The 62,382-nt window shown below is 41.0% G+C and overlaps 1 protein-coding gene across 1 annotated transcript; it reads right to left on the reverse strand.

Moving 5' to 3' along the window:
• Positions 1-4,256: 4,256 nt before the first annotated feature.
• Positions 4,257-31,760, reverse strand: LOC126336341 (uncharacterized). The gene is made up of 2 exons (XM_049999904.1): positions 31,579-31,760; positions 4,257-4,565 (listed from the first exon to the last, which is right to left on the reverse strand). The coding sequence occupies exons 1-2, from the start codon at positions 31,725-31,727 to the stop codon at positions 4,325-4,327; spliced, it is 390 nt and encodes a 129-aa protein (XP_049855861.1). The 5' UTR covers positions 31,728-31,760; the 3' UTR covers positions 4,257-4,324.
• Positions 31,761-62,382: the final 30,622 nt, after the last annotated feature.

Below are 62,382 nucleotides of genomic sequence, written 5' to 3' on the forward strand. Positions count from 1 at the left end.
TATTATCATTATTATTTTTATATTTAGCGTTCAAAACGATGGCCGCTACGCATGAGTAAGTGTATGTAAAAACTTAAATTCCCACTTCTAATCTATTTTTTTTTCCTATTACATATAACGATACGAGGTACTCTACCACGACGTGGAAAAAGGTCAACCAATCAAGTTCAAGGCAAATTGTACAACTGTGAGGTAAAAAATGATTCAAATGAATTTTTCTGCTCTGTCAAGACAGTAGTTTTCGTTTATAGCATTTTTTCTCTTTGATTCTCTACAAAAGTAAAATCGTAGTTAGTTGTACCATAGTTTAGCTCAGTGATTTTGGAAGCGTGTGTTAAGAAAAATCCCATTTTGTAAAAATCGACGTAAGATTGTTTTTTCGCTTGAAGATAGAGAACACAAAATGGCCTTTTTGGCCGCTCAATGCTAAAAGAGCATCGCAGGCAGGAATATTATTTATTGTATTAACATTATTTACTGTTATATGTATATGTTACTGTTAAATATTAATATCCGTGTCGAATTTTTCACAATTTTTCGAAATTGCATATTTTGTTCAAAGTCGGTAAAAAAGAGAATTTACCAACTGAAACCATGGCTTCACCATCAGATTTCCAAAATGAAGCGGTAAATCTAAATGAATGACTAATACATTTCTCTGCAAATGAATTAGAAGATCAAACCCCGGACTTGAACATGTCCACCGCGAATTCGGAGATAACGAAAATGGTCGTCCGACCACTGCAGTTAAAGAAACTGCAGCGGGTACGGATCAATTTAATGGGATGACGGAAGACAGTGTTGCGCTTGACCCGCTTACTCATTTCCTGAAAATGTTGGAAATTCAGCGATCACGAACGCGATCAGAGAGACAAAGAGTTAAAATATGAAATAAAAACCGAATTAGCCAACATCAGGTCCGAGCTAATGAATATGAAGCAAGCTTATGCACTAATTTTGGACCAAGTCGGTAAACTGGGCATGGATGTTGAAACATTAAAAATTTCGCATTCCACAACAAAATCGGATGTGGAATATGATGTTACAAATATAAAAATAATTAGTCAAAAGCTCTTAAATGAACAGCTAGAATCTCACAAAAGGCAAGTAAATATTGGAATATGCAATTGGATAACCACTAAAGAGACGGAACTTGATACAAAGATCGATGTTGCCGTCAGCAAGGCTGTTCAGTGCGTACGGGAAGAAATATGTTCTGCCGTCGAAGCGAATTCAAGCGCGGCGAACAATCTGCGAGACGGACAAAAGAACCAAACGAAGAAATGCCTATGTGGACACGGAAAATAAACGCTCGCGCCCGTAATTTGAAGAAAGCCGTTTCCACAGACAGCAGAATGTAAATGAATTTTCCTATGCAACAGCCGAACGACGACAATGCACGACGAAAGACATTCGGGAATGAAAAAATATTCCAAACACCCGACTTGTCGCCAGCAAAATGTAATCACGAAGACGAACGTATAGTGAGCTCAGCGAAGATTGGGCAAAGTTTCCTCGAGCATCGCCATTTTCAAACATTTTCCGAGGACAAGACGTCCATCCCTCCAATTGTATTTATACGCGCTTTCAAAAATATCTTACCCAAATACTGGTCAGAATATCAAAAAATTCAGTTCGCGATGTCACACATCACCGGTGACGCAGCCCTATGGGGCTGAATCATGCAGTTCGCTTGCTGAATTCGAGAGAGTTTTCCTTGCATAATTTTGGTCTGCAGGAATCCAACAAGAACGTTTGCGCAAAGAAGTTTATACCCCGGAACTGCATAATCCGAAAGAGGGGAGCTTGTGCAAGTATTTTGAACGATACATTGTGAAAACGAGATATTGGTCTGAAACTATCTCACACAAAGATGTACTACGAATATTAAAGACAAAATTACCGATCCACCTTAGGAAAAAGTTAATAAATGTACCATATTTGGAGCATTTCCTTTCGGTGATCGACTCATTAGATCTAATGCAAGAAGACACAATGTCTTACCAAGCATTCACGAATAACTGCAACGGCTGTCACAGTAATGATAATCCGAACAGTAAGGAACAGAGTAATCGTACCAAGACAGAAAAAGGTCAATACGACAAACTGAATGTGGCTGGTTGCAACAATAATCCGAATGACGCGAATACCGGCTACGCAGCCAATAGATGGAATTAAGGCAACGATAACTCTGGAAACGGCACGAGCCATAAGCGCAAATTCGCAGATGAAAATAATTACCATGACGCTTACCACGGTAAAAGGACTCCGTGGAAAAAGCCGAATGACAATCAATGGAGTGACAACAAAAGTCCTCCGTATCAGCCAAACACAATAAGCAATATACGAAACTTCCTGGCAGATTAAAACTGTGTGCCCGACCGAGACTCGAACTCGGGACCTTTGCCTTTCGCGGGCAAGTGCTCTACCATCTGAGCTACCGAAGCACGACTCACGCACGGTACTCACAGCTTTACTTCTGCCAGTATCCGTCTCCTACCTCCCAAACTGTACAGAAGCTCTCCTGCGAACCTTGCAGAACTAGCACTCCCGAAAGAAAGGATATTGCGGAGACATGGCTTAGCCACAGCCTGGGGGATGTTTCCAGAATGAGATTTTCACTCTGCACTCTATACGAATAATAATAATATTAAGGGCAAACAATGGTCAAACCAGCAACCAATTTTATGGTTTGGTAACCAGACTCCGAATGTAATGCAAGCGGTAACCGTCATTTCAAACGCGAACGATGAGAGTCAGATCGATGGTAGTCATCCTACTACAGTGTGAGTATGTGAAGTAGTAGATCAATCCGGCCAGCAGCAACAGTCAAACTAAAGCCGACCGATCTGAACGGCCTCCCAGGCACGATCTCATCTATAAGTGCAGGCAACCCCACAATCAACCTGAAAGCACTTCGTTACAACGACTGTGGCGACTTCACGGATGAATTATTAGAAGAAGCTAATGTCTGTAAACATGACGATGAATACACGGTGCAAACTGCAATTATGGTCGCTATTAACGGTGTTAGTGTGGAAGCTATCATTGATACTGGTGCCACTACAAGTGTCATAAATCAGACCTTGTTCGACCAAATTAACCGCATAAAGAGATTACCTATATTTCCCGTGCAAAATTACCGAGTTTCTGGCGCATTAGGCGCTGCCACACAGACAGTTAAGCAACAGGTGCAGCCCGATCTCTGTGTAGAAGACGAGCAACTAAACCTGCCACTTCTTACTAATTAAAAATTTATCGCTTCCTTGCATCCTGGGATGGGATTTTCTACATGGTAGACATGCAAAGACTGATCTACCTGCGGCAAGATGTGCGGATGCAAAGAAAGGCAACGAAATTAAATGAAACTATTCTGAATTTTCTCGCGAGCCGAGAAGACAGTAATTTCCCCGAGATTATAGAAACTCAAATTAAATGTTTTTTCAGCACGCCACGAGTCTACCGCCCTTTACTTCAAACAATAAAAAAGGTAAAAGAGGAACAGTATTAACTAAGGAGTGAAATGATTTTTTTTACGTAGTTGATAATATCGAGTGCATTTTCGAAAAAAAAAATAATTTTCATTACAGACACCAAGAAAGTGATGTGTGTGTGTGTGCGTGTGAAATATTTAGGTACATTTTGCTTTTCATTTAGTAGACTTCCTTTTGATTGTTTATTTATTTGGCTGGGAGTGGTGGCGTGCTCCTGTAATCTAGCGACCTGGAGGCCGGGTGTAGTGGATATGCTGAGGATGGGAGTACTGTTTCACAGCATCCTGTGTTGATCTGGCGTCCGCACTGAGATGTAGATGTATTTAATTATTATCAATTATTAATATTAATATACGATGATGACAGATGCCTCGCCCGACATCTCGCCATGCTTTTGTTCACTTCCAGGTCTCCGTAGACATTCTGCAAGCTCATATGAATATGTGCGATGCTCTGGTTTTCCAGCAGATGAAACTCAGTGACAGCTCTCACGTTGGAGCGCACCTCCTTTGCGTATGCCATTTTGAATGCCACGTATGACACCGCCACCTAGCGTAACTTCACGAAACTTTAGGGACTGAAGTGGCAATATTTCACGATGTCTCGCAACAAATTCAGCATTTTTGAACCGAAACTGTCCTAGACAAAAATGTGTTGCATTACTTATTGAACGCCTCTCGTAGATGCTGCGGGAAATTGCCATTGCATGAGACTCACTTTTATTATTTGCTTCTGATACTGAGTTTTATTTACTCTAGTGACATTCTCCTTTTATACGTGGATGACAGTTGAGGAATAAAAATTTCGGTGTGGGCCGGAAGCGCGGTTCGCTAGCAGAAGAAGCCCTTGCGCTGCTTCATGATGTCCTCGAGGCGCAGGCGCTCCTTGGAGCTGAGCGGGCTGACCACCTTCTTGGGCTCGGGGTACGAGAAGCAGTTGCAGAAGACCATGTGCAACCGCACGCCGTCCAGCGCCGTCGACTGCAACATCTCCATCCTGCGCACCTCCTTGCAGAACTGCTTTCGGTGCTGCTGCTTCATGAAATGGTAACGCTGCCGGCATACTGCGTCGCTGAAAACAATATCACCAGGTCCAGAATGTCCTCCGTTACACCCGTAAACTGTGGCTTCAGAAAAAAACAGTACACGGTGTAACGCGTCCTCTTATATTATTATGTTTTGCTATTGTTGTTGTTAGAAAAATCTTTATTCAGTCGGTCGTCGAAATTTTGAAATAAAAGTTATTGTGGATGTCGCGTAATAAATATTTCGCGTGCAGCGCTGTTTCGACACAGGCAAAGATCAATTGTGAAAACTAAGCCACTGAATATTACAAATAATGTTATTAAAGAATGTGGCCGACTGACTACATCAAATAAGAGAGCACGTACATGCGCGAATAAGTGGTCAAAAAAAAAAAGCGTTAATCCTATGTAGGAAGTATAGTTACGCTTGTACACACTCAAATTTAAGCGAACATACGAACAGGGTAGAGGCACGTACATATTGAGTGTAGTCATCTCCCCGTAGCCTGGATAACAAGAATTACAGTTAAATGCATTTATTGATCTTAGGACGTAAATGTGTGGACTTCGAAATTAAATGAAAAAAAAAGACTGCAGGTTCTGAATGTCGCGGCAAATATATTGAAATTGAAGGTAGCGGCCACGAAAGGAAAATGATGAGTACATTCACGTACCTCTATTTTTGAGCAGCGTCGCCGTGAAGATCGTCGCCTCCATCTAAATTTTCTGCATAAAATTAAAATAACAGTAATAATTTTCCAGAATTGCAGGAGCTGGGACCCATGCTATCCCAAAAGACGAAATCACTCTACTTCAAAATCACTTTCATTATTTCACCCAATTTTATCAGTAAGAAAAGGCACAACACGTCTTAACACTAGGACAGGATAACAACGAAAGGTAACTTATTCTAAAACTAATGAACGAAGAGCTCAAAAAAATGTTCAAATGTGTGAAATGTTATGGGACTTAACTGCTAAGGTCGCCAGTCCCTAAGCTTACACACTACTTAACCTAAATTATCCTAAGGACAAACACACACATACCCATGCCCGAGGGAAGACTCGAACCTCCGCCGGGCTCAGCCGCTCAGTCCATGACTGCAACGGCTGAGACCGCTCAGCTAATCCCGCGCGGCAAAACGAAGAGCGTAAAGCTTTAAAGCATTAATCTCTGGTAGTTGAACTAGTGTCTATATATTCATAAAGAAAGTTATATAATTTAATATATTTCCTATACAACGGGCCCGCGAATCCATTAACACTTATTGATATGTTGATTGTTGCTGACTATAAGGAAGCCGCAATAACATTCAACATTACTACAATCGTAGCCATGGAGGGAGGCGAGCTACTTCCGGAGGGAAGTTGCAAGCCAAACTGTCCACAGACGAAAGCCATTAGCGAGATAGTGATAGTCCAAATACACTGTAATACAAAAAAACCACGCACCACGCAGGAATTTTTTGAATAGGACGGATATCGTAGGTGTGACGTACACGTTCTGATGTTTTTTTTAATATTTAAATTTTGATTAAATTATTATTCTCTTGTGATACAAAAATCTGTTGTGAGTTTTGCACCACTCCTTGGCGGGAAGAGCAAAGACTTTTAAAAAACTTATGTACTGTATGTGATAGTTTATATGTCACCAGAAATCGTTTGCAGAAGGCGTTGCGTTCTCAAGAGTAAGAACAGAGTTTACATTGTCACTTAATTTATTTGTGTCGTGATCATGTTCGATCACGACTGGATATGAGACATAGCAACTACGAACAGAGAAACGTAAGGGACCAGACAGAGCAGGAAATTTTCTTTGCTATACTACACCGCACGTTAAAAGAAATAGGATTTAAATTACAAACAAGGTAAATGGCAATGCGGCTTCTGCCTTAAAAACGACGTTTGCCGACCATGCAGTCGGTCCCTGGTAGCTGTATGAAAATTATAAAAACACCGTTATTTCTGTTGCCATTAATAGGAGATGCATAGCACAGAAATACTTTAAGTAATAAGCAGGCACTACAGCATCTGAAAGCACAATAACCAATTTAATTACCACAGTCAGTATTGCTAACAATAGGCTCCGTACATTTCAATTTTATATCTTGCTGGCTGTTTCTTTAAATAAAGTCCTTTAGCATTTTCGACATTTCATCTTAGCTGCACACATAAATTCTTACATAGCATTGCACAATAGTAATATTTTATAACAACTAATTACTGACTGCAGACCATGCCATATACGGGTCCACCGTCTTTAAAAAATTTATCAGGACTGTGGTAACAGAAAAGAATTACAATTCTTCAGCTGTCAAAAAACAAGAAACACAAAATATCTCAATCCATACAATTTATGAACAATTCGTATTCTGCGCCGAGGCGCGTGTGTAATATATTCTTTGAAATATCAGGTGGTCGCTGCTCAGCGACGCTCTAACTAATTTTTACACAAATTGAATGGCTTTTATGAGTCTGTATGGTTAGATTATCGAATGTAAGTTTATTTAAGCTAACGAAACAGATACTAATATTACGCTAGACAGCGATAGTCTAAATACACTGTAATACAAAAAACCTATGCACCACGAAGGAATTTTCTGAATGGGACGGATATCGCAGATGTGGCGTACACGTACAGGCAAACAAATGACTTCAGTTTCACAAAAAATGGCTGAGTTATTCAAGAGAAAGCGCTTCGCAAACTGTTCAAGTCAGTAACGCGTTGGTTCCCTTCTGGATCTTCTGCAAGCAGTTCTTCTTCTTGGCATTTACTGACAGATGCTTGATGTTTTCCCGAGGCACATCATGCCAGATTCTGTCCAATTGTCGTGTTAGATAGTCGAAATCCAGAGCTGGTTGGAGAGCCGTGCCCATAATGCTTCGAACGTTCTCGATTGAGGAGAGATCGGTGACCTCGCTGGGCAGAGATAGCGTTTGGAAAACACGAAGCCATGCAGTAGAAACTCTACCCTTGTGCGACCTGGCATTACCTTCCTGAAATGTAAGCCGAGTATGGCTTGTAATGAATGGCAACAAAAGGAAGCGTAGCATATCGTCGAACTAACGCTGCGCTGTAAGGGTGCCGTGGACGACAGGCAAAACGGTCTTGCTACGAAATAAAATAGCAGCCGAGACCATCAGATACTGGTCGTGGGACAGTACGGCAGGCGATAGTCGGGGCGGTATCCCACTACTGTCCAGGGCATCTCCTCATTCTCTTCGGCCTGGAATCTTGACTGAAGTTAAATTGTCTTCAGTGATGAGTGCCGCTTTGAACTAAGCCCCAGTCACCAGCGAAGACGTGTCTGGAAATATCCTGGACAGCAGTGAGATATCAACCTGTCATCTGCCATACGGCCCGGTAACCAGGGGTGATGATCTGGGGAGACACTTCTTTTCATACCACGAGCATTATGGGCACCTCCCTCCAACCAGCTCGGGATTTTGACTATCTAACGCGGCAATTGGACAGAATTTGACACCTTATCTCTAAGGATGACATCAAGGTTCTCTGTGAGTCAATGTCGAGACGAATAACTGCTTGCATAACGCATTGTTGACTTGCTCATTTTCCGAAGCTCTCTCTCTCTCTTGAATAAGTAACCAATTTTTGTGAAATTGTAATCATTTGTTTGTCTGTGCATTTGCATCACGTCTACCCATTTCCGTCCCATTCAGATAATATCTTCGTGGTGCGTCTTCTTGTTTTCTCTCACTCTCTCTCTCTCTCTCTCTCTCTCTCTCTCGCTCGCGCGCGGGTTTTTGCGAGGTGCGACAACAAAGTAATGAGACTGATATTCTTTGCAAGATGTGGCAACACTGCAGGCTTGTGTAGGCACAATATCTTTGACCTTGGTCTATAAGCTGCTTCTAGTCCAAGTGGCACTACGATGTAACTGCTCAGTCGTGAGTTGTGCAGTAATAAGTTAACACGTGTTTGTGTCTGTCGTCACGCAAATGGAACCGCATAATATTGCGCAATGGTATGCCATTTCTTTTTGCGTTAAATTGGGTTGAAAACGCGTCGACAACTTACGGTAAGCTTCAGAAGGGTTTTGGAGAGGAGGTTGTGTCAAGAGATTTTTCGTTGGTATAAAATGTTTAATGAAGCCAGAACGAATGTTGAAGATGAAGAAAGATGAAGACCTCAGTGGACGACCATTAACCTCATGGATGGATGTCAACTTGGCCAGGGTGCGTGAACTCGTACGACCTGATCGAAGATTATCCGTGAAAATAATTGCAGAAGAACCGAACTTCAATCGACAAACGTTTCATCTAATAATAACTGAAGATCTTGGTATGAGAAAGATTTGTGCAAAAATGGTCCCCAAAAATCTCATGGCACAACAGCGAGAAACACGGAAAAATGTGGCAGCCGATCTGTTAGAGCAAACAGAAATCAATCCAGAATTGTTGAGACGTGTTATCACTGGTGATGAAAGTTGGTTTTTTCAGTGCGATCCAGAGACAAAACGCCAGAGTTCGCAATGGTGCTCAAAGGGATCACCCAGACCAAAAAGAGCTCGTATGTCAAAGTCAAAAATCAAATGTATGCTTGTGTGCTTCTTTGATCCCAAGGGAACTGTTCATAAAGAGTGTGTGCCTCGTGGACAAAAAGTTAACCAATATTACTACAAATAAATTTTAGAGAAACTTCGTAAAAGAGTTCTTCGTGTCCGTGCCAACATTGCTGATAATTGGATCCTGCATCACGATAATGCACCATCCCATACTGCTCTGTCAGCACAGCAGTTTTTAACCTCAAAACAAATTTCAGTATTACCACAGCCACCTTATTCACCAGATATCGCTCCGTGCCCGTGCGCCTTTTCCTGTTTCCAACAGTGAAAACGGCGGTCGAGGGACACCATTTTCAAACAAAAAGCTTTGACGAGGGTCTTGGAGGATATCACAGAAGATGAGTTCCAGAAATGTTACCATCAATGGCAGAAGCGCTGGAAAACGTGTGTGCAATCAGAAGGAAACTACTTTGAAGGAGACGACACTAAACTTGACTAAAACGGTAAGCAACTTTTCTTTACACATCAGTCACATTACTTTATTGTCGCACCTCGTAAGTGTATATTGCTCAATACAATACTACTATTAAAGGATAACTTTTCGAGACGCAGTAATTGTCTTCCATTGCGACGCAGAAGTTCCAGATTTTGTTGAAAGGTGCCTACAATCTTCCCCTGTAGCGGTGCAGAAGTGTGGCGCCCTGCGACGTCACCCTCGGGCTCAGTGACGATTCAGGCAGCATGGTGTCGATATATGTAAAACAAATGCCAGAAGTCAGATATTTGTCTCAGGTGTAAGGTGGGTTAATGATACCACACTGCCTCCAAATTTCACCAAATTTTGGCGCGCGTGATTAGCCGTGCGGTCTAGGACGCTGCAGTCATAGACTGTGCGGCTGGTCCCGGAGGAGGTTCGAGTCCTATCTCGGGCATGGGTGTGTGTGGTTGTCCTTAGGACAATTTAGGTTAAGTAGTGTGTAACCTTAGGGACTGACGACCTTAGCAGTTAAGTCCCATAAGATTTCACACACATTTGAACACGTTTTCACCAAATTTTGACAAGTGCCACCACGGACGTGTCGCACGATAGGAAGGTCATCGCACCCCTTCTTACCCACATTTCACCCCTTCTTTTGACACCTCTGCGATGAATATCAAAACCGCAACGTCCAGCATTTAAATCAGTCGGGTGGCTGAGGCAATCCGATGACAGCCCTCCGAATCCGCAAACGTACTAGCAGGCCCGAGAGCAGCAGTGTAGCCTACCTGCAGGAGCCTGGGGCTCTCGCCACAGGGTCTTTCTCTGCAGATAAATTTTTACAAGTGCTCAACAAAGGTGAGCAGGTGGCAGTGAAAGTGGTGCCGAACTGGTGGGTATTAAGGGAACCCTTTGCCACTTTATTCACGCTTGTGTCGATGTCCCACCCGTCTGTGATCATGCTCGGGAGGGTGTGAAAGAGGATAGCTGAAGAAGTATAAGCTGTTTAGAATCCCATTCACATTTTGTTGAACGGCTTTGATTGATCCCTCGTGGTTCCTCCCTGCACACCAGAGCAAAAAATGTGGTCGCACTGCACTCCAAAGGGGTGCGATCAGGTCAGTAAGGTTGCTGGTTTACAAAGTCCGAGCCAGATGATGACGTCACAGGCTGACATACTTCTGGATCATTACAGAGGAATGTTGTAGGTACTTCGAGCCCAATTTCAGGCTTCTACGTGGCAATGGGAGATAATTACGGAGTTTCGAAAAAGTGTTGCTTTTAATGTGTTGTGCACGGTACTCTTTAGGGGGGGTAGGACGTGAAACGGGCCGACTTGGAGCAGGAAAAGCACCACAGGACATTTTAATTACAAATAAATTTATAAAATATTGTCAGCATGACCAGGAAGGATTCAGGATTCACACTCATAGCACAGGAAGTTCAAAAACATAACAAAACTTTTCACGTGGTATTGGCTGCATTTGTTGCTGTAGGTACACTTTTCTTCATAAATTATAGAGAGTCTTCGATGAATTTTGCACAGCATACAAACCATACTTACACGTGCATGAAACTCTAGAATTTCTCAAATCTGTTAAAACTGTGGTAAAAATGGAGATAATTAACTATAAAATTAAAGTTTTCTCTAAACACGAAGTTTGAATCGTAACAGCCCATTCAGTTTCCATAGATTAGATAAATTCTGGAGTTTCATACACCTGTAAGTATTGTTTGTAAGCTGTGCAAAATTCATCGAAGAATCTCTCTTACTTATGAAGAAAAGTGTACCTATAGGAACAAATGCAGCCAACAGTAAGTGAAAAAAAAATCATGAAATTTCACATTTAAAAAATATTATTTGTTCGTGTTTTTGGTCTTCCACTGCTGTGAGTGTGAATCCTGAATCCTTCCTGGTCATGAAGACAAAGTTTTATGAATTTATTTGTAAAAGCCCGTTTGACGTTCTACCCCCCTTAACATCAAGTTCCACAGCAAGCCAGAGTCCCAACAACGTCTTACCGTAGCATGACCCACGTCAATAGCCGAGGTCACTATCTCACTCCTGCACAGAGGAGTTCGACTCGGGGATAGCGGGCGCTACTCATCGCGGTCGCAGAGGTTTTCACCATAACATCAGGTCGGCGAAGGGAGTAGAGGTAGGTGGATGCTATATCGTTCTTGATCCCCAAACATTTTGGCAAGCTCCTGGATTAAATTGCAAACCCTTCTACAGTGTCTCATTAAGTTAAGGTAAGAGATACTGTTGACGGCGCACCTCTCGTCGGAAAACAACGTTAAACTTAATGGCCTCCTAAGTGCTAGTCTAGAGGAGTTGTTGCCACAAGGTTACTCCTTTGTCTTTCTCTCGTCGTCATATGGCACAAACATGACACCATATTACACACAGAAGACCATTACTGTTACATACACTCATTAGATACATTTAAGATACAATTCTCACACCCCGCAAGAAAAGATGCTATTGAGGAGACAGAAAATATGTTCCGAATACGCTGCTCGGGCTACTCCTCATTGTCTCCCAGCCAACGATTTCACAGCTTCTCTCTTTTTTTTCTTTTTTATGGTGTGTCGCTGTAGTCTTCATAAGCGCACGCTGGTTTTGGTCCACAACATTAGTCGCTTTCTTTATTGGGACCCATCCACCATTGAGTTCGTCAGCATTCTCACTGCCAGCATTAAGTTGGCAATGGCAGCTAAGGCCGTGGTGCAAATTATCTAGACTTCGCGCCGATGTCCAGGATTAAACTTAATATCTCTTCGCAGTGTCTTACAGAATGAGGGCTTGTGGCACTGCTGGTGATCCATTCATTGCAAGGGAACGTTTAGCTCGGCTGGCCCCCCACTGATGTAGTTCAGAACGAATAGGATATATGGCGACATCAGGTTTCATCCGACCTTTCCCTTATCAAGAGACTACACCGTACTATACACATACCCATCACAATTTGTCTTGTTTTGTTTTAGGGCGCAAAAGCAACTAGAGTCATTCGCGCCCATGTCAGAACACGAAGACAAAGAGAGGAGCTAAAGATTACATGAGAATCCCAATGGAGGGAAGAGAAGACAGCTAAAAATACGGGCATCAAGAAAGGTCTATAAAATACGCCTAGAGAAACGGAGGTCCTGAACTAAGGATTAAATGTCCTTCGGCATATCACTGCTATGGACAAAAAGTAAGGCTGGCCGCTGTGGCCGAGCGGTTCTAGTCGCGTCAGTCCGGAACCGTGTTGCTGCTACGGTCGCAGGTTTGAATCCTGTCTCGGGCATGGGTGTGCTTGATGTCCTTAGGTTAGTTAGGTTTAAGTAGTTCTAAGTCTAGGGGACTGATGACCACAGATGTTAAGTCCCATGGTGCTTAGAGACATTTGATAAAAAGTAAAACGCGGTCGACAGCCCGCGCGCCGTTTGCTAAAATGGATCACCTACCATCAATAGATACACTTAAGACAAATTTCTCATACACTACAAGGATAGGGATCATTGTGTGATGAAACCAAAAACCTTTTCCGAATAGGCAGCTGAAGCCAACACTCAGCGTCGTCCAGCCAACAATGTCATATGCCTCTTCCTCTGCTTTGTTTTATACTACGACGTGTCACTGTAGGCTCCGTAACCATGTGCCAACTGCTGGTGGTCCACTACACTGAACTACACTACTGGCCATTAAAATTGCTACACCACGAACATGACGTGCTACAGACGCGAAATTTAACCGGCAGGAAGGAGATGCTGTGATATGCAAATGATCAGCTTTACAGAGCATTCACACAAGGTTGGCGCCGATGGCGACACCTACAACGTGCTGGCATGAGGAAAGTTTCCAACCGATTCCTCTTGTACAAACAGCAGTTGACCGGCGTTCCTTGGTTAAATGTTGTTGTGATGCCTCGTGTAAGGAGGAGAAATGCGTACCATCACGTTTCCGACGTTGATAAAGGTCGGATTGTAGCCAACCGCGATTGCGGTTTATCGTACCGCGACACTGCTGCTCGCGTTGGTCGAGATCCAATGACTGTTAGCAGAATATGGAATCGGTGAGTTCACGAGGGTAACACGGAACGTCGTGCTGGATCTCAACGGCCTCGTATCACTAGCAGTTGAGATGACAGGCATCTTATCCGCGTTGCTGTAACAGATCGTGCAGCCACGTCTCAATCCCTGAGTCAACATATGGGGACGTATACAAGACAACAACCATCTGCACGAACAGTTCGACGACGTTTGCAGCAGCATGGACTATCAGCTCGGAGACCATGGCTACGGTTACCCTTGTCGCTGCATCACAGACAGGAGTGACTGCGGTGGTGTACTCAACGACGAACCTGGGTGCACGAATGGCAAAACGTCATTTTTTCGGATGAATCCAGGTTCTGTTTACAGCATCATGATGGTCGCATCCGTGTTTGGCGACATCGTGGTGAACGCACATTGGAAGCGTGTATTCGTCATCGCCATACTGGCGTTATCACCCGGCGTAATGGTATGGGGTGCCATAGGTTACACGTCTCGGTCACCTCTTGCTCGCATTCACTGCACTTAGAATAGGGAACGTTACATTTGAGATGTGTTACGACCCGTGGCTCTACCCTTCATTCGATCCCTGCGAAACCCTACATTTCAGCGGGATAATGCACGACCGCATGTTGCAGGTCCTGTACGGGCCTTTCTGGATACAGAAAATGTTCGACTGCTGTCCTGGTCAGCACATTCTCCAGCTCTCACCCACTGAAAACGTCTGGTCAATGGTGGCTGAGCAACTGGCTCGTCACAATACGCCAGTCACTACCCTTGATGAACTGTGGTATCGTGTTGAAGCTGCATGAGCAGCTGTACCTGTACACGCCATCCAAGCTCTGTTTGACTCAATGCCCAGGCGTATCAAGGCCTTTATTAAGGTCAGATGTGGATGTTCTGGGTACTGTTTTCTCAGGATCTATGCACACAAATTGCGTGAAAATGTAATCACATGTCAGTTCTAGTATAATATATTTGTCCAATGACTACTCGTTTATCACCTGCATTTCTTCTTGGTGTAGCAATTTCAATGGCCAGTAGTGTATGACACATAAAATACCCAGCTCATTTTTCCACGGTGGTTGGCACATAAGCACATTCGTAGTAGAAGAAAACTCTAATGGTCCTGACTTTAGATGTAACTTCACGAAACGAGGATCAACTGAATAAAAAATCTAAAAAATTGACATTATATGTGAATGGCTGGCCACTTAATAAAAAGCAAAGGCCGAGCCAGCCACTTAAGGTATCATTTCTGTCCTCTCCCCAACATTTTAGGTAGGAGGTCCGACACGTGAAAAAATTAAAAAATGCGTGTTACACTCTAGCTATTGCGGACTGGGATGGTGGAGAGGTGTCCAGTCAAGCTGAGTCTTGCCCTAATGTCAGCATATGAAACATTTGCGAATAGTGAACCAATACTTAGGTGTGAAACATAGTGACCATCAACTACTTTGAAAGCCTGTAGCAAATGTGAAAAAATCGCCTATATTCTCGATGTTTTATATTGTAACACCACCGGCTTTGACAGGACAATCAAAACCTTTATGCGTTATTATATTTGTACTATATTCCAGTCGGGAAGACAAAACCTCTATTTATTGTATACGTGTGGCGCCTGTTTTGTCGGACGCATCCGACAGAAAATATACCGCTATTTATTGCTACAGCGGCCATAAATATCAATATTTCGAGAAGGTACTGACTTCAGCTGGAGTTGTGAATTGAAATAATTCAGTCGCGCAAGTTGAAAATTTGTGCCAGACTGGGATTTGACCCCCAGATTTCCCACTTCATGTGAGTGGTCACCTTAACTGTTCAGCTATCCAAGCACGTTCCTCGTTGTACCCAAATTCTCAACTTATTGCACATTACTAACAAGGGAATAGCCCAATTAGATATATTTTTTATACAGGAAGAATACACCGAAAGAAACACTGTCAGAATTTCAGCTGTCAAAATGCACTGCAAGAATTTTTTTAAATGTTGAAAACTGCCAAAATCGTAGCTCCATGGGCGGCTGGAGGAATGTATACGCCTACTCTAGCTGTAGCAAATAGCGCACGTGCAACATGGCAGGTGTATCGTCTTGGTTGACAGCCATTGGTAAACAGATAACACGTCAGAACAGGATCGTAATTTGTAAAGTGAATTTTAGTTTCCTTCAATAGGCTTCTTCGACCAAGTTAAAAAGATTCAGGAAATTATACGGAAAAAGAAAGACACAAAATTACGAAGTTTATGTTAAAGAAAAGTGTAGAGGAGATGTCATAAATATGTAATACTATTGCTAAACTCGTAGCTGACGTCAAAACGAACCTTCTTGTTATCTCCTAAAATGGTGTGTATAAAGATAGTCAGGTTTCATGCAAGAACTGCGTGCAAACTGCACTTCATCATTTCAAGCGAAAAAACACGGAGTCGCTTTGTAATCGATATGTTATGACACATTCGTATAAAACCATATCACTGGATTACGTATTACCGGATTACTGTTTCCACAGTTTATGTTTCTCTTCAGGAACCCAAAAACAAATTACGGCCAAATAGTAAAAAATATTATTGTCTAGTTGCAAAAACCTTGTAATTGATACAGAAAAATATGGAAAAATGGGAGGCAATAAGTTTCAATACAGCATATGTAACGTTTACTTACCAGTTGCAGAAAAAAATTCTTTGCAATCTTGGCCTGGACATAACAACACCTCTCTGTCTTTAGAAGGACGACGAAAAGACTGTTAATATGTTAATATAATTTGGATTCCACCCAGAAACAATAGTATGATTCAGCGTCTCGCAAATAAATTTTTCGGCAATGTAAAGCATTTTTCAGTAAATAGTCAGACAATATAATTTCCGACAGCTCTTTGTCATTTCAGGTTTATCAGCGGAACAGATTTGTTAAACTTCAGCCATTTGTTCATTGATAGTTTGCATCATCATATTTTACGAACTTGATCAAGTATGCCTGATATGCAGGAGAATATGCAGAACAACGGGCGCGACCATTTCTTACTCCATCTCAGTTTTGTCTGAATAAAAGCAGTAATTAATATGAAATGCCTGGATGCATTAATTGTTATCTCAACAGGTGTGCCTAGTAGAAGGAAAAAGTTTGTTTTCATCATCCTATAGACATGCTGCATTTTTGTGATGAGTACAGGGAATAAATTAGGAACTGTTTCATTGTTAGTAAATTGTACCTTATTGAAAAATTATCATAAGAAGTGGCTTACAGTAACAGTTACAAAATATTTCATCTCAACAAATTAATATCCCGATTGATGGAAGTTGTCCGTAATGTAACTTCATACACTGCCTCAATTTTCTTTCCTCTTCCACTCATTTGTGCAACAACTATCTGTATAATAGTTTAGCTATTGATATGAACTACAATACAAGTTTCTTGCCTATATAACAATTTAGGAGACAATCTTAGCAGCCGTCTTAGGTTGTTTACAGATGATGCTGTCGTTTATCGGCTAGTAAAGTCATTAGAAGGTCAAAACCAATTGCAAAACGATTTAGATAAGGTGTCTATATAGTGCTGAAATTGGCAGTTGACCCTAAATAATAAAAAGTGTGAGGTCATCCACATGAATTGTAAAAGGAATCCGTTGAACTTCGGCTACACGATAAACCAATCAAATCTAAGAGCTGTAAATTCAACTGAACATCTAGGAATTCAATTACCAACAACTTAAATTGGAAAGAACACAAAGAAAATGACAGGAAGGTAAACCAAAGACTGCGTTTTATTGGCAGAACACTAAGAAGATGCAACAGATGTACTAAAGAGACTGCCTACACTACGCTTGTGCAGTGTGAGATCCTTACCACATAGGATTAACGACGTACATCGAGAAAGTTCAAAGAGGTCTGCACGCTTCGTATTATCGAGGAATAGGGGAGAGAGTGTCACGAACATCATTAAAACAAAGGCGTTTCTCGTTGCGGTGGTATCTTCTCGTGAAGTTTCAATCACAAACTTTCTTCTCGGAATGCGAAACTACTTTTTGACGCCGACCTTTTTAGAGAAATCAGAGCTCGCACGGAAACATATAGGTATTCGTCTGTTTTGCGTGCTGTTAGAGCGTGGAATGATAGAGAATTATTGTAAAGGTGACTCAATGAACCCTTTGCCAGGCACTTGAGAGTGATTTGCAGATTGGCCATGTAGATGTAGATTTAAATGTATAATTTAATAAATTAATTAATGATATGAGGCATATTTGGTGTGGTTTAAATGCTTAGTATTCGCTTGTACGTACTTCGAACTGCGCGTTACACGGCGCTCATTCTCTTGTCACGGTTGTGTCAGATTGTTCGCCTATTAGCGCGCTAGGCAGAAAGAGCTGTACAAACCGCTGTTATAAGCGGTTCTATGCGCGGAAAAAATAAGTAATTTTAACATTTAAAACATGCTTGCAGTGCACCTTAGCAGCTAAAATTTTGACAGTACAGTTGTTTCGCAGTATTTTTCGCGTGTGAAAACTTTCAGGGTAAGATAATAAAGGTGATTGGCACTTCGAATATAGCCACTGACCATAAATAGTACCTGAGAAACACCACAAAGCCTGAAAGTACATATAGCTTTAAACTGGTCAAGGTACAGGATGTTACTAATATACTGAGGAAATTGAAGAACAGTTTTAGTAATGACGTTTATGGTTTAAGTTCAGCCATGTTAAAGTGTGATTCAGTTCAACTGCCAGAATTTATAACACATGTAGTAAATACATGTATTTTGGAGGCTCAATTCCCAAAGGCACTAAAGTTTGTTAAAGTCACTCCAATACACAAAAAAGGCAGCCTCTCAAGTTGTGATAATTTTAGGCCTGTTTCAATTCTGCAAATCTTGTCTAAAGTGATAGAAGCTATATTAAATAATCAAATAGTAAAATACTTTGAAGAAAACAAAATCTTCACTGATAGTCAATTTGGCTTCAGATCAGGGTTAGGAACTGTTTAATCTGCCTTATCACTTTGAACACATTGTGTGAAGCAACTAGAAACCAAGCTAGTGGTTCATAATAAACTCTTTGATTTATCAAAAGCTTTTGACACTGTGTCTCATGAAATCTTATTGAACAAACTGCAATTCTATGGCTTTACAGGAAGTGATCTGGAATTGATAAAATCTTATTTAAGTAATAGAGTGCAGAAGGTGGTTTTTAATGGTGCAGAATCAGATTACTTACCTGTGGGCATAGGTGTCCCACAAGGTTCTGTACTTGGCCCAATTATATTTATTATTTATATAAATGACTTACTGTGTAACATAGTTGGGCCGTCAACTAGGACTTGCTTATTTGCAGATGATCTTGCAGTCTGTATAACTGCAGAAACAGCACAGAAGGTGAAATATGAGGCAGACCAGTGATCTGTCAAAGTTGAAAATTTGTGTAAAGCTAATTCCCTTTGTGCCAACCGAAAAAATACAAGACCTGTATGTATCGTGGAATAATAACACTGATCTTGAGCAGTGCTCAAATGCTGTTAATTTCCTTGGAATCTCAATTGATTCAAAATTATCCTGGGGTAGCCATATAGAAAACGTGGGAAGCAGCATTAGCAAAGGAATATTTGCTGTAAGGAAGCTGCGTCTTTGTCTAAACGTTCCAGTACTTAAAGTGGTTTATTTTGCTTTAATACACAGTCACATTTCCTATGGTACAATACTGTGGGGACATCAGAGCAAGGGAGCTAATGTCTTCAAACTACAAAAGAAGACAATAAGACTGATATGTAGCTTGGCACACAGAGCTCGCTGTAGGCCAAGCTTTAAAAAATTACAGTTTATGACCCTGCCGTCAATATTTATACTACAGTGTGTAATGCATATTCAGGAAAACTACCCGAGTTATCAACAGTATGACATGCGACACAATTATAACACAAGAAACAAGCAGGACCTAGTTTCTTTCCGATGTAACTATAAAAAAACACAAAAGTGCTTCTTATACAAGCCCATAAAATTTTTTAATGCCATACCCCAACATATCAGGGATGTTCCAATTCAACAATTCAATAAAAAAAGTAAAAGAATTTCTTCTTGAGCTCAGTATTTATGAAACGGGTGAATTTTTAAGGGAGGCAAAGAATATGGTGTGACTACACTTTGTGGTCAGTTTTTATATGCTTCTATATATGAGTAAGTCTGTAATTGGCTAAATTTACTATGCAATATCAATTTGTACCAGAAGTTTCTCTGTTTTGTTTTTGTGTGAAGGTACCATAATTATTTGTGTAATATTTATATTGTGTAATATTTTTCTTGTTTTTGTAATTATTTGTGTAACATTTATACTATGTAATACTGACTTTTGTAATGCCTCAGATTATCTCTGAGGTCTCTACAACAATAAAAATCAATCAATCAATCCATCATATCGGATTGGACCGTTGCCTTGCAAGTAGCATCCCTGTACATTTACCTTACTTGTTCGCACAGTTTCAAATACTGTCGCATCAAGTTCAGATCCTATTGTGTTTCCGCACTGAGTATATCTCAGTAGTTAAGTTCACAGACACAACTGTTTTCGATACAAACTCCCGTAAATACAAATATTTCGATCGAGGGTGAAATCGACGTCAACCGCAAATGGGCACTAAAATAATTCAGTAGCGAATATCGAAAATTTCTGCCAAACTGGGATCGAAACCGGATTGCCCGCTTTACGTGAAACGTCACCTTAACAGCTATCCGATTATGCTTCCAATCGGACCCAAATTGTCACCTTATAGAAAAACTACGAAGTAAGGTCCCTATCCATTTACCTCTTTTGCTCGCAGCGTATCCTGTATTTCCGCAGGAGATTCGGTCACTACTGTGCATCCTCACTGAGGATGTCATGGCAGTCAAGCTTACACATGTACTATGTACACTCCTGGAATGGAAAAAAGAACACATTGACACCGGTGTGTCAGACCCACCATACTTGCTCCGGACACTGCGAGAGGGCTGTACAAGCAATGATCACACCCACCGCACAGCGGACACACCAGGAACTGCGGTGTTGGCCGTCGAATGGCGCTAGCTGCGCAGCATTTGTGCACCGCCGCCGTCAGTGTCAGCCAGTTTGCCGTGGCATACGGAGCTCCATCGCAGTCTTTAACACTGGTAGCATGCCGCGACAGCGTGGACGTGAACCGTTGTGCAGTTGACGGACTTTGAGCGAGGGCGTATAGTGGGCATGCGGGAGGCCGGGTGGACGTACCGCCGAATTTGCTCAACACGTGGGGCGTGAGGTCTCCACAGTACATCGATGTTGTCGACAGTGGTCGGCGGAAGGTGCACGTGCCCGTCGACCTGGGACCGGACCGCAGCGACGCACGGATGCACGCCAAGACCGTAGGATCCTACGCAGTGCCGTAGGGGACCGCACCGCCACTTCCCAGCAAATTAGGGACACTGTTGCTCCTGGGGTATCGGCGAGGACCATTCGCAACCGTCTCCATGAAGCTGGGCTACGGTCCCGCACACCGTTAGGCCGTCTTCCGCTCACGCCCCAACATCGTGCAGCCCGCCTCCAGTGGTGTCGCGACAGGCGTTAATGGAGGGACGAATGGAGACGCGTCGTCTTCAGCGATGAGAGTCGCTTCTGCCTTGGTGCCAATGATGGTCGTATGCGTGTTTGGCGCCGTGCAGGTGAGCGCCACAATCAGGACTGCATACGACCGAGGCACACAGGGCCAACACCCGGCATCATGGTGTGGGGAGCGATCTCCTACACTGGCCGTACACCTCTGGTGATCGTCGAGGGGACACTGAATAGTGCACGGTACATCGAAACCGTCATCGAACCCATCGTTCTACCATTCCTAGACCGGCAAGGGAACTTGCTGTTGCAACAGGACAATGCACGTCCGCAAGTATCCCGTGCCACCCAACGTGCTCTAGAAGGTGTAAGTCAACTACCCTGGCCAGCAAGATCTCCGGATCTGTCCCCCATTGAGCATGTTTGGGACTGGATGAAGCGTCATCTCATGCGGTCTGCACGTCCAGCACGAACGCTGGTCCAACTGAGGCGCCAGGTGGAAATGGCATGGCAAGCCATTCCACAGGACTACATCCAGCATCTCTACGATCGTCTCCATGGGAGAATAGCAGCCTGCATTGCTGCGAAAGGTGGATATACACTGTAGTAGTGCCGACATTGTGCATCCTCTGTTGCCTGTGTCTATGTGCCTGTGGTTCTGTCAGTGTGATCATGTGATGTATCTGACCCCAGGAATGTGTCAATAAAGTTTCCCCTTCCTGGGACAATGAATTCACGGTGTTCTTATTTCAATTTCCAAGAGGTATGTGTGGTTTACGTCCTGTCGGACACCTTGCTTTGGTACAGCGGTCATAGATATCAGTATTTCGACGGAGATTTCGACGTCAGCCGCAAGTGGGCATTCAAATAATTCAATGGCGACAGTTAAAAATGAATTAGTTCAATCCCCAATTGCGGCTAACGCCGGTATTCCTTCGAAATATTGATATTTGCGGCTGCTGTATAAAAAAACGGAAGTGTTTGCTCTATGTGTTCTATAATGCTGCGAGCAAATGAGGTAAATAGACGGGGACGATGGTCAGTAGTGCGAATTTGGACTGGACGAAGAGCGTGCTCGGTTAGCCAAAGTGGTTAAGGTGATCGCTCACTCAAAGCAAGAAATCCCGGCTCTAGTCCGAGTCCCTCATAAATTTCCTGGTTTACCACTGAATTATTTCAACGCCCAGTTGCAGCTGACACCGGCACCTCCCTCGAAATGAAACCTCGATTCTTAGATTCAAACTAGGAAGACGACTTCCAGGTCGTGAACTGGAGAGACAGAGAACTAGGATCAGAGGAGTCGTTTACTATGGAAGCCTCTACTGGCAGGAACTGCCGCGACATTGAAGACAGTCACCGTCCGGTTGGCCGTGGGCACTTCAACGGCTATGTTTCCAAAAAGCCAATTGGCGGATATGCAAAACCAGGGATCGACATTATCGACAACTTGTGTTCTCCGCCAATAAATGTAGCTCTATACACACTGCAGTTAAATCATCATCTTAATGATTTCAAAGATCCCTTGGAATTGTTATTTATTTGGTGTCATACACCTAGAGGAATTTTAAAAAATAAAACATGATGCATGACCGAACAAAACAGAAGGAATCTTCAAGGGGGTTATATGGTTATGGATCCTGAAACATTGCCGACGGAATCTTACACCGTTCCTTGCATGGAAATTGTTCTTAGAACTTTCAAGTAGATTAAAAATGTGTGCCAGACCGGGACCTTGCACCTGGGAACTTGTGGATTCCATCCGGGGCTGGCGCGCCTCTTCGAAGCCCAGAGAGGTGTGCCTAACACACGTCGTCATCCGTGCGAATGAAGTATGACTCACTGTCGGCGCTCACAAACTGGATTCTGCCGGCAGATCACTCCAACAACTCGCTGTAATTTGCAGGTTCAACAGTTCGGAGACATGTCACGTTTGTTTAAGTATCAACTGAAGCTATTTCTCGAATTTTTAGCACGCCTGTCACTCCAGGTGTTTAAGTTTATTTTTTCCCCTTAAGGGGGAACGCCACTGAACGGGCTGCATTTTTAGCATTATCTTCACCCTCGCAGTGCAACTGACCTATAAATGAGAAATAGCTCAAAATTTTACGCACAGTTAGGGTCATTACTCAAAGCATTTCCCAAAAAATCATTGAGGTATTTATTATATGTTGGTACTGACAACAGTATTTATAACAGTATAAAAAACAGAACACTTTTTTACTGCGGTACCATTTTCTTTGGAACCACTGACTGAGCGGCTTGGAAAAAGAGTCATAGTACAGACAACATTCACATAACTGTTTTATGCCTCCAATTTCCTCGCTTGATGCTGATCTGTGAAAAAGGCAAGTAATTTATTTTTCTACAACAAAAATATTTAAAAATGTAGCTCAAATATCGCAGACATTATCATCATGTTATAAATTTTTCAGGAAATAGTAGGCAAGGCAGGTAGAGTAGGTCATTCTAAATATCTGTACCACCTTTTGTGAGTTATACTTCAGTCATTTAGGAGAAAAGTGTACCTGAATGATGAAAATTCAAGTTTTCAGTAAATCGCAAAAGAGGATTTAAAGATTTATTAACTTACCACTATGCTCGTGTAGAACATTCCAGCTGCGTACTTCGGTTGTTTTCCTGTTTCCTTATCCTCCATACTCTCTTCATTCATTTCTTTACCCTTTGACTCCTTGGTGGCACCTTCTGCCCCTGTCTCTACTTGGGATAACCGCCGCTCATCAATAGCACTTAGAGCTGAAGCCACATTCCTTCCCGTCTGGATGTTCAATTTCTTCATAACATTGATCATTGAAATTGCACCATCACTGAATGTTATTACTGCATCCATTACACCAGTCTTCAGCACTGTCAGCCCAACAGATACAGTTTTGGGTATTTTCTCCCATATACAGCTGTTGATGCTTTCATTTGCATTCTGAGTCAGACCATGCATACATTTCCTACGTAGATTTTTATTTGCCAATCCCTATATATAGGCCTAAATGCCTCGATTAAGGAAAGTGGTAAGAAATGCTTGTGAGTATATTGTATGCCTGTAGCATTGCTCAACCAGTACTTGCATCACGAATCTTCCCTTTTGGACACAAACCATGCTGTGGGTTTCATCTGTTGACACTAAGTGAAATCATGTTGCCCAAACAGCTCGTCTCGTGTTCTCCAAATCTCCTACATTTCTCCTTATCGCTAGTCTGTAATACTGAGTCAAGGAATTAATTTCACTTTTTGTAAGACGACGTGGACCACCTATGTGTTTTCCGTCTGACAGTTTTTCTCCACTGAAGTCTTTACATAATTTTCTCAGCCAAGCTCCCAGTCTTTTTTGTACATGCCCAACACATTCAAGCTTTTCTATCAGTGTGTCCACATATGGTCTATCATTAACAACAGTAGTGTGTCCTTTTCAGTCTCCATCCAAAAGATAACCTACATATATCACACCACAACTGATCTCTGATCTTCTAAAAAATTTTCAAACTCTTTTCGTTCCCATGTTTCCGCTTTGGCCATCAAAGTTTTTTACACAAACATGGGTATCAATAAACTTACTTGAACAACCCTAGTAGTGCTTTGTTAGACATTCATAATCTAGTATCTTACCAGTTCCAATAAATATGGCAGTTACAACCCCATTCAGAGAAGTATGGCCTCTCTTCTGCCAAGATCCATCAAATGCTGCTACAATGTCTGTATTCTCAGACTAGGCTACTGCTTCTTTTGCTACTCTTTTCATTGAATGTTCACTTACACCACATAAAGCATTAGGTATTAATTTATTGTATCTGTCAAAACTCAGTAGAGGTGGAGGCAAATTAATCACTGCACAAAATGTCTGGGCAGCTCTCCTCCCCCTTCCAATACATAGCATTGCATAAGCAAGCTGAGTATTTACACTGTAATGTCGACTATCAGTTAATGGCAATGTCACAGTATCACTGTGCATCTTACACGAGTTACAGGCAATCACTAACCGACTTGAAAACCCCTTCCTTGCTGAAATGTCCTCAGAAATGTCAATACTATCTTCACAATTGTAGTACTCACATTTCACAGCACTCCTCAAAAGTCTTGACAGCATATTTAGTTTCACAGTAACATTTCCGTTGTTATTGCTTCTCACAGTACTACTAGGCTTGTTCTTATTACATTCAGAAGAGCTGCCTGCAGACACAGTTTCCGCAGGCGACTTTTGAAGCAACTGATGTGTATTATTCGGTTGTGTTGCCACACGATCATTTCAAATGGCTCTGAGCACTATGAGACTTAACATCTATGGTCATCAGTCCCCTACTTAAATCTAACTAACCTAAGGACAGGACACAACACCCAGTCATCACGAGGCAGAGAAAATCCCTGACCCCGCCGGGAATCGAACCCGGGCGTGGGAAGCGAGAACGCTACCGCACGACCACGAGTTGCGGACCACGATCATTTCATATGGACACTCGCAGGAAAGAAGGAAAGAAGATTAGTGTTTAACGTCCCGAGGTCATTAGACACGGAACACATGTTCGAATTAGGGAGAAATGGTAAAGGAAACTGCCCATAGTATTTCAAAGGAATTATCCTGGTATTTGCCTTCAGCCATTTAGGGAAATCACAGTAAACTTAAACCTGGATGGCCGCACGGGGATTATAAAGGTCGTCCTCCCGAATGCGAGTTCAGTGTGCTAATTACTGCGCACGTCGCTTGGTATGGACACTCGACGTAATAGTGATCTTGTGACCTTTCCCACAAAATAAACGAAGAAAGAGAAAAACATATTTTTTTTTTTTAATTCCGCGCGCCTTATACATCCGAGTCTCGTATTTTTTATCTTGCTGCTACACATTCCCTGACGCATGTCTGCATTTTAAGCTGTTTTGAATATTTAGTTTATTGTTATACGTGCCTTCGAATGATCGGCGAACTTTCACTTCCGAGAAAGATGGATCAAGAATTTGCGTTAAATTATGCTTCATTAATTGAATGAATTGCACCACCGCATAAGAAATGCTGACTGCGGCTTATAGCGAATCTACTATGAGTAAGACAAGAATTAAGTCTTGTATAAACGTTTCAAAGAGGGTCGAAAAGGCGTTGAAGACGCTCTCCGCTCTTGACGCCCTAGCACATCAATTACTGACAACGTTGTGGAAGAAGTAGAGAAAATAGTTCTGGAAAATCGCCGAATCACCATCAGAGAGATTGCTGATGATGTCGGCATATCTTCTGGCTCAAGCCAAGCAACTTTTTTCTTTTTTAATGTTTTGGGCATGAAACGTGTAGCAGCAGTTTCTTCCGAAATTAGTGTATTGAATTTCGACCAAAAACTACGTCTCGTATACATCGCTTACGAATTGCTGAATGAAGTAGACAACGATCGAGAATTTCTAACGGAGGTTGTAACAGAAGACGAAACATGGGTGTACGGGTACGAAGTCGAAACTATGGCCCAATCATACCAATGGAAACTGCCTGAAAAGCCAAGATCGAAAGGAATTCGACAAGTTCGATCACATTTCTAGCTTCGTCCCCTTCGATTACAACGTGACAATCCACCATGACTTGCTGCCTTACGGTCGTACGGTCAATAAGGACTACTAGCTGAAAGTTATGCGCCGTCTGTGTGAAGCAGTCCGAAAAAAAGAGCAAAGCTGTGGCAAAACCACTCGTGGAAATTACGTCATGATAATGCTTCCGCTCGCACCTAAATGTTTGTTCGTGATTTTCTGGTTAAAAACAAAACCGTTATGTGGCCTCAGCCATCGTATCTGCCGGACATAGCCCACTGCAACTTCTTTCTATTCCGAGGTTGAAGAGAACCATGAAATGATGTCGTTTTGCCATCATTGATGAAATAAAAACAGAATCGCTGAAGGAGCTGAACAATGTGACGAAAATTGAGTTCATAAGAGCTTCCAAGACTGGAAAAAGCGCTGGCACAAGTGCATTGTATTTGAGAAGAACAAAGTAGATTCTGATGAATAAACAAAGGTTCTTTCAGAAAAACAAAGAGTCACACCACGTATTATCTGCAAGCTTAGAAAATACTTTTGGAGCTGTTAACTGGGAAACACTCTCTCAAATTCTGAAATCATCGAGGGCAAAAAGTATAGGAAGATTATCTATAGAAACAAGACTGCAGTTACAGTAGTCAAAACATATGGAAAAGCAGCAGTAGTTGAGAAAGATGTGGCGTAGGGTTGGAGCCTATCCTCCATTTTGTTATGTCGCGATCTAGGACAAGCACCAAAGAAAAAGCAACGACAAAAGCAGAAAAAAAGAAGTACATGGAGAAGAATTTAAACTTCAAGGTTTGCCGATGAGAGACTGAAAGGACAATTTTATGGAAAACGGGTTATAAGATGAGCACCAGTAAAAGTAAAACAAGAGTAATGTAGTGTAGTAGAATTAAGTCAGGTGATGCTGGCGGAATTATAATAGGAAATGCGATACCAAGTTAGCTGACGAGTTTTCCTTGCAGACTGGCAATGACAAGAGAAGCTATCCTGAAAAATGGAAATATGCTAACATCGAACATGTGTTTAAGGGAGTAGTCCTCTTTGAAGATTTCATAAAATCGATTGTTTTTGCTTAAAACGTTCCAGGAATGTCTACTTTATTGTAGTGTTCATCCCAAGTCTGTCAGAACGGTATCGAGTTACAAAACGATTTGTGAAAAACTGTCTCCGAAAACAAATCACAGCGGGGAAAAGAAAGTTGACATTGTGGCCAATGTGGCAGCATGTAATTCTAATAAAGTGCTAACAGGCATTATGAAAATTATGGACGTGCTCGAACATGATATCGGACTGCCCTGTTAAAACTTCTCCACAAAAGCGGACAAAAAGCGTATCGAGCAATCAGAAGAGCGGATGATCGAAGTTGCCAAAGAGGCTCGCAAGACCACCATGGCCACAAAGAAGATGGAGGAAGATGTTCTTATGGATCTGGAACGATTTCTGTATGGTCATGTGATCGCTGACTACAAAAAATGTTAACACAAAATTTTAAACGCATATTTCTCAAAACCGTATTTTTCAGATTGGCAGGAAACATAACTTGAGAAGGGTAAGTATGATTTTGATCGGAATTTGATACCGGAATCCCAATTTGAATTCCCTAACAACATATGTAGCGCTTTTTCATATCTTCAAAATGTCTATTTTCAGTGCGCAAAGAAAATGACATTTATTTCAAAATGTCATCATTTTGCTAAAACTTAAGATTTTTCCAGTAATCCTATATATGCTGATGGAAAAAATATTGAAAACGAATACTACAAAATTATTTTGCTACAAGTCCAGCAGGTGGGCTTCGAGAATTCCCGCCGATAACAAATGTTCCAGCTGCAGGGGGTCCTTCCACCAGGTCGCGGCGTTTACAGGGAGCCTCCGATGTGCACAAAAAACCAAAAGTGTAAGGCAAAAAACCATATCATCACATTAAGCATTACTTTTTATTTTACTCGAAAAAAATCACGAAAATCACTTACTTTTCATGCGTTCAAAAAAGGGCTACCCCTCAAGCTATAGGAAGACTCTTTGGACGTATTTGCCTTGAATGCAGCGTTGTATGGAAGTGATACGTGGACAATAAACAGTACAAGGAAAAAAATAGAAGCTTTGAAATACGGTATTACAGAAAAATGCTGAAGAGTAGAAAGGTATATAGAGTTACTAACGAAGAGGTACTCAATAAAATTGAAAAGAAAAGAGATCTGTGGTACAACTTGACAAAAAAAAGGAATATTTTAATATGATAAAGGATGGGAATAGTGATAGATAAATTTTTAAAAAGAGGGAAGTAAAGATATAGAGGAGATCTAGGTTTGAATACAGCAAACAGATTCAAATAAATTTAAAAAAAGCTATGCAGACATTAATAGTCTTCATACCTGGAGCTACGTTTGTTTTTTGTTTAAGTATCTTTGTTAAATTAATACCTGTTTTCCCATGTCTGCATAACTTGAAGTATATAATTTATCGATTCTTGTTGACTGACGACTATAAAACTTGCAAAATTGGTTTCGAAGACTATTTGTGAAACTGGTTTTAGGCAAACTGTCACTTTTTTTTCTCGAATCATTATCAGAAAATGTACGAATTATGTTACTTGCCACAGGCTTAGTTCAGTCTAGCTGATGCCCAAGGTAATCAGATAGATCTAGCAAGAAGTGATTAACGCTGAAAGATGTACGTAATTTCTTCGCCTATGATGTAAGATGTTGTAACCCTTCTGAATGATAGTCGAGAAGACTTAAATGAACTGTCGAACGGAATTTATAGTATATGTAACATGTAAGACGAATCAAGAGGGCCGGCCGATGTGGCCGTGCGGTTCTAGGCGCTTCGGTCTGGAACCGCGTGAATGCTGCGGTCGCAGGTTCGAATCCTGCCTCGGGCATGGATGTGTGTGATGTCCTTAGGTTAGTTAGGTTTAAGTAGTTCTAAGTTCTAGGGGACTGATGACCTCAGATATTAAGTCCCATAGTGCTCAGAGCCATTTTGAATCAAAAGGAAACCAAACTATTGCCAAAACATCAGAACTGGGAAAACCACAACAGCAAGAGAAAGCAGGATTACATCACATGACATATCAAAAACAAACTGGGGCAGGGGAGTAGAGATTTAACAACTAATGGGCTCTAATAGTAATGAAATAAGAAAAAAGACTCTTGGGCTGTACGTCTGGAGCACAGCAATGTACTGGTCTGAACAGTGAACTGCGAGAAAACTAAAGAAGAACCTAGAAGCATTGCAAAGGCAATACTGCAGAAGGATGCTCAAATTTAAGTAATAATAGTAAATATTAAACACTTCGGCTCCTTCGGCCACCGTCAGGTGAGAGCTTAATCTCGCAATCAAATACTGATTCGTGAACGAATAAATAAAATTTTGTACAACATTAGGATGTGTTTCCTTTTCAATAATGTTATCATTGCCCGCCAAGTACGACGGAAAATTCAGTTACTCTTAAAATTTAGGTGCAAGACGGAGAGGTACGGGGAAAACTAGAGGAGATATATACACGGCAAAATTTGCGACAAGAAGGGCTACGTTAATGCGACACGTACTGAGGCGTAGAAAGATAACAGACTTCACACTGGAATGAGCGGGAAGAGGCGAAAATCTTTTAGCACCAGGTGAAGATGAGAATGTGCAAAACAAACTCTAAACGATGTTAGGCATAATCGATGCCTAGATGTGAAAAATTAGTGGGCCTACACGCTACTTAAATCCAAAGGAAAGCGAATTACGTTTAAAAATATCATTATGATGGGCTTCCAACGCTTTTCCCAGGGATACAAATGCAAAGTATCGCCGAGATCTTGGCGGTATTTTGTTTATTGTACATAAATATCAAAATGTTTGGAAGTTCTGAAAGCGGTGTTATGAACACTGATGAAATGGTTCCATACACTTAGGCTAAAGATCAAAGCTGCGTTGTTAAATATTTCTTAAGAAGGACTTTTTGTTCCTAGCTGCCAAACACAACATGAATGGAATCTTGACAAAATGACCATTGTATCAATTAAAAAACATGGCACAGTGTGATACAAATAATGAAACTGAATGTATCTTTTAGTACTATTATCTTGAGGTAGGAAAAAAGAACTGTCGTACATCAACAGTTGCCATAAGAGGAAATCGAATATTGCCATATTCAGACATTCGCCTCTTTTAAATTTAAAACTATTTCATTTTCTGCGACCTTTGTAAAATGTACCTGTTTCATTATAACAAGATATATTCCTGGAGTTTAAAAGTAAATTGCCTTAGTGTAGGACCAATGCGGAGATGTTGCGTAAATTACATTTTTTAAAGTAAAAACTAATTACAATTTTAATATGGTATTAACTTTCTTCCAAAATTTTTATCTATGTAGACTGATGCGTGCTGCATACAGTTGAATCTCGTATGTAAACTGTTTTCCTCCTACCTGGTAAGTGACGTGTTCAGATTTCTCTTTTTTCGGCAGTCCGTCCTGCTACAGTTTGGCAAGAAACTGCATTTGACAGATACAGACTTTCTAAACCCGTAGAAAATTGCAATTTATTGTCCATCTTTCACCTGTACTACTTCTAGGAACAAGTAAAGTGGACAACGAAAGGCTCTCGAATAGATATTAAATACTTTTATGTTTATCTTATTGCTTCTGCTCTCCTACCGGGAAAAAAGCAACAACTGAAGTTGGTAATTTCAGCTAATATCAAAAGACTTTAATCTTACTTATAATAGTGCCCTGTGTGTATAGTTCAAAGTCTTATTTTCGCGTTAAGTACTACAGTGCATCCGCACTAAATCAGAAACTTCCCCCTTACTGAACTCATTAAGTGCAACTCTTCATCGTCAACTAACATCATTCAGCTGAATCACTACGCTAACAGATATTGCATAGTAGGAACCTTTACCTTAATTAGAGAAATTAACCAACGTGAAGAAGTAAAGCGAAATCCCAAATAAGGTATACTTACTACGGGAGAATAAAGCCAGTGTAGCTGGGGTGTATTGAATCAGTGCTTCTGAATAGCTCGGGGAACTGTACCCTCTCCTTGATGTCCCATACTTTGCGCTTCGGCTGGTAGACGAAGGAAGGTTGCGCTTCTTTTACTTCATCGCCCATCTCGTAGCTGTTTTCTCACCGACTGAACGCGCTCTCACTACAGCGTTTGTTTTGTAACCATAGAAACAGCCGAAAGGCTACTGAGAATCGATTGGCTTCATCAGTAGTACGACCGCGAGAGAACGACTGTGTATTTCGTTAATCTCCTACATTAGCGCTAGAATAGCGCACGTAAACAGTACGGAGCGGGTTACAATTTACAGCACAGATGAGTCAGTCAACCTACCTAAAAGTACATGATTTCCAATGGTGGGATTCTCGCAGCCGTTACGATGAAAACCTTTATTACACTTCCATCCTTCTTTCCAAGCTTCCACAGGAATACTGACACTGCAACAAAACACCATCTTACCATGTAGGTCTGCGGGTTTCGTCGGGAGCCTGGAGCGTTGTCCAGTGCGGAATGGGCTGGAAGATTGGAAGTACTCTTTAGAATATAGGAAAAGGAAGCGCACCAAATCATGGAGTACTGCAATAGTAAGTATACTTTATAGGTCGTGTACTCGTAAGTAATGAATATACACTCCTGGAAATGGAAAAAAGAACACATTGACACCGGTGTGTCAGATCCACCATACTTGCTCCGGGCACTGCGAGAGGGCTGTACAAGCAATGATCACACGCGCGGCACAGCGGACACACCAGGAACCGCGGTGTTGGCCATCGAATGGCGCTAGCTGCGCAGCATTTGTGCACCGCCGCCGTCAGTGTCAGCCAGTTTGCTGTGGCATACGGAGCTCCATCGCAGTCTTTAACACTGGTAGCATGCCGCGACAGCGTGGACGTGAACCGTATGTGCAGTTGACGGACTTTGAGCGAGGGCGTATAGTGGGCATGCGGGAGGCCGGGGGGACGTACCGCCGAATTGCTCAACACGTGGGGCGTGAGGTCTCCACAGTACATTGATGTTGTCGCCAGTGGTCGGCGGAAGGTGCACGTGCCCGTCGACCTGGGACCGGACCGCAGCGACGCACGGATGCACGCCAAGACCGTAGGATCCTACCCAGTGCCGTAGGGGACCGCACCGCCACTACCCAGCAAATTAGGGACACTGTTGCTCCAAGGGGTATCGGCGAGGACCATTCGCAACCGTCTCCATGAAGCTGGGCTACGGTCCCGCACACCGTTAGGCCGTCTTCCGCTCACGCCCCAACATCGTGCAGCCCGCCTCCAGTGGTGTCGCGACAGGCGTGAATGGAGGGACGAATGGAGACGTGTCGTCTTCAGGGATGAGAGTCGCTTCTGCCTTGGTGCCAATGATGGTCGCATGCGTGTTTGGCGCCGTGCAGGTGAGCGCCACAATCAGGACTGCATACGACCGAGGCACACAGGGCCAACACCCGGCATCATGGTGTGGGGAGCGATCTCCTACACTGGCCGTACACCTCTGGTGATCGTCGAGGGGACACTGAATAGTGCACGGTACATCCAAATCGTCATCGAACTCATCGTTCTACCATTCCTAGACCGGCAAGGGAACTTGCTGTTCCAACAGGACAATGCACGTCTGCATGTATCCCGTGCCACCCAGCGTGCTCTAGAAGGTGTAAGTCAACTACCCTGGCCAGCAAGATCTCCGGATCTGTCCCCCATTGAGCATGTTTGGGACTGGTTGAAGCGTCGTCTCACGCTGTGTGCACGTCCAGCACGAACGCTGGTCCAACTGAGGCGCCAGGTGGAAATGGCATGGCAAGCCGTTCCACAGGACTACATCCAGCATCTCTACGATCGTCTCCATGGGAGAATAGCAGCCTGCATTGCTGCGAAAGGTGGATATACACTGTACTAGTGCCGACATTTTGCATGCTCTGTTGCCTGTGTCTATGTGCCTGTGGTTCTGTCAGTGTGATCATGTGATGTATCTGACCCCAGGAATGTGTCAATAAAGTTTCCCCTTCCTGGGACAATGAATTCACGGTGTTCTTATTTCAATTTCCAGGAGTGTAGTATCTACAAGTAATGAAAGCATTGCCGCTGTGTATCCTGCAACTAGTTTCATACGAACAAAATTTTTGGTTTTTGGGAAACGGCTAACTTGTAAGCTATATAAAATCACTGAAAAAACTGTCTAGATCGCGATGGTTATTTTATTAGAATGACTGCTTTCGGCCTACTCTTAGGCTATTTCAGACAGCACCATAAGCTGAAGCTGACGATGCGTAGAACAATCAGTTGACCTCAGTCGCTGAAACTGCTCAACGACTGAGGTATGCTGACATCGTCAACTTCAGCTGATGGTGATGCCTGAAGATGGCCTAAGACTAGTCCGAAACCATCATATTAATAAAATAATCATTGCGATCTAGACTGTTTTTTTTAACTGATTTTATATTTCATAAGAACAAACTTGAAAAATATAAGGAACAGGGGCACACTTGAGAAAAATATGAGATTTTTTATTGCTTCCTTTACTCTTCTCCGGTTTCTAGTAGTACGACCATGTTCTGCAATCCTGAAATACACTAAAAGCTTCGAAATGTGTTATGATTTTCTTTTTGTTATAATGAAAAACATTTTTCTCCTCAATTTTCGCTGCTGATCTCGTTAGCCCCAAGTGGTCTAACGGGATGTGCAATGTCTTGCGATTCCTTCCCACGTTTGGAGATTACCTACATTTCCAGTATCCAGTTAATGAGACTTTCAATACGTCAATATACACTAGGTTTCCGTATGTTTCTGTTTGAAAGGACGACTGATTGAAACAGTGTTAAGCCAGTTGTTGGACGTGTGAATTAAAAAGTGCTATTCACGCATAGCCAGCTTCTCAGAATATCCTATAACTGAGCCACACAACACGTGCGTAACTTACCATTTCATTTTTTACAAGTTATCTAACTATCTAGACTGAAGGATTGATTATTCTTGTCTGCTACATGGAAAGTAGTAGAGTTTACCTTAGAGCATAGCAAGCAGTAGTGTACTGTAAACCGACTTCAAATTTAGGTAAGTATTTTCTCTACAAACACCAACGTAACGAAACAAATGTTAAGGTGATTTGGAACTTCCTGTCAGATTAAAACTGTGTGCTAGACCAGGGATATTTGCCTATTGTTGGCAAGTGCTCTGTGCTCTCTCGACTGAACTATCCAAGGACGGCCGGCCGCAGTGGACGAGCGGTTCTAGGCGCTTCAGTCTGGCACCGCGCGACGTCTACGATCGCAGGTTCGAATCCTGCCTTGGGCATGGATGTGTGTGATGTCCGTAGGTTAGTTAGGTTTAAGTAGTTCTAAGTTCTAGGGGACTGATGACTTCAGATGTTTAGTCCCATATTGCTCAGAGCCATTTGAAACATTTTTATCCAAGGACGACATCAATCCACCCCTCCCGCTTCACAGCTTTTCTTCCACCAGTACATCTACTACCTTTTAAACTTCACAGAAATTGTCCTGCACATCTTATGGTACGAGCGCTCCAGGAGTAATGGATCATGAGGATACTTAGCTGCAGCCTGGAAATTGTTTCGAGAATGAATTTTCACTCTGATTGATTTGAAACTTCCTGGCAAATTAAAACTTTTTGTCGAGCCAGGACTCTAACCTAAGATCTTTACCTAAGGTCCTGAACACAGTTTTAATCTGCCAGGAAGTTTCAGATCAGCGCTGCACAGTGAAATTTCATTCTGGAAATATTAAGGTTCCAATAGAAGATACAAACGAGCTATTTAATACAACTTCGAAAGATCTAGCTGTATTTGTATTTGGTTAATGCATATCTTGACTTTTTTCACACCCGTGAATATTCTGATTCTTGGAGGGATCTGTGGAACACAATTAATTAATTAATTAATCTGGCTTGAGTGAGACTTGGTGATCAGTACCATTACCGCATTATTTTCGTCGTTCCACGTCATTTTTTAAATCAGCGTTATCTGTCAGTATATTTCTTCAGTACTCACTTGGTAGTTGCACAAGCCATCCTTTACGTTGTTGAATCTCACGAAATTGTGAATACAAATGCTGGTTATAAAAAGGCGTGTCGCTTCAATTTTAAACGGAGGCTTAACATGTAGACTTCAATGCAGTCGCTGAATGAAGGAACATTAAAACATATTATGTCGTTAACCCACTGTACGAAATTAGTATGAAAGAGACCGAAGGTTACAAGAACTATTTACATATAAGCCGAAGTAATTTCACCAAGTAACTTGTAATAGTTGAGCGCGCATGGGTGGAAGTGACAGGAGCGTCAGAAGTTGCTCAGGAGTTATAGGAAGGATGGCGCCTACAATGAGAAACCTCACAACGGGAAGGGATTGTAAATTTTGGCGCTCCTGTATGGACAACTGTATGTTAAGGAAACTGCAACACCATAATCGATACATGGTACTTTATACGAACTTTGATTCCACTCGTTAGATACATGGCAATTAACGGGGTGTTTCAGAGTCTTTGTGACTAGTGTTTAGGGTTGACAGATCATGTTACAGGAATAAATAACTTTCGTTAGAGATAAACTGTTCACTGCTGCTTCCCCGCTTAGTACTTGAAAGCTGTGTAACCACGAGATTTTATCAAACCAGCTTATCAGGTGCGTAGCGCAGTATTTATCTTAGTAAACTGAAATTGATTTTCAGCAATAAAACCACAAGAATGGGTTTCTCCAACCAGAGAAAACCATTTTAGAGGGGAATCAGGGACTTCAGTTTTGTCTGAGCTACCATTCTTCATGTGAAGCATATGACTAGATGACAGGCAACACGCTGCATACAAACACTGCAGAGTGCATATGCTTTGTCACCTCTATGGACATACTAAGTCTTAAACAACGCTTGTTATAGTCAGGAAGTGTCAGTGAACGGTTTGTCCGTAATAAAAGTTATTCCTCATGACGTGATCTATCGCCCCAAGACGTTTGCAGCAAAGACTTTAAAACACCCTGCACGTATGATTAGGATTACAGAACTGTACTAGATATCTGGCTTTGTGAATGAATAGTCTCTCGTTTACCAGCCTTCATCATTATCGACAGTGTCTACACGTTACAGAAGCATGTGTTCCACACATGTGAGCAAATCCGGGGGCCGTCAGGTGTGCTCACTCTAGTTGGTTGATGGGAGGGAAGGCTGAAAAAATGTGTAAGAATGTATGGCAGCCTTATGAAACACGTCCTCTATAGAGCAATTTTGAAGTCCATGAAACATTTCAAACAAGCAATGCAGGTAAATGGCCGAGAACAATGTAATAAATTACAAAGTTCGAGAAAGACCAACTCTCGAATCTTTTAAATATAATTGCTCTACATGTCCATCCTTCATCACACAACACACATCTAATCGATTTTGCAATTCTGCCTATAGCCGACCCATCACATCAAGAGTGACACTAAGAACAGCAGCTGCGATGCAGTGTTGTAAATCTTCAGGGTTCTGTGGCAGAGGAGTCTTTGATGTAACCCCACAAGAAAAAATCCCAAAGCGTGAAGATTAGCGACCGTGGTTGCCACTCGAGTAGTGCCTATCCAGCAACGTGGCAACGTCGCATTCAGATAATCTTGTACACAACTGTGGAAATGTGGAGGGGCGCCATCTCGTTGAAAAATTAAATACCTGCCATCAGTTTCAAGCTGGAGCATGAGTCAAAACTACAGCTGCAGCATATTGAGATTGATGATACCATTGACAGGAGTAGTTAAGCATAGACTGGGTTGGAAACAAAAAACTCTTTGCACAAATTCTAATACGCAAAATGCTTTATTTTGTGTGGTTCACAGTCATTTTCAGCAACTGAACACATGTATCATTTGTTACGTAATGTTTAGTCATTAATCTATATCAGAGACAGCCAAAGAATTCGACACACGAGAAGGGCTCTCTAGCTCGCATGCCGTAGCTCCCTTTGCCTGGCTGGGCGCTGCCATGCTGCGCTGAGTATGAGGAACGGAAGATAGGCACACTGCAAACGCGCCGCATTCAACTGGCAATACAGTCGCATTGCATACCACTTGGTTTCGTATTTCATATTTCTCAGCAACATAGATCATAAACGTAACAAACATTCACTACTAAATACTTTTCGATTGCTGACGACATAATTTTATCTGGCACAAACTGTCAGCATACGGACACACACAGACAGTTTCACAGATTTTCGGACTCAAGATTGTTATGTAATTATGACTTACTTAGTCACACGCACGTGTTGATGGAAATACTTTATGCGTTTGAAGTGTCATTATGAACACATGGAAACTCTCCCAAATGGAAATAACGTAGAGCTCCTGGGCAGTTTTAACTCAAAAGAATTTATCTTCTAGACAGGAATTACACTGCAGACCAGTCACTTGCACCTGCACATCCACAGGAGTGCTTTCAACTGAAACAGCAAAGGTCTTGAACACAGATGCAAAATTGGCGTCGTACTAAAAACGTTTAGAAAACTACCCTTGTAATTGTTTCAAGACCACAATGACTTCTTCAGATCTTTCATTTTCTTTAACACCAGTGAGCTTAGGGAAATGGACAGTATTTTTTGTCAGATTTTGTCCCATCCACAAAGTGATTTCCTTTTTAAATGCATGCGCATAAGATCATAAATAAGTTGTTTCTCTCCGTGCAATGTCATACTGTGGGTAAACTGTTGCAACTGACAGTGGAATAACGCATGCGCTTCACAAAATTTACTTTTCGTACCACCAGTTTCACTGTGTATTACATGGTTGAAAATTTTGAACACTGCTTCTTTATGTACACAACAACGAATCTCGTCCGTCGATCGTTGTAATTTTTTTGCGCTTTTATCGTCAACTAAATCTTTAAATTCTTTCTGCATTGTATTGTAACGTTGTCCCACAGCAAATTTGCGATACCTGTCGAATATGAGACTGTATATCTAGGAAGGAGTGCTGAAAGGTAATGCTTCCAATTTTATTTTTCTGTCTTCAACATCGATTGAGACATTATACGTCATGCACATTACTCGCTCGACTTTCCTGCTTCGCTGACGCAACCTAAAACCCTTTGCCGCTAGAGGGCTCTCAATTATAGTGTGTAAGATGCCGATGTGTAACGTAACTATGTTGGTGTATGAGTGAAAAACAGCTCAGAAAACTGAAAGCACGATTTCGAATAGTTCGTCTTGCAGCATGAAAATGCCACACCACACACGAGGGCGGCAACAACCCAGCGCCTCGGGTTTACTGTCACTGATCATCCTCTACAAGTCTCGGCTTCGCCCCATCAGATTTTCATCTGTTTCCAAAGCTTAAAGAACACCTTCAAGGACTGCACTTAGATAGCGAAGAAGTGGTGCTAGCAGAGGAAAGGTGGGTCCATCAACAATGTCAAACCATCGACAGTGACGGTATCAATAAAGTGGTCTCTCGTTGGGCGAAATGTTTCGTTGCTGGAGTGAGTGTTGAGAAATAAATATGTAGACATGAAAAATAAAGATGCAGAATGTTAATAAAGATTGTTTTATTTAAACAGCTTCGAGTGCTTTCACATAAAAAATTCTTAGGCATTACTTTTCAGCAAGCCCTCATATTATGCGATACTGAGAATTCTTAAACTTCTGTCATTCTCATCGATTTTTAAAGGCTTTGTAGTGGTTATCTTATATCTGCCGCAGTGTTTCCAACTCTGTCACATGTAATTTGGCTAAAAAGTTTCAAAACTTGCTAGAAATGGGCTATAAAAAAAGGACGCTGTTCTTTTATTTGTATGACCTTTCTTTCTTCAGACTACTAAACAATAACATTGCCATATCATGACGATATTTTTTCTAATACCCGTATAACACACGAGTTTTGAGTGGAACAATTCAACCCATGTGAAAACTGGGTATTTCAGAGTCATCAATCTCTTTTTCCAAGAACTGTGTTAATGTTGAGGGTATTAGATTGTCACTGCTAATGCCACTAATTTTGCCATAGAGTGAATGGTATCTTTGAAACAAAGAATATTTACATTGTAAAGCATGGTAGTGTAGAAAACTCGAAACATTTAAAAATTTAGATGTCATTATTCAATTTTTTTTTCAAAACTGTATCTTCAAATTGAAAATTGTGACACCACACTCCGAGGCGCCGAAGGCCCGACGGATTGTCGGCATAAGTGTCCCTCTCCCGCTGCTATACAAATTTTTGGCATTATTCATTTCATCCAAGTACCTCCTCGCTTCTGCATTTGACTAAGACAGCACTAGAAGTATCCTGACCCAATTGCAGAGTTCACTGATAGGCTTATGTTTATTTTTATTCTTGTATTTTGGTATTTCAAAAATACATCTCTGTCTGTCACTTTCTCCCATTCCACAAAATTTATTTTCTGCCTCCGGAGTTCTACGTCAATCAGGATGGCCGGTCTGATACCTATTTGCAAATATAATAGTGTTATATTGTCTTTTACTCCTCTTAAACAGCTTTCTGGTGCTCCAGATGATACCTTGGAGAGCACTTTAATATTCTTCAGGAGACGGATTGGAGCATACTGACAAGAGGTACAATAAAGTTAACGCAAATTTTTCGAATTCTCATTTCATTATCCACAATGACTCTACCGTTGGTACGCTAAATTCCTACTTGGCATGAAGAAAATTCTTGACTCATACAAAAGCAGATCCTGTTGACTACCTTTTACGATTACCATTTGTAAAAGTATTTTGATTAAAATAGTGAGATCTTGCAGCAGCTTGGTGAAGTCGGCAGACCTAGACTGGAGCGATTTATCAACTACTTTGCACTCTCGCAAAACTGATCGTAGAAATACCTCTTTACACATTTAGTATAGTGTCAGAGCGGTATAGCACTTTTCTTTCACAAAGGCTTCCCTGAGATAACTCTGTTAGAACATCCTACTGGTTAAGTACGCGTTCACAGACGGTCGCAATTGAGATCCATTGTGTTCCGGCGATTTGCAGTATCTTCAAAGGAACCTCGTCGGACGATGTATTATACATATCATCGTAGGTCTCCTGACATCGACGAGCAGTTCCGAAAAAACGAATTCTAACTGAGCTGTCAATTCGTCTGTACAAGAATGAGAAGTAGCCAACTCGATGGAGTGAGAAGAACATAGTATGAGGATTAGGTGCGGAATGTCTTGCTTAAGGACAGGAAAGACTCCGTTGTCTTTGCCGGCCGTAACAGATGCGTTATATGTACCTATACACACACTTTTTCCGGGTACAGTTCAAAGTCAGATTGTACAACTTTCAAACCTTCAATAACTGGTTTTGCATCACCTGAGGTGCTCTCTTAATAGTTTTGTTTCCTGAGAAGTGCACAATACAAACACCCAGCTGTTTCGTAAAAATTTCGGTACTCCACCACTATGCTATATGAACTATAACCAACACCATTTTTAAACAAAACTTTTAAACTGTGGATATATTGAATTTTTATTACTTCATTGAATCTTGTGCGATGTATTTTCGGATCAGGTATTTGTTCAGCTCGCTGTGATGACCAACATCCTGTACAGAATAATGCATACTCACAAATAATGCTCTAGCTGAAACTTTAGGTTGAAACTTCAGTTTAAGCTGTCTAGCACAAAAAAATTGTTTAGGCGCTTTCACATGCATGTCGAATTCAGCTCTCAGTCCCAAATAGTTGCTGTTGAGAAGGCGTTAACAAAATCGACACAGCACCTTTGTTTAATTCGTCGGCGCCTTTCGAATTCAGTCTTTCAGTTCTTCATCTTTTAACGATTCTCTAAATTGTTGTATACGAAGGTTTCTTAGGCATTTTTTTTTCATAAAACGTACACACGTCTCAGAAAACTGACCTCTTATTCTACGTGAAAAGAGTTAAGTATATACACAGAGAACAATTAGACACTGCTGCCAGTGAATTGCTGTAATAGCCCTACAGACTACTGTAGTAAGTACGATTGTTCATTCAGGCAATCCACTGTTGTCCTGTCGCAGTCTGTCACTGCGTGAGCCGTCAAATGGTAGGCAACAACAATCATAATCCTGATTGTTAAACAATGTCTATTGTAAACGCCCTTCCGAAATGTTAATTCCATTATTGACTCAATGGAATTTCTTGTTTGACCGTTAATATTTTAATAACAATATGTATTAAGTTAATCATTTAATTGTGTTTATTGCTATTATTATTACACATTTTGCCTCCAGGAAAGTAGTTAACTTGCATGTTACGTGAGTATTCATTGTTTTCCTCTACCTTTCTCCTCCTCTTCCCAAAACCTTTTCATTGTTTGGTTGTGTCACTGTTTCGTATTCATAATCTTGTTTCTTAATTTCTCTCTTTCAGTTATCATTTCAATATTGATCCCTGTTTGTTTTCGTTAATCTTCTATTTCTTGAAAACAATTTTTTTTGTTTTGTTTACATCAAAACTCTTATGTGAGTCTTGTTGTTTATTCTATGTGTGTCAATAGAATTTTGGCTGGCGTTTTCGTATCATGTCTGTGAGCTTGTCAGTACGTTCATATAATTTTTTGGTTAGTCTCTTTATCCATATACCATCTCTGTGTACTATTCCAAATATTTTTCTGGTGATTTTAGGTTCCATTTTTTTCTGTCTATGTTATGGCTGATGCTTAAATTGTGGTCGTTTCTGATGCGTAGAGTGCTTCTGGTACTACAGCAGTACTGTAATGTCTGTATGCTGTCTGAAGTTCTGTTCTTTCTATGTTGGATACCTTCTTTGATCCTCCTATTTGCATATATTCCCCACAATATTCAAATTTTTCAACTCTGTTAACCTTTCCATATTTTGTGTACATGGCTTGATTGTTGTTCTTTCTTTCCATGTACAGCGTTTTCTTATACAGTATACCTGTTTTATGGAGACTTCAAGTAAGTATTCTGGTGGTTTTTGTCTATTGTTGCTCAGTATACCCTGGTCACCTGTAAGTGCTAGACAATATGATCGCCTTGTTTGCACACGTTCTTCCTAACTGAATTCGTTTTCTTCCCATTGTTTGATAATTTTGCCCAAGAGCACGTTGAAAAAGGGTAGTGAGAGACTGTTTTCTTGTCTGGCCCCTGCAGGTATGTTGAATGGGTCTGACATTTCTCCCATAAATTTTATTTTGGTTTCGGCGTCTGTGTCTGTTGTATGAGTGTCCTATTTTTTCTGTCTATTTCATATTCTTCTAATGTGTCAAAGAGAATCTGTTTGTCTATGGAGTCGTAGCCCTTCTTAAAGTCCATGAATGTGACTACAGTGTTGTTCGTCCGTCTGACCTTTCAGGAGCATTCGCAGGTTCCAAATCTGTTCAATACAAGACCTCCCTTTTTGAAGCCTGCTTTGTATTCACCTATCTTTGCAACAGGTTGTGGCTCTAGTCTGCGGGTAATGCCTTGGAGAGAATCTTATAGGTAAGCGGTAATTATGAGATACCACTTTAGTTGTTAGGGTCTGTCTTGTCACCCTTTTTGTGAAGTGGGTGAATCTACACACGATACCACACCTGTGGAATTTTCTGTGTTCCACATTTTTGTGAGAATTTTACGTATTTTCTTTGTGCTGCTTTGGTCTCCAGATATCAGAAATAATGCCATCTTCTCCTGGAGCTCTGTTGTTTTTTTAGTTGTTTCATAATGTCCTCTACCTATGTTACTGTGGGTGGTTTCAAATATAGGTTTAGTATTGCTTACGTGAAGTGTAATTTTTCTTTAGGCTTTTAGCAATTGAGGAGTTTACAAAAATAGTTTTTAAGAATTTTGCAGGTTTCTTTAGTGTCTGTTTCCAGATATCAGTCTGATCTTTTGAAGAAAATATTTGGAGGATGATAACCCTTTATTTTTCCCTGATTATTCCGTAGAAATTTGTCATATTATTTCTCTCTAAGTGTGCCTAGGTTTCATTTAGTCCAGTTTCACCGTATGTTCTTCTCATTCTTCTAATATCTTTTGGAGATTATATTTAATTCATTGCAATACACCAATACGAGAAGTCTGCCAGATTTTCGGCAGTCGGTTGAGAAGAATATTTTCCAGCTTTAAGGAATCCAAATCTGCCAGAATCAGCCATAAATCGGCTGTGTTGGCGACACTGATCTGCTGTTTTAAATTATTAAATCCAGAAAACGAGCGGGGTTAGCATGTTCGAATGGGAAATTACGTACATAAAGCTGAGAGGAGCAATCACTGTCTGGACAAAAGGAAATTTACATGTTGTTAATATGAATCTAAAACTGTTACAAAAAGTCTAGAGTGAGTTATGAGGCGCCAGAAGCGTGCAGAATAATTTTGCCGCTAAAGAATCTGCGGGTGCAAGAAAAAAGATAAGAAAAAATAATGTTGAAAAAACGTTCTGTTCAGTTCGCATCTGTTTTGTGAATTTCTGATTATCTTTACCGCGCCCAGCCTGACAGTGATTTATAAATGTCATGACTGAATGTACAGGGTTGGTTAATGATTTGAAGTGGCGTCTGGTCAAACATATTATGGAAAAACACTGCGGCATGAAAATTAATACATGTGCTGGAAATGATTCTTGTAGCTTTGTTCTGGAAGTTTTACTCAGCTGAACAACAGTGTTACTGTATTACTAATTTAGATGGTTGAATTGATTAGAGTTTGTTTTGATTAGAAGATTGACAGTTGTTGGAAAATGACAGTTTATTTATTCGGTGCAGGTGAGTTGCTCTTAGGAAGTTATGATTTTAGTCAAGATTCATAACATTGAAGTTGACCCTTAGCAATTTCTGAATAGTCAGGGAAATTATTAATAAAGTGCTGGATTTCTATCGTGAGATGATAAAATATATGGATATAATCATACATGCCCCATATTCATGCGGTGTTTCCCTAGACCAACAACTCGTACTTGGTGCATCTAGGTACCTACTAGCCAGTTGGCTGAAAAATAGATTACCCTAAGCATAATAAGAGGCAGAAGGATATAAGAGAACAGCCACACTGGCGACCCTGGCAGTTGTGATGATAGACTGTCTCTTTTCGTCTTTTATACTGTGGGCAAATAACAAAACATAAACAATGCTGACACCACGATTGTGTTGAACTGTTCTGTTCTGTGCCGACTGAAAAATGGCATACCACAATGCTAAATGCTGTATTGATTACTCTCTAGATGCACTGGGCAAACCCGAGACATGGCTAGCCTCTGTCCACACATGGCCAATACATAGTCCTCACATGCAGTTTTTCACACCATAGCCCATCCTGACCTACAGCATTTTTTTAAAAATGTTACATAGACTTAACGATTCCTCTGTAATGTCAACAGACATGACGGTCATAGGCCCAAACGGCCCAGATCTCAATAAGTATTCTCTCCGGCCCAGATCCCAGTAAGTATTTTCTCCATGTGTACAGTACTGTCCATTAAAATTACGACACCATTAAGGCAGTATGCACCAAATGTCAAATGTGAAGGAAATTTGCTACATACTTGGACATAAAAATTATCATCATTTCTGCGTGTAGGGCTATGAGTTTTTTGATTTGGCACCACACAGCTGGACGTGTGGTATTCTGGCAACGTTAGGGGTGTGGCTATGTTTTTTCAACCGTGAATGACGTGAGCGAGGGAGTTGACAGAGAAACAGCATGGTACACATTTGGCTGCACGTGGCTCTTAGTAGTCTTCTTGGCTGGAATGTTGTACAATGACCGCTTCTTGGGACAGGTAGTAAGAGCGAGACCTTTAAGTTCAAACTTGGAAGAGAAGACAGAGATACTGTCAGTCACCGACCTCATGCCAAATCCCCCCTACCAGGAAACTTAACAGATACAAATTCTTCTGTCCTTACAGTGAGAAGACACTACCTATAGCAACAGTTGGGTTGGCAAATTTCAAAGATTTTCGGAATGGAACAAAAGCTCACTTCTACATGAGCAGTAGGTTGTGGTAGGACCCTTTTACCAGTCTCTGCCAGTGACGTCTGCAAATTTTTCTCCATACATCTGATTTAGAAGTTTTGAGAAGATTGTCACGTGCTCTGTATTTGCCCCTATCGGTTTCTACAGCGAACATTCAGTACCAGGTCAATGTTACAAACATACAGTACAATTGTACCCATAAACTGTTTATAGAATCCCAAATTCTATGTTTTCCACCATTCACATTATTTTCTGTCGGTGCTATCATAAACCCTATTCTCTGAACTGCGTTCCTGCCATTAAATTTTTCAGGTGGATAACATTTCCCACATTTTGCACTTTTGGCCACTTCAACATCGATTTTATAAATGGTTAACATGGAAGAAACTGAAGAAATGGTGTGCAGAAAATTTAAAAACCCAAGATGGTGCTGTCCAGAAATCTAAAAATTGCAAGTTGGAGGTGGTGAGTAATTTAAAAATATGGAAGGTGGCACCGAGTAGGAAAATTTAAAAGAATGTGACATTGTGACCTAAGAAAGGTGGTACACTAGGACATCTGATATAATGAAAGCCCACTAATACTGACCTGTATTTATAGACTAGTGGCCACCATCCAGCACGAAAGGCATTCATTGAGCCCATACTATTTCAGATGATGATGACCTACAAGCAGTCTTGGCACATCTCCAAACTAGAGATATCCATTTCAGCAGATATAGAGAGCGATACAAACATACCATTGGCACAACAAAGAAGAGGATGATGCCCTCAGGCAACAGCTTACCTGCCCTTTATTGAAAATGTTTCAGTGAGAACTAGTCAAGTAGCAAGAAAACATATGGTTAAAGTGATCTTTCATCATTGATTAAAATCTTGGTGCTTCTGGGATCAGTCAAAAATGACTTACATCTGTGCAAGGCAAATGCTCATAAGATTTTGTATTAGTGAGGCACATGGTTAAGAAGTGCATAATGGAAAATCAGGGATACGTCTCCTCCAAGGTAGCGAAACTGCTATTGTAGGACTGCTATCACAGTAAAACATTTCTACTGGTCATTCAGTGAAATACAATGAAAAAACATTTTGGCCCATACTTTGGGCTTTTAGAATTCTGTTCTCAATAAATCAGTGGAGACATGGCTACCTGAGGCCCTTATCAGTCAGATCGCATCTACCAGTTAAGTGATGCATGGAATCCTGCTTTGTGTAGCTGGCACTGTTCTGTAGTTTTAGTGTGTGATCTCTCTGATATCAATGAAGCAGTTTTTCACTGTGGAGGGTGCTCACAGCAATGCACAGACTTGCAGCAGGTGCACAAGTGCTCTAGCAGTAAAAATGCAGCGACAGTTAAGTGCCGGCCGCAGTGGCCAAGCGGTTCTAGGCGCTTCAGTCTGGAACCGCGCGACTGCTATGGTCACAGGTTCGAATCCTGCCTCGGGCTTGGATGTGTGTGATGTCCTTAGATTAGTTAAGTTTAAGTAGTCCTAGGTTCTAAGGGACTGCTGACCTCAGAGGTTAAGTCCCATAGTGCTCAGAATCATTTTTTGACAGCTAAGCACACCATGGATGTGCCAGTAGTGTCTTAAATAAGGGAGCTCACTGTACTTTTGCTAGTACACACCTGAACATGGAAAAATACCCTGCATTGAAATATGTGGCAACAAATTTCGGACATCCAGCATTTCACCTGGAATTTAATGGAACAATCAGTATGCCGGAAATTTTAAATTTCAAAATAAGAAAATTATGTGCAGTAGATAGACCGACATCTTGTAGAAGCCTTTTTTAAGGATGTTGGAATTCTTACATGCATTTCCCTAATGCATTTATCCCTTAATTGTTTTTGATGCAGATAATGGAACTCAGTTTCAACTGAATTGTGATATATAATCACAATACAAATGCCAAAATTGCTTTCATGCAGACATTTTCTCTCTGTCCAGGCTTCAGAATGGAATCAAGTACTCTTTGGTAAGATATTCAGCAAGCCCCTGTCTAATATTAAGCAACTGAGAATCCTTACCAATTAAAAAGAAAATGAAAAATGTACCTCATAAGCCATTCTTTTATCTACATCTACAGCTACAGGGATACTCTGCAAATCACACCTGACAGAGGGTTCATCAAACTACTTATCTGAATATCTAGATTCAGGAAAAGTTTTTGTTAACCACGTAGCAAGCAGCAATATTTGATATAAAGCTGTATGAAAGGTAATAAAGTATTTTCTTTCAAAAATACAATTGTGATCAGATAAATATCGAGTTACTATACTCCGTTCATCATAAGAATAAACCTGATGTAAACATTAGATCATGTATTCTTCCACGTTTCCTTGAATTGCATTGGGTTCCATTTCACGTGGAGCAGAAGCAAAGCTGTGTCTAGTACAGTCAAGTATGATCATAAAGATACGTTCTATGGAGTGTTCACGCATACGGACTGAGCAATAATACGGGTTCAAATGGCTCTAAGCACTATGGGACTAAACATCTGAGATCATCAGTCCCCTAGACTTAGAACTACTTAAACCTAACTAACCCAAGGACAGCACACACATCCATGCCCGAGGCAGGATTCTAACCCACGACCGTAGCAGCAGCGCGGTTCTGGACTGAATCACCTAGAACGGCTCCTCCACAGCGGCCGGCAATAATGTGGGACAACAGATTTACCAGCACATTTAACTTGAACAGCTCTGGGCAGTCAGCTGGTCCAACTAACTTGCAATGATGTGAGCAGTTGCAGTTCGAACGCAAAAAAGAGACGAGCAGAGAAACAATATAGCTTCGAATGCAATTTAATTTTTAAAGGGAATGAAATAATACTCGGCAAAACTCCAGCATTAGAGTATGCTTCTTAGCAGTCCAGCCGGAAAGCATAAAATGCTCTCGTTCTCACCTGACATAGGATTCTGATTACAAACAAGAGTGATGAAAATTCTTAACTTAAACACGGGATAATTTTTCTGAGTGAGCTATGTGAAACGCAAAAGCGTACTGTAGGGATTTCACCGTGTTGTTGAATATTGAAGCCACTGAAGATATTAATTCCAGTCAGTCGTCTGGTAATCTCTTAGCTCCTTCCTTATCTGAATTTCACAAATACATTTCAGTTCTGGAACTGTCACGGCTACATTAATAACGTCGATCAATAATAGAAACCGCGAAGCCACACAGGCACCGCTTTTTTTTCTTTTTTTTTTTTTTTTTTTTTTTATGTGCCCTTCTATAGCCCACCAGCGTTTGGCTGTGAGATGTGGGAAAGCGGCGTACGTGAGTTCCAGTACATCCGGTAGCTTAGCAGTCTTGTTATTTCTCGCGACAAATCCCGTAACTTTGCTCCGGGTCAGTTACGTGGAGTTCTTTGTAATGGTACAAAGGAAAATGTAAAAATGCAGCATTTGTGTGGTGTGATCATGTGAAAATGATTGTGCTGATGGTTTGTATTTGAAATGAAGACAGGAATTTTGCATGCAATGTGTAATTAGAAACAAGAAAACATGCATTATTCGTAAAAAAAAAAAGATGATTAATTTTACAATTATGCAGTGTAGATACTTCAAATCGAACGAAAAAACAGAATGACCAAGGCAAGACTTGAATCATTGATCTATGAACTGCACTAGGGTGTCAGTCTACCACACTACCGATTCCACTATACATACAATGTATATCTATATCTCAACTTCTCGGAAAACTTCAAACGCGATTTTTTTGAATTTATTAAAAACATTAAGAACGACCTGTTTCTTGGCACTTTTTAACCATGTTTCAAACGCGTTTTTCACTATGGAGCAGGAAGCAGCCTCAGCGATTTTCATATTGCGTATTAACAACACGACAGAGAATAATAATACAGAGACTGTGACTGTGCACGAGTTTTTACATAAAAACCACACAATTAAAGCATGATAAACATAAACATTGATGGATGTTAACACATTAGAATATCTTACGTTTCATTCAATGCAACTTAGTAATAAGATATCTAATACATAAGTAGGACCTACACTGATACGCCAAAGAAACTGATACAGGCATGCGTATTCAAATACGGAGATATGTAAACAAATTGAATATGGCACTGCGGTCGACAACGCCTATATAAGACAAGTGTCTGGCGCAGTTCTAAGATTGTTTACTGCTGCTACACTGGCAGGTTATCAAGATGTGAGTGAGTTTGAACGTGGTGTTATAGTTGGTGCATGAGCGATGGGACCCAGCATCTCCGAGGTAGCAATGAAGGGGGAGGGGGTTCCCGTACAACCATTTCACGAGTGTACCATAAACACCAGGACCATTTCACGAGTGTACCATAAACACCAGGAATCTGGTAAAACATCAAATCTCCTACTGGAAACATGTTGCCTGGTCGGACGAGTCTCATTTCAAATTGTAACAAGCCGATGGACGTGTGCGAGAACGGAGGCAAACTCATGAATCCATGGACCCTGCATGTCAGCAGCGGATTGTTCCAGCTGGTGGAAGCTCTGCAATGGTGGGGGCATGTACAGTTGTGGTGATATAGGCCTCCTGATACGGCTACACGTGACTCTGACAGGTGACATGTACGTAAGCATCCTGTCTGATCACCATTGTCCATCATTCTCCACTGTCCATTGTGCATTCTAACAGACTCGGAGAATTCCAGCAGGACAATGCGACACCCCATACGTCCATAATTGCCTCCCCCCCCCCCCCCCCCCCGGAACACTCTACTGAGTTCAAACACTTCCACTGGCTTCCAAACTCCCCAGACATGAACATTGCTGAGCATATCTGGGATGTCTTGCAACATGCTGTTCAGAAGGGATTTCCACCACCTCGTAATCTCACCGATATATGGACAGCCCTGCAGGGTTCATGGTGTCAGTTTCCTCCAGCACTACTTCAGATATTAGTCATGTCCACGCCATGTCGTGTTGCAGCACTTCTGCATGCTGGCAGGGGCCCAAAACAATATTAGGGAGGTGTACTAGCAAAAGCCAAAGGCTCTTCAGTGCACTTCCAAGAGCTAACACCACAAAAGCATGTGTGCTATGGCTTCTGACTAGTCATCACATTGTGTATGTACAACAGGTTCATTCTTATGTTGAACTGAGTATAACAGCAGATAAACAGCAACTACATACTGTATCAAAACTGAGGCAGCAGCAGCTTTTTCCAGAGTAGCATCTATCTTACTATTTTACTCAAACTTTGATGACCTAACTGTGAATAGCACTTAGCCGAATAGAGATCATTTATTGTTAGATTAGATTTTTATGATGTCTTTGACTTGTTCCACAATTCTCAAGGCTCTCCTTCTTGATCGAAGCTATGGAAAAAGACAAGTGAATGAATCTTGAACTATCCATTTCAAGAAATTATTCATTTGCATAATTTTATCTCTGTTTTTAGTTATCCTGCCATATTAACTAATGAAATGTGAAGTATACTCATGATAATCGCATGTGGTGAATTCTTCATACTCTTTTTGTTTTCAATCATTCTTCCAATCAAACTCTCTTTGTATCTTCTCTCAAAGATAATTTTGTTTTCGTTCAGCATATTCTACATTATGCCTATTGCAGATCACTTGAAGTTTCCACTTTCTCTTCAAAAGTTGCCTTTTTCCACTTGAGATTTTCTTTTATCTTACTTGTGCCTGCAACATCCAAAGCTATTTGGCTTACCTTTGCTACATATCTGCCTCTTTCATCATAGTAATGAACTCATTGCTTAGTTTAATTTGGCATACATTCCTATCCCTAAATGAGTTCTCACAGTCTATGTTTCTGCTTCTCTGCTTGATTGGTTTGTTTCTTTCAGTTTTGTGGGCATTGCTTGCTCAGCATTTTGCTGTTGTGTGACCACTTGAAGTCCTCAAGTGATTAAGGACTGTCACATTTTGCACAATTTCTTTACTTGTTGATAGTCAATTCCATTTTTAATCTATTTTGTAATTTCCAAGCTCATTTCAACTTTTTTTTCTGAAAGAATTTGTTAAGGATGAACTAATTTACATACTGACTTTGTACACAAATGTGTATCCTTTACGAGAACACACAGTACATACATTATATCAATGAAAATAATCATTTTTTTAATATAAGAAGGGGGACCGAAACATAAACGGAATCACACTGTTGTGCATGCATACTTTATAGTTAAATGTTGTGTCACTAGGTAGTATTAATTTGATGTCTCCTACATCACTCAGTAAGCTGATGTCAGTTGGAGTTAAGTCGTTTGTTGGTGGTGCTGTGTTGTTTGCATTCCTATTTCAATCATTTGGTGATTAATGACACGGCCAAGAAGAAGGTGCAAAGAGCCTGTGAGAAATCTTGTTTTCCGTTAGGAAAAAGTGCACCACAGACTATGCTTCAGCAAGGTTTAATTATGATGCTTTGGGGAAATCACAGTTGCACAAGTGGTTCTCTCATTTCAAATCTGGCAACGCATCAACTGAAGAAGTGCCATGCCCAAGTCATCCTTCGACAGCAAATTTCTGAGGAAACGGAAGTGTCGTGGACCACAGTCCAGTGAATTTTAAGCAAATATTTGCAGACGAGATGGGTGTCTCTAAAATTTGTTCCTTGTGTGCTCACAGATGACCTAAGAGAAAACCGCATGAATGTTTGCCGCATGTTGAAGAGTGAAGTGCAGAATGATCCAAATATTCTTAAAAGAATTGTGACTCAGGATGAGAGCTGGTGCTACAGGTATCATTCATAATCAAAGCAAGCACTGAGCCAGTGGAAAACGCAAATGTCACCACAGCTATAGAAAGCATAAGTCCAATCCAATTTGAAAACAATGTTTTTTTTTTTTTCATGTCAATGACACTGCCCACAAGGAATTCATTCCTCCGGGACAAGCAGTGAATGAACATTTTAGCTGGATGTGTTACGAAGATTATGAGATTGTGTGCAACGAAAATGACCAGAACAGTGGAGAAATGGGAACTGGTTGCTCCACCACGACCATACTCCAGTCCACACAGCTCTACCAGTCTGATAGCTCATGGCAAAAAACAACATGATGCTCATGCCCCATACACCCTACTCAACTCAGTTTGGCACCATCTGTCCTTTTCTCCCACAGATAAAGCTGACTCTGAAAGAAAAGGGGTTCAATGATGTCAAAGAAAACACACTAACGATTTTGAACAATTTCCTGCTTCAACATTTCCACAACTGTTTTCAGCAGTGGCAGAAGTGTTCGACTACTGCATTTACGCATACGGACAATACTTTGAAGGGGACTAAAGCACTATTAATGTAGAATCAATAAAAATGGAAAGTAACAAAAATTCTGGTTATTTTTGGGTCTTTCCTTGTACAATGTAACTGGGTAGGTAAAAAATGTAATCACCAAGTGGCAGCAGGAGAATACACATATAAAGTATTTAAATTTATATTATTTTGTATTAACACATTTTCTAAAAAAAATAGACAGAAAATGGACTTTCCAAGGACCAAATAAAACTGAAGTCAAACAATAGAAAACCCACCAGAATGGAATAACAATATGAACGGGATAAAATGTTGCTCACTCCAAAATGGACATGCTCCTCAGTGTGCTGTGTAGCAATCTAAAAAGAAACTATATATTTTATCACAATAAAGTCATTGTAGATGATGTGGCAGTTCTAAATCAATTTATTATTTCAAAGTGACCACAGAACAGGTTGATGAGGACTAAAAGGCACCCATTAAGCTGGAAAGGAACAAACCCATTAACTATGGAATCAGACACATATAACTACTGTTGTCATGGTTTCCAGTCTGAAGACGCATTTGAAGCAGCTTTACATGTTAGCATATCCCGTGCAATTCCCTTCATCTCTGTGCACCTATTGCAGTGTATATGCACTTAACACTACTTACTGTAATCAAGCTTTGGTCTCTCCTTATAATTATGCACCTAGCACCCCCCCCCCCCCCCACCTGCTGACACACTTCCCATCATTTCCAAATAAATTATTCCTTGAGGCCTTAAGACATGTCTTATGAAGTTACCTCTTCTTTTAATCAGATTGTACTATAAAGTTCTTTTCTCTCCCAACTAGATTCAGTACCTACTATTTAGTACTATTTAGTTATCCAATTTACCCAACAATCTTAAGGAAACTGTTGTAATAGTACATCTCAATAACTTCCATTGTCTTTGTGCCTGTACTACTTACCAGTATACCATATGCTTCACTTTCATATATTGCTACAATCCAAACAAACACTTTCAGAAAAGGACTTCCTAACACTTTTATTTTGTAAGGTAAATGTAAATAAACCTCTCTTTTCTGGAAATGCTTTTCTTGCTATTGCTAATATGCACTTTACTCTTTACTTTTCCTATTGTCAGTTATATTATTGTACCACATGCAAGACTCCTCCACTACTTCTAGTGTCTCATTTCCTCATCTAATTCCCTTAACAACACGTGATTTAATTCTTCTGCATTCCATTACCCTTATATCAATTTTCTGATGTTCCTCTGAATTAAAAGTCCCCCCCCCCCCCCCCAAATACGACTGAATCTGTTCAACTGATGCCCCAAGTCCTTTGTTGTCTCTCACAGAATTAGAATGCCATTGGCGAAGCTTAACATTTTGATTTCTTTTCCCTGAAGCTGAACCACTTTTATAAATGTCTCCATATTGTCTGTTACTGCTTGCTCTGTGTACACATCACTTTCCCGGTGAACACTTTAAAACCCTTTCAACCTCCCTTCTAAAATAATGCCTTCCTTTTATGTCTTTTTCCCTTTAATAACTGCAACATTTCAGAATGTATTCTGGTCAACATTGTCAAAATGTTTTTCTAATCTATGAATGTACATTTGCCTTTTTTTCAATCTTTTAAAATTTGCTGTAGGTTTAGTACTGCCTCATGTTTTCCTTCATTTCTTTGAAACAGAAACTGATCTTCTCCAACAACATCTTCTGACCATTAATCAATTCTTCTATAGATGTTTCATGTTACTATTTTGCAATCATGACTTATTAAATGATAGTTCAATAATAATCACAGCTGTCAAATCTTCCTCTTTTGTATTGAGGTTATTCCATTTTTCTTACAGTCTGAGTGTATTCCTCATGTCTCATACACTATCTGATAAATAATATCTAGACACCTATTAGTGAACATTAATAAGGGATTTGTCAACCCTTCACCTTTATCATTGCTTGAGCTCTGCTGAGAGCACTTTCAATGAAGTGTCTGAATGTCTGTGAGAAACGGTAGCTCATTTTTCCTCAGGAGCTAAAACCAAGACAAAATAGTGATGTTGGACAATGGGGTCCAGAGTGAAGTTATCATTCTAACTCATCCCAAATGTGTTCCACTGAGTTCATGTGGGATGCTGGGCAGCCCAGTCCATTTCAGGAATGGTATTGTCCATGAACCATTACTCACAGATACTGCTTTACAGCAGGGGCAACGACTTCCTTATACAATCACTGTCTCTGAATTGTTCCTTCACTGTCTGCAGTACACAAGATGATAATATGCATTCACACACTTCCACATTTAGTGCTAGCACAATAAGGGGACCACACATGGACCACAAAAAACATCCTTATAATGCAATATCACCACTTCCACACTTCACTACTGGCACTACGGCTGATGACAGGTAATATTCCCACTCTTCCACTCACTTGCTACGGGGTATAATGTGAATCACCACTCCAAACCCCACATTTTCACTCATCCACTGTCCTGTAGCATCATTCTTTACACTAACTCAAGCACCATTTAGCAATGAGTACACAAAAGTGTGGCTTATGAGGAAGTTTTCAACTATTGTACCCCATTTTTTGAAAATCTCTATGCACATTCATTGTGATAACTGGACTGCTGGTGGCAGTTTGGAACTTCTGAGTGATTTCTTATGCTGACTTCGCAATTTTTTTATATTTTTTACTACCAGCCTCAGCAATCTTCAACAGTCCATATCAGTCAGTACATTAGGATTGGCTGACCTTGGTTGTTGTGGTTGTTGCTTTGTGTTTCCACTTTTGAATCACATCACCAACAGTCAACTTGGACAACCCTAGAAGGGTTGAAATGTCCCTAATGGATTTGTTACTAAGGTGACATTCAGTGACTGATTGATTCTGCTGTTACTGTTTCTCTACTGCCAACAGAATAATATTGCCTCTTTTCATACTGGTGGATCAACCTCTCATGACTTCTAGCAATCAATTCTGCATTACATGGAGGTGTCCAATACTTTTGATCAGATAGTGTATGTCACACAAAAATAAATCCTGCACATGATGTGAAACAGTTTTTCATGGTTGTTTCTCCAAAGGATCTTAATAATTCTTCGGGAATGTTGTCCATTCCAGGTGCCTTGTTTTGACAGTGGTGTTTCACAGCTCTGAGGAACTCTTCTCATAGCACCACCTCTCCCTTCTCAGCTTCATCCACTTCTTCTGCTATTTCCATGATATGGTCCCCATGTTACTTTCCTTTACATAACCTTCCCCTACATTCTTTCCATCTTTCACCCTACCATTTTGCCTGTATAAAAGTATTAGGTAAGAAACATTTATTATTATTATTATTATTATTATTTCCCATAAATTTTCTAGTCCTCTCAAAAACAAAGTGTATAGGTTACAGTTTCATAGCAAACCTTTAAAAATTGTCCATAGCCAAGCAGTAAAAAATGTTTACTATGTGACAGCTATTTCATCAGTTAAAGTAAATTGCTCAGATATTGTGCAATAGCGTTGTTATTATTATTATTATTATTATTATTATTATTATTATTATTATTATTATCACACATTAATACACAGAATTTTGCTGTTGCAAAAGGGTGCAGTTGTGCTTATACATTAACCATGATACAGAGACTAGTTTCGTAAAACTGATACTCCACATAAATATTTCAAAATACCTTGTTTCTCAATTCTACAAAGTACCAGGTGGTTATAATTAAATTTTCCCTATTTAACACATTATAACATGGAAACTGATTACCATACGTGTACCAAACTTGGTAGCATTAATGTCCAGAGTATGAGGTGCATGTTTTCCATGTGCTACAGCCCCACTGTCCAGTTATAACTATGGCCATCAGGTACCATGATCAGTCATCGTGATTTAGTTTCACACACCTGACCGGTTGCAGTGCACTTGTTGACATGTCAACATGAGACGAACAAAAGGTGCAGGGCATTATTGGTGAAGCTCTATTATCAAAACAACAGTAATGCTGCAACTGCTCTTTGAACATATTGTTGGCAGAAAGGATTACAGAAGGGTTCTCCTTTTCCATCTGCTGAGCAGAGCATGATGAAGAGAAATGGGTGTCACTCCAGGAAGGAGCCGATGACCAGTTGCACCACAGGGAGTTGATAAAATTGTTGTTGTTATGGCAGACAACACTGCGCTCAATTCCTGATCTTCAGGCAGTGTGTGTGCTGTGTCACAACCGTTGAAAATCACGTGGTTCACTGTATGGAAGGTGCCTTGAACCGTTCTCAAATGGTATTCTTATAAGACCCATATCGTACAGCAGGTTACACCTTAGGGCGTACAATGATGTGTGGACTTCACTCCCCACTTTCTCGCAAAGATTGAAGTTGATGAGAGCTGGCCCTGGACCATCCTACTGACAAAGTTAATTTTTCTCTGATGGGTGAGGTGAATTGCTGGGTGTGGGGATTTTCACCTCCAGTGAATGTGCATGAAGTTCCTCTGTATGGTGAACGTGTCACCATATGGCATGGCTTAACAGCTACATTCATCATTGGCTCATTCTTTTTTGAACAGTTTGGCATTCAAAGACAAAAAATGTGCAGTGTGACTGGCTAGTATTACTGTGATATGCTTCGACAGCATGTCGTACCCACCCTTCAGAAGAGAGACACATTGAACTCAACTGTTTTCACGCAAGATGGACTCCCACCATACGTCGCTCGTGAAGTTCACCTTTTTCTCCAAAACACGTTTGGAAATGATCGAATGATCAGGAAAACTCTTCCAAGTGCTTGGACACTATTGCCTGATCTCACTCCCTGTGATTTCTGGTTGTGAGGCTACCAGAAAGCCAAGGTTTATCAGGGTAACATTCACACATGTGCTAATCTGAAGTGCAGCATATCAAGAGAGGTAGCCACCATACCTAATGCAATCCTGCACTTTCAGGCTGTTCTGGGCACTGATGGGCACCATATTGAGCACCTTTTGGAGCAGTAATGGTATAGGTATATAATGGCATGATGTACCATATGTCCATATGTCCCCTATGTCCTTGGCATTGATGGTACCAAATTTGGTCCTCATGCTGTAATTAGCTTCTCTTTTATAATGTGTTAAATAGGGAAAGTTTAATTACAACCACCCGGTACTTCTGTTCTTTGTAGGTTTTGCAAGTCCATCATACAAGTGCTCTACTTTATATATTTAAAACAAAAGAATTAAAAACAGCACTCTGAACTGAACAGAAAATTAAAAGTTACTCATCAACATCTGTGGAAGATTAAAATGTTGTCTATCAATATGTATGGTACAAAGAAATTATTTGTATGGTCCACAGATAGGGAGCAGTAAAAGTAATGATTCAAAGCACTGTGCAGCAAACAGAGTAAGAACCAGTACGAGGATGAAAACGGTGGCCGCATAAAATTGGTTGTAACACTGGCCAACAATGCAAGAACATGTTAACGGATGCCTTCAGAAAATATGTCAAGAAGCCTGTGTGAAGGTCCAAATAGGTACAAGTGCATTTCACTTACTGAGAGATTTTCTGCCATTTTCAGCATACTTCTGGAACATTGAACAAAATTTTGGATGTGATGTTCAACTGTGCATCAGTATTAGCGCTGGTGGATCAAGAAAAATGAATATTCTTTGTTTAGGTACTGGGTGGTAGCTGTATATGACGTCATGGGAGGACAATCTTATCAGACCAGCAGTTATTGCAGATTACATTGGGTCCATAACACAATTTAGAACTGTGTCCCACCGGGAGTGTCTGACTGGAAGCTGGAATAAGAGAGTAGGTGATGTCAATGCATTAGCTTTCTTTCACAACTCATCAATGTACAGCTCACCTCCAAGTAAAAGACACATTCCTAGGACTGAATGCAGCAAAATTATTTTAATAATGACAGGAGATTCTATCGCACTGACGGTGACTGTCATTTTGTGGTGTAATGTCGACCATGACAGGGGCAATTACTGATGAGTATCAGATACTAAAGTATAAGATGAACTCTGGACAGCATGGCGTTCAGAGCCATAACCTATAGTGACCAAATACATTTGGTGTTTCTTCAGGGAACACTGGAAAGTGCAACATACATCGCTATTAACATCCTCCCCATTCTGCTACTGTTCCTACAATGTCGCAGAGATAGCTTCTGGCGTGAGTGGCAATACCCAAACACATGCTTCCTGTACTACCCAACTCACTCTCCAAAATGTCCATCACAATCAATTGACCAAGGCCCCTTTAAGTATGTGAGAGAAGTGATGGGGCAGTATCCCTTGATCATATGAAACAAGAGGTGCAAGCTGTGTGAAACACCAAAAAAGGAAGGAAGATGACAATTTTAACATCTTGTCAGCAGGAAGACTGCTGATACCAAGAATGTCATCTTCCAACATGACGGGGTTCCCCTCACTGGAGCTTCGATGATCATCGCTACCTGAACAATGAACTTGTTGAACTGGGCATAGTAGTGAAGATGGGTGTGTGTTACTGTGAACAGTTCAGTGACCAGGTTGTTCTAATCAGAATCGACAGCAGACCAACACCGACATCGATAGTTCAGGTATACATGCCGACGTCGCAAGCTGAAGATGAACAGATAGAGAAAGTGTATGAGGATATTGAAAGGGTAATGCAGTATGTAAAGGGGGACGAAAATCTAATAGTCATGGGTGACTGGAATGCAGTTGTAGGGGAAGGAGTAGAAGAAAAGGTTACAGGAGAATATAGCCTTGGGACAACGAATGAAAGAGGAGAAAGACTAATTGAGTTCTGTAACAAGTTTCAGCTAGTAATAGCGAATACCTTACTCAAGAATCACAAGAGGAGGTGGTATACTTGGAAAAGGCCGGGAGATACGGGAAGATTTCAATTAGATTAGATCATGGTCAGACAGAGATTCCGAAATCAGATACTGGATTGTAAGGCATATCCAGGAGCAGATACAGACTCAGATCACAATATAGTAGTGATGAAGAGTAGGCTGAAGTTCAAGACATTAGTCAGGAAGAATCAATACGCAAAGAAGTGGGATACGGAAGTTCTAAGGAATGACGAGATACGTTTGAAGTTCTCTAACGCTATAGATACAGCAATAAGGAATATCGCAGTAGGCAGCACAGTTGAAGGGGAATGGACATCTCTAAAAAGGGCCATCACAGAAGTTGGGAAGGAAAACATAGGTACAAAGAAGGTAGCTGCATAGAAACCATGGGTAACAGAAGAAATACTTCAGTTGATTGATGAAAGGAGGAAGTATAAACATGTTCCGGGAAAATCAGGAATACAGAAATACAAGTCACTGAGGAATGAAATAAATAGGAAGTGCAGGGAAGCTAAGACGAAATGGCTGCAGGAAAAATGTGAAGACATCGAAAAAGATATGATTGTTGGAAAGACAGACTCAGCATACAGGAAAGTCAAAACAACCTTTGGTGACATTAAAAGCAACAGTGGTAACATTAAGAGTGCAACAGGAATTCCACTGTTAAATGCAGAGGAGAGAGCAGATAGGTGGAAAGAATACATTGAAAGCCTCTATGAGTGTGAAGATTTGTCTGATGTGATAGAAGAAACAGGAGCCGATTTAGAAGAGATAGGGGATTCAGTATTAGAATCGGAATTTAAAAGAGCTTTGGAGGACTTACGGTCAAATAAGGCAGAAGAAATAGATAACATTCCATCAGAATTTCTAATATCATTAGGGGAAGTGGCAACAAAACGACTATTCACATTGGTGTGTAGAATATGTGAGTCTGCCGACATACCATCTGACTTTCGGAAAAGCATCATCCACACAATTCCGAAGACAGCAAGAGGTGACAAGTGCGAGAATTATCGCACAATCAGCTTAACAGCTCACGCATCGAAGCTGCTTACAAAAATAATATACAGAAGAATGGAAAAGAAAATTGAGAATGCGCTAGGTGACGATCAGTTTGGCTTTAGGAAAAGTAAAGGCACGAGAGAGGCAATTCTAACATTACGGCTAATAATGGAAGCAAGGCTAAAGAAAAATCAAGACACGTTAGTAGGATTTGTCGACCTGGAAAAAGCGTTCGACAAAAAATAGTGCCAGCTGTTCGAGATTCTGAAAAAAGTAGGGGGTAAACTATAGGGAGAGACGGGTCATATACAATATGTACAACAACCAAGAGGGAATAATAAGAGTGGACGATCAAGAACGAAGTGCTCGTATTAAGAAGGGTGTAAGACAAGGCTGTAGCCTTTCGCCCCTACTCTTCAATCTGTACATCAAGGAAGCAATGATGGAAATAAAAGAAAGGTTCAGGAGTGGAATTAAAATACAAGGTGAAAGGATATCAATGATACGATTCGCTGATGACATTGCTATCCTGAGTGAAAGTGAAGAAGAATTAAATGATATGCTGAACGGAATGAACAGTCTAATGAGTACACAGTATGGTTTGAGAGTAAATAGGAGAAAGACGAAGGTAATGAGAAGTAGTAGAAATGAGAAAAGCGAGAAACTTAACATCAGGATTGATGGTCACGAAGTCAATGAAGTTAAGGAATTCTGCTACCTAGGCAGTAAAATAACCAATGATGGACAAAGCAAGGAGGGCATCAAAAGCAGACTCGCTATGGCAAAAAAGGCATTTCTGACCAAGAGAAGTCTACTAATATCAAATACCGGCCTTAATTTGAGGAAGAAATTGCTGAGGATGTACGTCTGGAGTACAGCATTGTATGGTAGTGAAACATGGGCTGTGGGAAAACCGGAACAGAAGAGAATCGAAGCATTTGAGATGTGGTGCTATAGACGAATGTTGAAAATTTGGTGGACTGATAAGGTAAGGAATGAGGAGGTTCTACGCAGAATCGAAGAGGAAAGGAATATGTGGAAAACACTGATAAGGAGAAGGGACAGGATGATAGGACATCTGCTAAGGAATGAGGGAATGACTTCCATGGTACTAGAGGGAGCTGTAGAGGGCAAAAACTGTAGAGGAAGACAGAGATTGGAATACGTCAAGCAAATAATTGAGGACGTAAGTTGCAAGTGCTACTCTGAGATGAAGAGGTTAGCACAAGAAAGGAATTCGTGGCGGGCCGCATCAAACCAGTCAGTAGACTGATGACAAAAAAAAGTCTACTGGACTGATGACCTCAGAAGTCCCATAGTGCTTAGAGCCATTGGAAGCATTTGATTTTTTACTATAACAAAGAAAGAAAGTGAAGATGATGTGGCTATGTTTCTTTGGTCCCTAGATTGCCTGACCTCGTGCCTTGCGAACTTTTTTCTATGCAGGTACATTAAGGACCACGTTTACTTACCTGCACTGCCCAGAACACTGGAACATCTTAGAGAACACATCAACGCTGCTGTGATGACCACAGACAGGACGTTACTGCGTAAGGTGCGAAGTAAACTTGACTACCACTTGAGCATGCGTCATGTGACCAGAAAGGCAATTGCTACCACTTGAGCATGCGTCATGTGACCAGAAGGGCAATTGCAGAACATTTTTAGAGTCTAAAATGTGGCCCCATGAAGAAGAAAAGTTAATGCAGTTTTTTCATCATCTTAACTCCATCCATGAGAATATTCGATTTACTATGGAACTAGAGAAAGACGGCTGCTTTCCATTCCTCAATGTTTTGATTAAACGGAAGAGCGATGGCTCGGTGGGACATTCTGTCTATTATAAGCCCA

Source organism: Schistocerca gregaria, chromosome 2 (assembly GCF_023897955.1).
Source record: "Schistocerca gregaria isolate iqSchGreg1 chromosome 2, iqSchGreg1.2, whole genome shotgun sequence".
In the NCBI taxonomy this organism is placed as follows: Eukaryota; Metazoa; Arthropoda; class Insecta; order Orthoptera; family Acrididae; genus Schistocerca; species Schistocerca gregaria.

What these genes read in the sequence shown, in the direction of transcription:
- LOC126336341 (XM_049999904.1), bottom strand. Translation starts at nt 31,727, where the DNA reads ATGGGCGATGAAGTAAAAGAAGCGCAACCTTCCTTCGTCTACCAGCCG. An exon ending in ACTGGCTTTATTCTCCCGTA is followed by an intron (nt 4,566 to 31,578) that starts GTAAGTATACCT and finishes TATTGTTTTCAG; the next exon opens with CGACGCAGTATGCCGGCAGC.